At 39.2% G+C, this 66,878-nt stretch overlaps 3 protein-coding genes across 6 annotated transcripts; 1 reads left to right on the forward strand and 2 right to left on the reverse strand.

Moving 5' to 3' along the window:
* Nucleotides 1-7,381: 7,381 nt before the first annotated feature.
* Nucleotides 7,382-8,053, reverse strand: LOC132599880 (VQ motif-containing protein 25-like). Its single transcript, XM_060313048.1, has one exon. The coding sequence runs from the start codon at nucleotides 8,004-8,006 to the stop codon at nucleotides 7,515-7,517; it is 492 nt and encodes a 163-aa protein (XP_060169031.1). The 5' UTR covers nucleotides 8,007-8,053; the 3' UTR covers nucleotides 7,382-7,514.
* Nucleotides 8,054-22,724: 14,671 nt separating this feature from the next.
* Nucleotides 22,725-23,291, forward strand: LOC132644265 (uncharacterized). Its single transcript, XM_060360851.1, has one exon. It carries the CDS (start codon nucleotides 22,725-22,727, stop codon nucleotides 23,289-23,291), a length of 567 nt encoding a protein of 188 aa, XP_060216834.1.
* Nucleotides 23,292-34,679: 11,388 nt separating this feature from the next.
* Nucleotides 34,680-41,807, reverse strand: LOC132645067 (uncharacterized). Of its 4 annotated transcripts, XM_060361836.1 has the most exons (3): nucleotides 37,525-41,803; nucleotides 36,623-36,916; nucleotides 34,680-35,796 (listed from the first exon to the last, which is right to left on the reverse strand). In XM_060361836.1, exons 1-3 carry the CDS (start codon nucleotides 37,691-37,693, stop codon nucleotides 35,645-35,647), a joined length of 615 nt encoding a protein of 204 aa, XP_060217819.1. In that variant the 5' UTR covers nucleotides 37,694-41,803; the 3' UTR covers nucleotides 34,680-35,644. The 4 variants fall into 4 exon arrangements, 3 of the variants coding, with proteins under 3 accessions (XP_060217819.1, XP_060217818.1, XP_060217817.1); XR_009583984.1 differs by having other exon boundaries at nucleotides 34,680-37,102; nucleotides 37,525-41,807; XM_060361835.1 differs by having other exon boundaries at nucleotides 34,680-36,916.
* Nucleotides 41,808-66,878: the final 25,071 nt, after the last annotated feature.

Genomic DNA, 66,878 nt, shown 5'->3' on the forward strand with positions numbered 1-66,878 from the left:
GAAGTCGTTCTCCTCCTCCTAAACCCCCCACCTCCGCACGCTCCTATCCCTCTACTTCTTCCCCAATCCCCATTTGGGGAATCCATAAATCAACAACATCAAACTATACCCAACATCATATACTTCTCTCCAAAACGTCATCTTTTTTCACCCATTATTATTATTATTATTTGCAACTCCATTTCTTCCATAACCATTTTAGAGGCTCTTCCTCAAAATTAAAGACCATCCCATTTGAAAGACAAACTGTGCAATTTCTTCATTTTTTGCTATTGCTGCTGCCCCCATCCCTCCGCCCCCACTCACCCCTCATCTCCCTCTCCTTCTTCCCCATCGTTTCAAGCATACCACAGCAATTCAAATGATTTTTTTGCTTTGTGTGCTTTGTAACTGAAGATATGAAGCTTCAAAGGACGAAATTGTAACAAAAAGTGGAGAAATAAGTGATTTTGATAAGTGGGTATTGTTTAAATTGGGGAATTTTCAGAAATTGGGTTTGAACAACAACAACAACAACAACAACATACCCAGCAGTGTATTCTTTCTTAGTGGTAATAAAGTAAAGGTGAAGGAATTGCAAATGGCATTAAAATCATTACTCGATTCTTCAGTTATTAGGGCAGAGTTCATTAGTTTCCCCTCTTATATTTGTTATTCAATGGCATTTACGTTAGCTTATTTTGTTCTTCAATGGCATTAACGTTAACTTATTGTATCTGCTCTCTTCATTTATCTAGAAAAAGAAAGGAAAAACAATTAAAAAAAGAAGAACAAAGAAGATGAGGATAGAGAGCAGATACAGCGAGAGGATGGGGAAGAAGGAGATGGATGGCAGGTTTGCGAGGGGGGGGGGGGGGGGGGTGTTGGAAAAAGGAGAAAGGGAAAAGAATAAGAAAGAAAAGGAAAAAGTTAATTTAAAATTGAAAATAAAATATTAAGAAAATCTTAATATATCATCCAATTAGAAGATGACATATCTACAGTTGGGATCACTTTTAGTGTTATTTTTTTCCTCCCACGCGCTTTTAAGAAATTGGGTACACTTTCTTGCCAGTCATCCGCTAAGGGGGGTATTTAATTAACTTGAAAGTTGTTAAGGGGGGTAAATAAATACAACTTAAGTTTAGTTGCTAAACTAAGTTTTCATGCCAAGTTCAGGGGTTAAATGATGTCTTTTCTCTATTATCTATTACCCGGAAAAAAGAGAAGTAAAACGAGGGAGGTGAGATCGTCTCATAAACCACAAAAGAAAAATATATAAGGCTTAATGCATATGCGGCATCCTAAACTTGTTTTTTTTTTTTTTTTTTTTTTTTTTTTTTTTTTTTTTTATCATTTTGACACCTCAACTAAGTGTTGTTCCTATTGAACTCCTGAACTTGGCCTCAAGTGTGTCTATCAAACACAATCCGACATACATAACACATATGGTGAGTTTTATTTTTTTTAGCCTTGCGCGATAGTATCAATTGCATCCTACGTGGAAAATTCAACCAATTAAAACACCTCGCCCATTTTAATTATACACATCAGATATTAAGTTTGGTTTTGGTTTTTTCGTTTTCAGTTTTGGTTTCCAATTTTGGTTTCTTATTTTTCAGTTTTTGATTTTCCAGTTTTGGTTTCTTATTTTTCAGTTTTAGTTTCCAATTTTGATTTCTTATTTACCAGTTTTGTTATTTGATTGGTTCAAGTGGTGGTTCTTCACTTGTATATGACACTGGAGCACATTTCTTCCTATCTGATGAGTATAATTAAAATGGGTGCGATGTTTAATTGGTTGAATTTTTCATGTTTGATAGACACACTTGAGGTCAAGTCAGGGGTTCAATAGGAACAACACTTAGTTGAGGTGCCTAAATGGAAAAAAGAGACAAGTTTAGGGGGCGGCATATGCATTAGAACATGTCAAGTTCCCATGGATTTGATGTCAGCATCAAACAGACAACATTAGAACATTTGTCATGTATAAATTGATGTGATGTAAACATCAAGCAAATAATATTAAGCTCCCATTTGGCCATAGATTTTGAAAAGTTGAAACTTGAAAATTTGAAAAAATTTGAAGTTTTGTGAGTGGAAGTCCCAAAAACTCAAAAACTGATCTGGACTAGTTTTTGGAACTTGAATTTTTTTTGAAAACAGATTTTTAGACTTTGATCCAAAATATATGGCCAAACAGATATTTAAAAATAAATTTTCAAAATTTGATCCAAAATGGCCAAACGCTAACTAAGTTACGTTTTTTCTTGTCCCGTAAGTTTGTCATGTCACAAGAAGGGATAAAATATGAGGAATTAAACCATATGAATAGGTAACGTGTTAGATAGCATATGCCATTCAAGGAAAATAACACTGTCAAATAGACAACATGTTGCAAATTGTGATGGATCCAAATCACTATCGGACTTGTTTGTATATTTGCAAATTGCAACTACTGCGTACAAATCATCTTTCGCACTCGAAGAGTTGAAGTTGAAGTTAGAATCCAAGTAAAATATACATCAACTTTAGCTGGTTGATGAACACTTTTTTTTTTTTTTTTTTTTGATTTCCCTCTGGTGTCCGGTACCCGCATTGGCACCTAACTAATCCAGATTCGTGCCGGGTAATCCCACACTGGGGGGCAAAGCGCTCCCTAATAAGGGTGACTCCGTACCCAAGGGGCTCAAAGACTTCGGAAACAAAGTCATCTTTAACTTTCTCATATACCAAAATATACCTGATCTCCAGGTTTTAAATTTACAATATTACTTCATGCTCTATTGTTGTTACATTTACCTAATCCACTTTTATTCATACTTGGAAGCAAGAAAAAACTTATGTTCATACTTCTGCGATGCTCAATTATTTGAATTTTCTATAGAGAGAGGAACTAAGATTTAGTTTGTGGTTCTTTTTTCTGTTTTTATTTGTCTTTGAAATAAGACTAAGCAACCAAAACCCTCTTCCCTTAATTAGGATATTCCTAATATGAAGACAAAAGTTTAGAAGAGCTAAAGATCCTCATCAGTGAACACCTATACAATGCAGCAACAAGCCATTCAAGTGCAACCAGAAATTACAATATACAAGGGACGATACATAGAGTTTTGTAGTCCATAGTTACATAATTACTACTATATATTACATAATGGAGAATAACAATTTTTTAGTCCTCGCATAAATTTTTTTGTCTCTTTTTATCCCTAATTGAAGTTTTTATGTCTTTGTGCATTCTCACATATTTTGATAAATTTTAAGAACTTTAAGGAATCTTTTAATGCCAATAAAAATGATGATGTCATGAGAAAATATTATTAAACTTTTTTTAAATTGTAGTTTACCTTAAGAATTTATTATAGACACATAAAGAATTATCCTATTATTTAAATTCTATCCTAATATAGGCTTGATTATTGAATTAAGATATTTTTCTTATAATAATATTTATTATTTCTTGAAGTTATTTACCAATTTTCATTTGCTATTTTAAATTTTTATTCGTATGGTTAAACGTAAGTTTTTTCTTATTTTCTCCTGTAATTTTATGTCGTACATGCTCGCAAAACTAAGTTATTGATAAAGGTTTCACTTAAGATAGGATTAAGTTTTAAATTAAAAGAATAAATATACTTAAACTTATACATTGTTAAATACTTTAAAAATGTATCAAAAATGTAAATTATAGTCATTTCGTCTCAATTGAAAAATGAACTCCGAAGTATGGTATAATCAAATTTTACATGCGCACGCTTCTAACATAAATTTTATCTAATAAATTACTATATTAAAAGAGGAACTATGAAATATTATTTTTATATAAATTCTGAAAATATTTGAAAAAATACTGTAGTTAAAGAAAACACTATTTCATTTCCAAACAATAACAATATAGACAATTTCAAAAAGTTTTAAATATTAAAATATTTTACAAAATACGGATAATCAATGTTTTATGTAATTTAGGACAAAATAGCTAATTTCAACATAAAAAAGTTATTACAATGTAAATTTCATAAAATGGTTCATTAAAAAGAAAAAAATGTTATTTTTAACATGCATCATTTGGAAGGAAAAAAGAAAGTTTAAAGTAAGAACAATTTAATTTCATTAACTTTTCAGTATTTTCTATGTGATTTATTTTGAAAGAATATCTACAAAAATATCTAGTAATCAGAGGCGGATCTAGGATTTAAATTTTAGGAGTTCAACATCTTAAATTTTAGCACTAAACCTTTATATTTCTAAAGTTATGGGTTTATATCTACTATTTATTGTAATTTTATTAAATTTTTACATATAAATTGATACCTTGCATCGAAAGTTTGGGGTTCAATTGAACCCTAATCTATAGTGCTCCATCCACCTCTGCTTGTATTATCAACGCTTTTAATTATTTATATTTATTTATAAGTTGACTTTATTGATTTCATCATACAATAATATTTTTGCATTAAATACTTTTGACTTTAATTTAATTGAATGCTGTAATATCTTTTGGTAAAAATTAAGTTAGCCAATGTGGGTTCAATTCAAAGAAACAAATGAAATTAACTTAACATATGAAAAGCTCATCGGAGACTTTAATCTCAAAAAAAAAAAAAATAAAGTAAAAAGAAATTAGAAGTGCTTTCAATTTTTTTATTTTTAAAAACACATCTAATATGTAAACTAAGAAAAATGTTTTCCTTTCACTTTCAGATACGTTTTTGTACTTTAATATTTTAGAAGTCTTTTAAAAGTGTCAAATTGATGTTACAAAAACAAAGAACCAAGAGCGAACTTTTTTACAAAAATATCTACAAATTAAAATTTTGACGTTGGTTTGGGCCCGGACAAAAATTTTGAGGTTTATCTTGTTTATTATTATTTTAAATTAATCAACCTTTTCTTCTTCTGCTTTTCCGCCCAGAAATATAGTACATGGACTTGATGGCAGTCGACTTTGTAACTAATAGTGATGTTTACTTAATAGATTGTTAATCTCAAGTCAACTTATATTAAATCAGCTAAATTTTCATCTTTATCCTTTTTATTTATTAGTATATCTTTAATATGTCATGGAACACAGACTTTTATAATATCTTTAAAAAAATTAAAGCACCGCCAAGAAGGTGATGGATTTTCCCTCCTCAAGAGTCAACTTAAAATGGCACGAGGGAGGAATTTTACCATCTTCTCAACTTATTACAATTTTTTACATTTTGTTATACCATTTAATGATTATCTCTTGCTTATGTGGAGGAGTAGGTGGTGTTTCCTAATTCAATTATCATGTCAATTAAGTTCAAAAGGATTATGTTGCAATGTCTTTCTCATATGCAATTAACTTACATTTAATAGCTAGACTTAATTGTATTATGAAAAAAAAAACTTGACTAGGATTATACATTATTGCTATTGATTAATCTTAAACTCTTAAATAAATGTTATCTTTACTATCTGAACCCCTAGAGGTTAAGCTCAACGTAACGCTTATATTGATAGACAGATTTTCTCGTCTTATATATTCATTCTTTATTTTTCATATTAGAGTGTTGCAAATTGTAGTAGAAGCTATAAGCTGGAATTAGGTTTAGTACTTAAGCTCTTAGCTGGAAGTTGCTCTTAACTAATTGATTGTTTAGGTTTAAGCAGAGTGTCCGGTTTGCGAACACTTGACTTTCTGTTATAAAATGCTCTAGAAATTGTAGTTATAACAATTAAATCCAAAAGTCGTTGTTTACACATTATATATTATCCGCATTATTATGTGGTGGAACCCCTTGATTTCCATTAATTTAAAGTCTTAACGAACACTCACACAACTAAGTTTCTTAGGAAAAAGAAATGGATGCTTGAAACACTCTTTTGCCCATTTATCTACTTAATTATTATTCCCTTTTCCCTCCAAATTACTCAGGATTCGATCCAAATTAAAGATCATTATAGTAGCCTATGTCATTACATTTAGGCGTGACTAACTCTGACATTTAGTTCTTCCCCTAACATTTTAAAGTATCAACAAACAGTAGATTAATTTATAGTTATATACTTCACCAGATTTGCATTAGCTATGTCATCAATTTGCATTAGTTAGGTCATTATTAACTCCTGGATTTTATGGATGAGAAAATTCCAAAGTACATTTTCATGCATCCACATTTACTGACTCTAGTTGTAAATTTGAAAATAATAATTAATATAACTTAACTCTAGTTGATGAAAATACTTAATTAGTAATTAAGGGATCTTAAATTTTTAGCTAGGCGGTTAAAAAAAAAAGTCACCCGCCACTAGTCAGAACGGTTTGTGGTCGCCGCGGATGTATACTCAATATATAACAAGTGTATAATAAATCCATAAGCAAGAAAGTTCAACTACGGGTGGACAAGAATTTTAATAATTCTCTTCCTCCAGGTCTGCGAGCATTCCATATTTTTCTTACTTGCACATACTCGTGAAAGGGAAAAAGCAGGCCAATTCACGCATCTTCCGCAAAGTATGAATGAGCTGGAATGAATACTACACAGAGTAATTAAGACCATGACACCTAATGGAATGTTACGTTTAATCGATCCTATCAAGATATATTGATCTTGTTCATGAATTAACGAAAATGTGCAAAAGCTCTATTAATTTACCTCTGCTATTCTAGGCTAAAATTTACAATAAAAAAATACGCGATTATTCTTTATTGTAGATTGTGTTGGACTTTTATATATGTAGCGTAAAATCTTAATACTGTAGTAACTGACTTGACCATCGAAGATTTAAATCATGTAAAATTTGGACCATGATATGTAATCATTAATTCACTGAACGAGCATATTTCCATGTACATTGCCAACCCATGTAATATGCGAGGATTCCTTGTTAAAGGTTCTTTATATAGGAGAAAGAACATGCTAAAATCCCAAGTTGCTTCTAGAAAAAGGTCCTAAAAACCTTCGGCATTAATAAATGCACAGATTAGTTTATGTTTCAGTTTTCACCAACATCACTGCATTGAGTGAAAAATGCTATATATGCTCAATAGTACGAAATTACATTATCAATTTTTTCTTGTTGATTCTTGAAATAGACAATAAAATATCGAAACCCTCTGCAGATTTTTTGGGGACGTTCTTGCTGAAACATATCGTCGATAATCTCTGGAATTTTCAATAAACGAATTCCATTGGAAATTTCTTAAGAATACGCGTGTTTCTAGTAGTTCTTGCCAAGACTAGGGCATTATATAACAAGAGCTTTTAATGCTTCAAGAAAAAAATAAGATTTAAGAAGGGGTAATGAAAAAAGTATATCAAAGAATCACAAAGATGTAAACAAAAATACAAACAATTGAAGAAACACTATATTCACATGTATGAATCTTCTCTACAAAATGGAGAAAACAAAGTCAATCAGCATCTGCCCTCACACTATATGTCTATATCCCCACTCCAAATCCAACCAAAAAAAAATATAATCAAGAAGTCGTCATGGTCACCCAATTCCTGCACACTATTCAGTTAAAAGAAATATCATAGAATTTAAGAAATTTTTTCTTCTTAGCAAAGGGGCATCTCACCAAACATATTAATCTGAGTAGGCTTGAAATTAGGAAATAGAGGATATTCACCTAAGTCTTGAATAAATCCTTCCATTGATCCAAAACCACTCAAAAACCCATTTGATGAATTTTCAACACTTCCATATGTATCTTCACTTACTTCCTCTTTCATCCTGTAATTAGTATCTTGTAACATGTTCATGTGTTGATGTTGTTGATGATGATCTTGTGGTGATGATTCTATGTTCTTTTTCCTTTGGCTTATGTCCTTTTTCGTCTTTTTTCCTTTGACTTGTTGTGCAGCATTCTTCCCCGTGAGCCTTTGTACAAGATCGCGAAAATGCTCAACGTCTGTTTTGATGATCTCTGGTGCTATTATATGAATTATTCGGATTTTCGGCTTCAATTTGGATATTGTGTGTGAATCTCTATGTAGACTGTGCTTAGAACAACTTGGGCTCATGGTTGCACTTGTGATCACTTGCTTCATCTTCCCCCTTTTGAGCAAAAGGAAAAATTGGAATTTAGAGAGAGAAATTAGAGGATATTGTTGGAATTAATGTTGGAAGAATAGTGAGAAGGTATTTAAATAGGAGTAATACTTGAGGGTTGAAATTGGTTTGGAAGAAAAAATCCAAGTTTTGCCTTTTGGAAGCATGAATTGGACGGATTCTCTCATTGGAGAGGCTAAAATATTGCACCTAAGTATTATACTCCCTCCGTTTCAATTTATGTGAAGTATTTCAGAGTACGAGAGTTAAACTTCATAACTTTGACCTAAAATTTTGACTTGAATTTTTTAAGTTTGTAAAAATAAAATTTATATATTTAGAAACTATACTTTAATAAAATTTATATATTTAGAAACTACATTAAAAGTACTATAAGTCATGGTAATTTATAATTAAAACTAGTAAATTTACCCGCGCTTCGCGCGGTCAATAAACTTCTTTTAATACATGCAGACGAAAAAATGAAAGTAACAAATATATGCAAGATATACATATGAAAGATCTTTTAGAAAAATTAATATATAAGAGAAAAGATACGAAACGGGAAAAAACCTTCAATAGAAGCATCTCATATGTGTTTTATAAGTTTATAATAGAGTTCTCAAGAAATAGTCCTCCACTCATATAGGAATAACTTTTCATATATATGCATATAAAAGTTAGTTCTATGATCAATATTGCTTAAATTATGTAGGAGTATATATTATTCTTATAAATTTGATCGATATAGAAATAAATTTTCTTGTATATGCATGTTAAAGTTAATGACTTAATTGTATCATACATATCCATTTTTTCTAGTTAGCTGCAGCACTTTCCATATAAGCAGTTTCACACAAAGATTGGAACGAAAACAAACATATGCTTAAAAACGTATGATTATAAATTTTTCATAAGCAAATTCTATTTAGAAAAAAAAAAACCATATCTTTGAGTAAAAGAAATCAAATTGTTGGTAATTCAACATTTTAAATGCATGATTAATATTGTGTTACCGTGTTGAGTTGGACCTTGATTAATCGGAGCGTCAATGCAAGTATCGGACACCGCGTGAGAAGCCAGGAAAACAATAATGTTGTATTACTGCAAATAGTGAAAGAAGTCTGTAAAACGCGGGTTTGTGTAGGTTGGATTATCAAAGGAAGTGCAAAATGGCTTACCTAAAACAATAAAAATCAATGCTTGTACATGTATAGTTTTAAAACCAAATAAATTGGTTCCGGAAACCAACTTCGAGTGGCTCTAAATAACAAATATATTATAAGGTTGTCTTGTTTGACAATATGGGTGTTGGAACTATCAATCCCGATTACTTTAACTTCTATAGGTTGTCAATCTTAAAAGGATACATACATATGTGAGGTGATCGTTCTTTTGGAAGAACTCCAAATTTGTCCTTGCATTTAAGTTGGACACTTTGTTTCTGCCATGATTGGTGCTATCACTTCCGTTGCCCGCCTCGTTCTCTTCACACAACTTGTTACCGTCTCCAGTGTCGTCGGTGTATCCGTGTTTAATTTGATGGCTTCTCCGAAATTAAAGAGCACATACCATATTAAATGAAACTCGTTTAATTCAATACGTGAGCAACGAAACAACTAATAGACAAAATACTGAGTAGTACAATTAACATAAAATGAGGTGGAAAAAATATATGTTGAAGAGGAAAAGAGAATTTGCTGGCCAGTGGGAGGGAGAGGTAAAGGAGAAGGACGGAAAGTGAAGAAAAATAGTTTTAGTTGGAAAAGGGAAAGAGGAATAGTAATTAACAGAGGGAGGTTTTAAAACTGCCAATTTAAAAGGCGCGTCCTTTTAATTTTCTTTAGCAAATTAAATGGCAAAAAAGGAGTAAGAGGCAAAAAAAATAGGAAAAAAGATAAATATGATTTCTGATTTTTTAGAGCGCCACGTAGGCGAGCCTATTGCCTGCTTTTATATATATATATATATATATATATATATATATATATATATATATATATATATAAGATAATTTAGAAAAAATGTAAGGAAAGTGTGGTCAAAAAACCACCTCGTAGACTCCCAAATAGTAAAAGGTTTAGATAAATTGAAACGGAGGGAGTATTAAATAGGATAGTAGTAGTAATCTAATAATCAATGTTTTATGTATAGAATTGGGATTCTCTTAGTTCATTTTTTTTTTAACTTTCCAACTTTTTGGTTCTTCTCCTTTCCCCCAAGAAATATAATTTGTTGAGTTTACGTGCGTTGCCATGTAATTGAACTTTTGAGATGTAACGATCGAGGAATATAGTAGAATATATGGATATGATTCCTCTACTCAAAAATCTTAAATTCAAGCTTTAAAAGTGGAAAAAGTCTCGGATCTCTCAGAACTCAAATAAAGATCCCTTTTGTGGTTCTACAATTTTGTATGTTATCACCCAAGGTTTACGGTTTAATGGTGTCGGTGAGAGTCTCGCGCATATTGGACGATGCACATGGTGAGTTTAACTTTCATAGTGTCTTTTTATAATACTCCAGCCTTCATTCTAAATTATGTACGTTGTTAATAAAAAAAAAATGTACATAGCAATATATTCTTTTTAGTCCGACCCAAATTCGATAATGATAACTCTCTAAAATTTAAAAATAATTTAATTTAAATTTCTCATTTCCCGCTTAATGACAAAATTTTATATTTACGTGCACAAATATTGGTGGCGTATATAAATACCACATAAATTTAAATGGGGATTCTCACTTAATGATAATGATAGGTTCCCCTCTCATTTGACATGTCGACGTTATCGCTAGCTAGCAACTTCGATAAAGAAAAACTGAATCATTTTCATAGCTTAGGGTACATTAATTTCTATTGGATAAAAATGAATCATTTTCTTAGCTTACGGTGCCATAAATAGGAAAGAAGGAAGGAAAATATTTGTTACAACATCACGCGCAACGACTTTATTAACTGATAGGTTTACTCTTGAGTTTTCACAACAACAATGGATGAAATAATTATCTGAAATATAGTTCTTTTTTTTTGCTTGTAGGTAATACTCCATATGTTTCAATTTATGTGAATCTATTTCTTTATTAATCCGTACAAAAAAGAATGATCTCTTTCTATATTTAGAAACAATTTACCTTTATGCAATGATTTACAACCACACAAAATATATGTGACTCATTTAACACCACAAGTTTAAAAGTCTTCTTTACTTTCTTAAACTCTGTACCCAGTCAAATGAGTTCACATAAATTGAAACGGATGGAGTAATTAAATTTGACAAATTGATTTATAATATTATTTCCACGTCTTGTGAATTCATTTCCCTTTTCCACATTGGAGAGTATTACAAGCAACTTGTAGTATAGCTGTCAGCTATTTATATTAGGGTTTAGCAATTAAGCTCTTGGTTGCAAATTGCTTTTATTTAACTAATTGACTTTTTAAATCTCAAAGACTTAATGCTACTTATAATATATTCAGTAAACTCCTAGTGTCAAAAATTAAATCCCAAAATTCCTCTGCTAACACATTATTGTTCACATTATGCTGTTGTGGAACCCCTTGATCCCTAAAGTCTTACAAAGATTTACAACTGGAAAACTTAAATATCATCTTTAATTGCATCACATGTTCTAGTAAAACACTTATTTCACCATTTCTCAGCCTATTAGTATTCCATTTTGACCCAAAATTACAAAATTGGTGGAACTTAGGGCCAATCTAACTTAATTACAGATTTTACCTTTCTTAAACAGAAATTCCCTCATACGATAATTAATTTAGTTGAAATCCTAGAAGTTAGAATACCTACCTACTGTTGGAATAACACCAACATTGTTGACGAACAATAATTGATCATCAGATTTCTAGATTCTCTTTTTATTATTAGCAAACATTATTAATTTTTCCTTTCTTTATTATCTTCCCCGTTCACGTAGCTGGATAAGATTGGATCAATATAATCAATATTTTAGATGACTAGCTAGCAAGTGGGAGACAAGAACTGCTCCTACTTTGATAATGCATTTGATATTGATATTGTATACTTACTGATATACGAAATGCCTGCTGCTTCACCATGATATCAGATAAAAGATCAGAAGTGTTTTGCACCTCCAAGTAGGGAATAATGATAATAATAATATATAGATAATATTGTTTACCCCGGTTTTGGATAATCAATTGAATTTGTAAGTGGGTATAGGATATGTGCTTGAATCTCAATATGTACCGTAGGGAGTAGAGTGTATGGACGTTATGTAGCAATAGCGATTGATGAAGAGTATTAATGCTTGTTAAATGACATGCAACACTTATTTGAAGAGATACAATAAAAATGCAAATGATCGCTATGAACCGAATCAGATCTTAGAGAGAGAGAAATTGTATCTATGTTTTGCTATTACAAGTGCTCTAGGAAAAATAAAGAAGCCAACCCCCATCAAGGAGGGGGATGAGCTCTATTTATAGTGTTGCCTCTATGGGTCTCCTACAATACAAATCATTAAAATAATAATAATAAGGACAACTCTGAACGGATTTGGTGGGATTAGGTTGGCCGTACAGTCTGACACACGCATGGTTGGTTGTTGACCATGGCGGGACGCTACTGACGCGTGGCTTTTGTGCAACGCAACGGCATGGATACTCGGGGTAACGACCTCGAGCAACTCGGTGATGAAGGAACCGGACCAAATGGTCCCCCCGATTAGCTCCGGACAAGCGTTCCTCTGGTTCAGAACGAAGGTCTTCACGTATGTTCTTGGTCCCTCCGGTTTCTCGTTTCACTGGTTCGACTCACATCCGGTTTTTACCGTATACAGATAGTCCCCACACTTCTCGGATCACCGATCTTTCGGAGTAACGGGAAGTGGATGAATCACGATCCGGTGGTTCTAATGGCTCATCGTTATCTTCTCGTTTTGGCGGGAACGGTTGCATCACGTCCCCTCTCCGGCCACGTGTCTCATGCCAAATGGCCGGTCCTGACAACCGCCGCATGCACGTCGTTTCAAATCATTCCACATTAATTACGGGACACGTGGCGCTCCCCGGTTGGCTGGAGAATCGTAACCGTCACAGCCCTGTGCCTATATAAGGCTCTTTCCCTCTCCTTTCCAACATTTTCACGATCCATCTTCTCTTCATCTTACACTATTTAATGCATTTCTTCATCTTCACCATACACAGTTATCTTCATAGAAAATCTGCTGTTGATCCATTGCCTTATATTACGTGAGAAAGAATCAACTTTGTCACCGTTTCTGCTAACTATTCTTGTTCGAGTGTTGCTTGCTTCGTACTTTGTCATCATTCGAATCATCAGTTCCCTCATTCTTCTTGAACTTCTCTTCTGAATCTTCATCCTCTCATATTTTCGAAATGTCCGAAACCACCTCTTACGACATTCCCTCGGTTTCATCCCCAGGAGCCGAGGCTGTATCTCCGGCTAAAGCAAAGAGCTCCTTCGAGCCTATGGCTTCGGACATTATACCGGCTAAATTCAACTTCAACAAAGACCTCGAAGTTGAAAAACCTTCGTCGGTGTCCGACAGGGGGTTCGATGTGAGGCGATACCCCTCCTCCGTTACCGAGGATAAGCTCGAGCTGGTCCAGGATGACTGCGGGTGGAACACACTCTCGGTTCAAGTTTTCGCCCCCGGGCCTGATGAATTAGTTACCGACCACCGGAGAGGCTTTTTGTATGTTTACACCTACCCCTTTACTCTCAAACTCGGCCCTCCGATTGACCCGGTCGTCCTAGACATGTGCCGGACTTACGGCTTGACCTTGGCCCAAATCGGTCCGATCGTTTGGAGGGTCGTGGCATGTCTCCGGCTGCTGGCCAACAACGCCGGGAAAGAGTTCACGTTGGCCCACTTGATACGCCTATTGTTATGTCCCGGGATAGAGACAGGAGGCCGCCCAAGAGGGCCAGGTCCGCGGGGTATTCTGGAGATTCTCGAGGCGGACAGCCTCAGCAGCAGCCGTCAGGCAGATATTTTCCTCCGTCAGGCCGGGGTACACAGTCAGCCAGCAGACGATTTGATAGTGCAGGATCATTTGGGGCCGGTCAGAGTTCCAGAGCATCAGGTTCCCAGACAGTCAGAGGTTCCAGCCATTCCAGACCACCCAGGCCCCGTTGTTCTTATTGCGGGAAATCACACCCAGGAGAGTGCTATCGAGCTACCGGAGCCTGTTTTTCTTGCGGCCGTCAGGGCCATATAATGCGTGATTGTCCGATGTCGAGTGGTTCTGGTAGTGCAGTTCAGCCGACGGGATCAGCCGCAGGTTCATCTTCTACTCCCTCAGTTATGCACCCTGCAGGGCGAGGTATGCCGGCACAGGCGGGTCGCGGTCGAGGCCGTGGCAATGCTTCAGGTTCTAGCGGTCCTTCGAACCGCATATATGCATTGGCTAGCCGCCAGGATCAGGAGGCTTCGCCAAATGCTGTTACAGGTACTTTACTGGTTTTCTCCCGATCTGTGTATGCATTGATTGATCCCGGTTCTACTTTATCATATATCTCTCCACTTGTTGCTAATGAAATTGAGATAGAATCTGAGCCGATAGATCCTTTTGAGGTAGCTACACCTGTAGGGGATTCTGTTATAGCCAGACAGGTTTATCGAGATTGTTCTGTTATCATATATGATCGTTGCAATAAAGCTGATTTGGTAGAGTTAGATATGCTGGAATTTGATGTTATTGTGGGCATGGACTGGTTAGCTTCTTGTTATGCTAATGTTGACTGTCAAAAGAAGGTAGTCCGTTTCCAGTTCCCAGGGGAACCAATTCTAGAATGGTCCGGGAGTACAACATCGCCGAGGGGTAAGTTTATTTCATACCTCAAGGCTAAGAAAATGATTCAGAAAGGTTATATTTATCACTTGGTTCGTGTGCACGATACTACAGCCGAGACACCTACTCTGCAGTCAGTTCCGGTTGTCAATGAATTTTCAGATGTATTTCTAGATGAGCTTCCGGGTCTTCCGCCTGAGCGAGAGATAGACTTTGCTATTGATTTGTTACCAGATACGCAGCCCATATCTATTCCTCCGTACAGAATGGCACCGACAAAATTAAAAGAATTGAAGGAGCAGTTGAAAGATTTATTAGACAAAGGCTTCATCAGACCCAGTACCTCGCCCTGGGGAGCGCCAGTATTATTTGTGAGAAAGAAAGATGGGTCACTGCGGATGTGTATTGACTACAGGCAATTAAATAAGGTGACTATAAAGAATAAGTATCCCCTCCCCCGGATTGATGACTTGTTTGATCAGTTGCAGGGTGCTAAATACTTCTCGAAGATAGATTTGCGTTCGGGGTATCACCAGGTACGGGTACGAGAGGCAGATATTCCGAAGACTACTTTCAGGACCCGGTACGGGCATTATGAATTCAGAGTGATGTCTTTTGGGCTGAGAAATGCTCCAGCGGTATTCATGGATTTGATGAATCGGGTATTTCAACCGTTTCTTGATATGTTCGTGATTGTGTTTATTGACGATATTTTGGTTTATTCACGATCAGCAGAGGAGCATTCGGATCATCTGAGAACAGTGCTTGGCACTCTTCGGCAGTGGCAATTATATGCTAAATTTTCTAAATGTGAATTCTGGTTAACCTCTGTGGCATTCTTGGGGCATATTGTCGGAGCAGATGGTATTCAGGTTGATACGCAGAAAATTGAAGCTGTACAGAATTGGCCCAGGCCTACTACACCTACAGAGGTACGCAGTTTTCTGGGGTTGGCCGGTTATTACAGAAGGTTCGTAGAGAATTTTTCTTCTATTGCGGCGCCATTAACAAAGTTAACTCAGAAGGCAGCAAAATTTCAGTGGACTGATGCCTGTGAGCGCGGCTTTCAGATGTTGAAGGAAAAATTAATTACAGCTCCAGTGTTAGCTCTTCCAGAAGGGTCAGATGGGTATGTGGTTTATTGTGATGCCTCTGGTATGGGTTTGGGTTGTGTGTTGATGCAGCACGGTCGAGTCATAGCCTATGCTTCCCGGCAGCTCAGACCGCACGAGAAGAATTATCCCACTCACGATCTGGAGTTAGCCGCGGTGATTCATGCTTTGAAGATTTGGCGGCATTACTTATATGGGGTCCACGTTGATATTTATACGGACCATAAGAGCCTCCAGTATATTTTCAGACAGAAAGAATTGAATTTGTGGTAGAGGCGGTGGTTAGAGTTGCTGAAAGATTATGATGTTGATATTCTATACCATCCAGGGAAAGCTAATGTCGTAGCAGATGCGCTTAGCCGCAAGTCCATGGGCAGTTTGATTGATGTACAGTCTGGTAAGAAAGAAATGGTTCGTGATATTCATCAGTTAGCCAGCCTTGGAGTTCGCTTAGCCGATTTTGGAGATACTGGGATTTCTGTTCGAGGAGTGGCCTAGTCCTCTATTCTGGGTGAGATAAAGCGGCGTCAGTATGAGGATCCTGTTCTGATGCAGTACAGAGACACAGTCCGTGACAAAGAGGAGACCCCGTTTGAGATTTCATCTGATGGTGTACTATTATACAGGAGCAGCTTATGTGTACCTGACGTCGCGGGACTGCGATGACAGGTTATGGGTGAGGCACATCATGCCAGGTATTCTGTTCATCCAGGGTCGACGAAGATGTATCACGATCTGAGATGCCTGTATTGGTGGGACGGTATGAAAAAGGACATAGCAGAGTTCGTTGCCCAGTGCCCTAATTGTCAGTAGGTGAAGATTGAACATCAGAAGCCCGGTGGGTTATTGCAGGAGATGGAGATTCCGACGTGGAAGTGGGAGATAATTAATATGGATTTTATTGTAGGTTTGCCTCGCACTCCACGCGGGTATGACTCCATATGGGTTATCATTGATCGGTTGACAAAATCAGCCCATTTCCTTCCAGTTCGGACTACCTACTCAACTGAAGATTATGCCAGGCTATATATTAAGGAGATTGTGAGACTGCACGGAGTTCCAGTGTCTGTTATTTCCGACAGAGGTGCCCAGTTTACAGCGAATTTCTAGAGATCATTTCAGGAGGGATTGGGGACCCAGGTGAGCCTGAGTACAGCATTTCATCCTCAGTCCGACGGACAGGCCGAGCGCACTATTCAGACATTAAAAGATATGTTGCGTGCCTGTGTTATCGATTTCAGGGGTAGCTGGGATGATCATTTGCCGCTTGTTGAATTTTCTTATAACAACAGCTACCACTCCAGTATTCAGATGACACCATATGAGGCTTTGTATGGCAGGAAATGCAGATCTCCGATCGGTTGGTTTGACGTGGGTGAGATTCAGTTAATTGGTCCAGATGTGGTCCAGCAGGCAGTCGATAAGGTGAAACTGATTCGAGAGCGACTACTAGCGGCCCAGAGTCGACAGAAATCTTATGCTGATAAACGACGTCGACCGTTAGAGTTTCAGATTGGCGATTGGGTGTTCCTGAAAGTGTCGCCTATGAAAGGTGTTATGAGATTTGGCAAGAAAGGGAAGCTCAGTCCGAGATATATAGGGCCTTATCTGATTATTCGTAAAATAGGCAACGTGGCCTATGAATTGGATCTGCCAGCTGATTTGGGAGCGGTACACCCGGTATTCCATGTTTCTATGGTTCGTAAGTGTATTGGTGACCCTTCCAGAATTTTTCCTACAGATGATATACAGGTCACAGAGGAGCTATCTTACGAAGAGCGACCTATAGCCATATTAGACCATCAGGTAAGAAAGTTGCAGAATAAAGACGTGGCTTCTGTTAAAGTGCTGTGGCAGAATAATAACCGAGAAGAAATGACCTGGGAGGCTGATGAGCAGATGAAGAAAAAGTATCCTCACTTATTTCCAGTACCTTCAGGTAATTCAAATTCTTTATTTGACTATGTCGATATGTGAATGACTTGTATGTGATGGCTAAAGAAGAAACTCCCCCGAATTTTTGGTAAGACCCGTAGAATTAATCCAACATTCGAGGACGAATGTTCTTAAGGGGGGGCGGGGGGGGGAGGATGTTATGTCCCGTATTTTTATACATTGGGACAACCCGGATTAATTATGATAATTTAGGGCCAAGACTATTCCGGGATTTGAAGTCGGGACTTTTGACTTTCGATTTTATTGTGAGACATAAGTTGTATATGAAATTGTTGACATTGAACACTTAGGGAAAATTGGGACCCAATTCATAAAAATTGGAATTAAAAATCTTGCCCACAAGGGGCCTTGTAGCCGTGTGGTCCATTAAATGGTCCCACACATTTGTGTGGCCAATTTTAATTGGTCCACTACATGTGTGGGCCATGAACACTTGGACACCACATATAGACTTAAAAAGATGAAGACCAAGTCATCTTTCTTTCATTCCACACTTCAACACTTAGAAAATATCAAGACTTTGGAGAGCAATACTCCCTCCAACTCTCGGCTAGGACCATGGAAAATCAAGATCATTTCTAACCTCTCTAAAAAAATTTCTTTGGTATAAACCCACTATTTTGAGGTCTCTAAGTAGCGTGGAAGCATTGTTGGAGCGATCAAGTCATTCGTTTAAGAGATCGCAAACCCTAACCCATTGTGGAATTGAAGAAGAAAGGTAAGTTTTGATCTTTTTTTATGTGTTGTGAATATTTTATTCATGTTGTAGTATGTTGATATGGATGAAAATCATGAAATATGGCATGTGGAAGTTGAGCCGTGTATGGTAGGAGTGGGCGTGTAAATGGGTGTTGTGTAATTGAGTTGATGAATAAATTCTTGTAGCATGTTTGATTGTTGTAGAGTGGAGAAGAGAATAAAAATCATCGATATATGTATATGTGTGTAGTGTGGCCGTATATAGCCCCCAATGTATGTTGAAGATCGCATTAATATCGCTTAGCGTTTTAGTTGTCGTCGTTATGAATTCTAGTTTGGAATTGAGTGTTTGATGATTCAAGAATGATGTTGTAATTGTATGGGCTGATTTGAGGCTTATTGTGTGTTTGATGAAATGTGTATATTTATGAGAATTATATCGTTATATTGTGGATTGTTGATACAAATCATGAATTGAAATTGAGAAGTGTGGCATAGGGGCTGCTCTCGGTTTTGGGGACTGTTTTCGGCCAAAGTGGGAAAAATTATTGGGTCGTTGGAAATGTTATGTGAATTGTTTAGAATGTCTTTGAATATTGTTGGTAAAGATTCGGGTTGGTAATTGAATGTATGGTGCGATAATGTGGCTTGAATGTAAGCCGTCGAGTTAATTATTATGAATGTTGTTGAATGATGAAAAATAGAGTATTAATGTAATATTGTCTTTCGGATTGGTTATTGGAGTTGCTAGGTTGGTTGGTTGTTGTTGTTGTTGTTGTTGATTTTGGACGAGTTAAATTCTCGGGTTGGCCTATTTACAGGGGAAATGCTGCCGAATTTTCTGTAGAATTTAGTGCTAGTTTGAAATAAATTGCTTAAGTGCCTACGTTTAATATTGGATATTCGTTGGCATATTTGTAGACCTTGGGGAGCCCGAGGCGTAGATTGGGATTAACTTTAGATCGGCTATCTTGGAGTGTGTACGAGGTATGTAAAGCCCAATCCTTCTTTCTTTTGGCATGCCTTAGTTTTCAATAGGCTAGATTATAAGCCTTGAGGAAAATTCTAAGATTCGAAATCCGAGCATGTTATGATCCTTATACATTCCTTGGCACTCTTATGTATGATTTGATGAAATATGAACCATTATGTCTTTGAAATAATCGCTTTCCGAACTTTGCATAGAAAGGTTTCACTTTAAAGAATTTCGTAATTTTTGAATGCCATATCTTTTGCATAAAGGCTCGGATTGCTCCAATATTCTTATAGGAGTTTGCATGATGTATAATGAGTATGTTTTCCATAGGCGGGCCCGACTCGGGTCAATACCCGTCCGTGGGTCCCGCGACTTTCCTTTATGTAATTCGGGAACTTTTGAAAGACTTCGTTATGACTATTATTTCGATTTTCAAGTATGATCATTTTACTTATGTTTGAGTTCATGATAATGATTTTATGCATATGACTACTCACGACTCTACTCGTGCATTCTGTTATCCCTTTCGCCGAGTCCCGGGCCGGTTCTGTTGTCGTGCGCACTTTGATATACTCCGGAGTTATGCTGTGTTTATGGTTCACCGAGCTACTCGCTAGAGGGTCGGGTTCCACTTATATTTGGTGTTATGCTGTGTATGGTGTTATGCTGTGTATGGCGCTATGTTGTGTTATGATATGTGACGGGGATACGGAGATTTGAAACCTTCCGGTGTTATGCTGTGTTATGGCGCCATCGACGAGCGGGCGACCATATTCTTCTGTACCCTATGCATGACTTACATATTTTTAAAGTAAACATTTTGATATGTCGGATTTGTACTTACTCTCTGTACTACTATTTCGCTTATGCCTCAGATTTGTTTTTGTATCTTCTGTTTTGCATACTCAGTACATATTTCGTACTGACCCCCTTTCTTCGGGGGCTGCGTTTCATGCCCGCAGGTACAGACGCACAGTTTGGTGACCCACCAGTTTAGGACACCCTCTTCTGCTGTTTGCAGTGCTCTTCTTATTTCAGAGCATATATTTTGGTATATATTCGCTCGCTGTGTATGTATATATTTGTTCAGGGGTACGGCGGGGCCCTGTCCCGCCATATGTTTCTGTTGGTCTGATTAGAGGTCTGTAGATGTATTTGTGGGAGTGTGTGCCTACTTCTGTTCAGATGTGTTTGTATGATCCTACTCGTTATGGCAGCCTCGTCGGCGTGCATTTTGTATATGTTGTGGTTATGGCAGCCTTGTCGGCGTGCACTTTGTATATGTTTTGGGGCCGTTGTGCCATTTGATAGCTTTGCCGGCTTTTGATATATATATATATATATATACGCATATGGTTGTGTTGAAATGCGTTTCCAACAGTTTGATACAGTTTGAGACGGCATATAGTATTTATGGTCGTATATGCTATTTGTATGTGATTCGATATGGATAGGTACGTTTGGGTGCTCAACTCGGGCACTAGTCACGGCCTACGGGGTTGGGTCGTGACACCTATATTCCCCGAGGGTATTCCGGGGCGGCGTAATAAAATTGACCAAACGCAGCCGGAACCCCTTTTTCTCGAAGATGGACGAGGACAGAGACCGAGGCTGGCTGGAGCGGTTCGTCCGGGTACGGACCTCGGACATCATCCCGGAAGATTACATGCAATTCCCTGAAGAGTGGAACAACAAGCGTAAGCCTGAACTTCGAGCTATTGCCTTTGTATGTTTTGTCTTTCTTCGGCCTCATTCTCTCACCACTTTTCTTATTTTGGTTAGCCAACGGATACGTTCCTCCGGTAGTCCGCAATCTTAATGAATGGGTCACGACACTCCTCAGCCAGTATGACCATGACAATCGGACATGGACTCACCTTTCACGCGGCCGATGGGTCGCGCAAAACCACGGTAGTATTTTGTTTTTACCCGAGTCTATCACATCTCTTGTTATCTGTAGCCGTCGCCCCCTCCAACTTGCGCTAACTTCTTCAATTTTCAGGTCTGCCAAAGGGCTCGGTGGATCCAAGATCGGAATTTGGGGGTGCGCCCACAGCATTGGCACCCGAGTTTGACACAGCGGGCTCGTCTCGTATTCTTGCCGATGCTGCAAAGAGGAAGAGACCCTCCGAAAAGGGGCAGAAGCCTAAAAAGAAGGCGAGGAGTGTCGCTCGGTCCTCGAGGGACGAAATAGAGCCCGATATCGTCATTTGGAGGGTCGGCGCAACCCCTTCCGTGGCTCCAATACCGGAGGAGGCTGTCTCCGTTCCACCCCTACCTTCTGTTGGCGAAGGTCTCTTGGTTCCTGCTCCATATCCAGGTGCGGAAGAAATTCTTTCCCTAGCTCCTCTTCGATCGATTGACTTTGTTGACATTTCAGGTGAAACTTCTTCGGAAGATACTCCCCTGCAAAGGACAAAGAGGCCCCAGGAGACAGCTGCTGCTGAAGCCGAACAAAGGACTGGGCCGGAGCCGGAGGCCGAAGTCCCCGTAGATGCCCATCCGATCCCCGAGCACGAGCCTGCTGCAACTGTGGAGCCCTTGATCTTTACCGAAGATATTGAAGCTATTCCAAGCTCATCTACCCTAGTTCCGTGGCCTAATGATTTCGATGATATATTCTCGGGCACCCCTCCTGCTACCGGTGAAGCTGCGGGATTCGGGCATCTGCCCATCCCTCGGGCCACGAGGTCGGCCAGCCGATCCTCCGAATCTGGGGCCAGGGACGGTTTGGTGCGTATTTTCCCAGCGCCAAGCGTGGAATCGAGGAGGACAAAGTCGGTCATGGTCACCGTCCCCGAGGACTGCAGCTTCCTTTCTCGCCCGGTGGGCGAAGCGAGCTATTTGAGGCCTCTTGTCTCAAATTTGGACAAGCGAAAATGACCGGGGTCACCTGGAAATGCCTCATTAACAAGGGCATGCACGCGGGCAACCGGGTAGGATTTTAAGTCGTTTATGCTTACCTTTACTGAGGGTTTTAACCTTGTCCCATTCAAGTTTTTTTTTTTTTTTAACTTGCCCTCTTTTACAGAGTGTGGTGCTTGTAAACGAGGCCTTCGTCCGCTCCCAGCAAGAGATGGATGATCTTAGGGGCCAATTGGATGCTCAAGGCCGGGAAACGGAGAAGTATCTCCACCTTCTTCGGGAGAAGGAGGAGGAGTTGAACCGAGCAATGGCTCTTTCCAATCTTCAGCCCGAGCTTGATGCAGCGAAGGCCGAGAACCGTCAGCTGAGGAGTGAACTGGTCGCCATGACCGAATACAATCGGAGCCTCGAAGCTGAGAAGGTCGGCCTTAACCGGGAGAATGTTCGATTTTTCTCGAGGCTAGATGAGCTCGAGATCACTGTTTCTCAACTCCGGGGGGAGCTGGATACGGTGAAGGCTGATGCTACAGGCTTGGTCGAGAAGAACTGGCTGCTCGAATCCGAGACTGCCCTGTACAAAGAGCGCATGAGGACGTTCGAGGAGAAAGCCGAGAAAAGGGCCCAGATGTATGAGGACCTGAAAACCGAGCTTGCGGAGGCGGTTAATGCCAATGATGCTCTCAAGGCCGAGCTCGAAGCGGCCACTCAAAGGCAAGATGCCCTTGAAGAGAGCCGGGGTGATCTGGCTGCAAAGCTGGCCAAGGCCGAGGCCGATTTGGAGGAGGCTTTGCAGAATGTGGAGGCCACTGAAGCTCATACTGCCATTGTTGCCGAATATGAGAAGTGGAAGTCTCGGAGGATTACCCTCGAGTAAGCTGAGCACGGTTTTGAGGATCTTCCGGCCCTGATACTCGAAGCCAAAGGGATCAAGGAAGAGGCCAACCGTGCTCTCGGGTCTGAATCAGATGACTCCGAGCGGACTGAGTCCGAACACTCCGCCTCCAGTCACGCCGGATAACATGGGGCCTGTATTTGGCTTTTATTTCTTTATTTTTTGCCTTTGTGGGACTTTTGTTTTTTATGTAAAAATATCCCTTGTATAAATGAAAATTGCATCTTTCTTGTTTCATCGTTTGAATGTTTGCCATTATTTTTGCCATAATCCTTGGTCCGTTTTTAGGACAAGTCGACTCGTAGTCGTTAGTTCACCGTGCCCGTAGGACTTATCCGATGCTTCATAAGTTTAGATGTCTCCAAATTACGATTGGCATTTCCTTTAGGGTCGGTATTTTTTCGGCCTTGGCACAATTTTTGACGTAGCGGTTCCCGCTTGGGGGAGTTTATCAAATTTTGGCTCGGATCATTGTGACCTTGTTGCCTTTGTGGAACTTCGACCACAGTACCCGGTATAGGGTATGTGAATGAGGCAGTGCCGAAATATGGCGGTTATTATCGGGGTAAAGTCCGTTTAACAGAAAGACACCCGTGGTTTTGTCATCCCAACTTTTGATAACTTTGTGTTTGCAAAATGTTTGCACATATGAGAATTTTAATTCCTTCTTTTTGCCGTAGCAAATACTAAGTGGGACACGATTCATTATGATCGTTTGGTCCTTACATCGAAGGTCATGGCCGATGGCCGGGCCTTTGTTTTGCCGTGGCAAATACTATATAGGACACGATTCATTATGATTGTTCGGTCCTTACATCGAAAGTCATGGCCGATGGCCGGGCCTTTGTTTTGTCGTAGCAAGTGTTGAATTTCTCCGTCTTCTCTGACCGAGGTCATCTTTGATGCGGGCATAGTATTCCCCTAGCACTTATCCGAGCTGCAAGGTCGGGTGAGTGCTATTAAGTCCCCAATGTGACCTCGGATTTCCGGGCGCTGGTTTTTTATCTTTGTCGAGTAACACGTTGTACTTGTTGCCTCATTAAAAACCTTGTCGGAAAACCCATTTTGGGATAAAATCGTACTAAGGAAAAGAGTGCAACACGTGTTTTCAGGCCTAAACTCTAGTTTTATCCCGTTCTTGATTCTCTACAAAAGAGAAAGGTTAATAAGAGAACACGGGGAGCCCATACCTTAGCAGTAGTATCTTTTCAGATGAGCCACATTCCAGTTATTATGCTGCCGTTGCCCGTCCATGGACTCCAACTGGTACGACCCTTTGCCCGTTATCCCGGTTACCTTATACGGGCCTTCCCAGTTCGGACCCAGCTTCCCTTCGTTGGGATTCTTGGTGTGCAAGGTAACTTTTCGAAGCACCAAGTCCCCGACTTGAAAATGTCAAAAGTTGGCTCTTCGATTGTAGTATCTTTCCATTCTCTGTTTCTGGGCCGCTATACGGGCTAACGCGTTCTCGCGTAGCTCATCTGTGAGGTCGAGCTTCACGGCCATGGCCTCCTCGTTTGATTCCTCGGTGGTATATCTGAACCGGAGGGTCGGTTCGCCAACCTCCACAGCGATAAGGGCTTCAGCCCCGTAAACCAATGAGAATGGGGTCTCCCCAGTGGTCGATTTGGACATGGTTCTGTAAGCCCACAGCACCTCCGGCAATATTTCTCTCCAATGGTGCTTTGATACTTCGAGTCTTTTCCTTAGATTTTGGATTATCGTCTTGTTGGTGGATTCCGCCTGTCCGTTTGCACACGCGTGATATGGGGTCGATACAATTTTCTTGATTTTCAATCCCTCGAGGAAATTGGCGACCTTAGCACCCACGAACTGAGGGCCGTCATCACAAGTTATCTCGGCGGGGACGCCGAAACGACAGATGATGTGATCCCAAATAAAGTCAATGACTTCCTTCTCTCTGATTTTTTCAAAGGCCTACGCTTCCACCCATTTAGAGAAATAGTCAGTCATAAACAAAATGAAACGAGCCTTACCTGGTGCCCAGGGTAACGGACCCACGATGTCCATTCCCCACTTCATAAATGGCCAAGGTGAGACCACCGAATGGAGCAGCTCCCCGGGCTGGTGAATCATCAGAGCATGTTTCTGACACCCGTCACATTTTCGGACAAAACCTTTCGAGTCTTCGTCCATCCGGTTCCAGTAATAACCGTCCCTGATAATCTTTCGGACCAGAGCTTATGCACCGGAGTGGTTGCCACAAGTTCCTTCGTGTACCTCCCTCATCACATATTCCGTTTCACCGGGGCCCAAACACTTAGCCAGGGAACTGAGGAAAGAGCGTCGGTACAAATGGTCGTCTACCAAGCAAAAGCGGGCAGCCTTGGTCCGTAGTGACCGTGATTCCTTCGGGTCATTTGGGAGCTTACCATCACGCAAGTAGTCAATGTACTTGTTGCGCCAATCCCAAGTTAAGCCCATTGTGTATATCTCAGCGTGTCCGTTTTCTATGGCTGTGTTTGATAAGTGCACCGTTGCCCCGGGGTTGATTTCCTCCCCCTCGACCGAGGACCCCAAATTTGCTAATGCATCGGCCTCGCTGTTCTGCTCCCTCGATATGTGCTGCATGGTCCATTCTTTAAACCGATGAAGCACCACTTGGGTTTTTTCGAGGTACCTCTGCATCCGTTCGTCCTTGACTTCGAATACGTCGTTCACCTGGTTTGCGACCAAAAGCGAATCGCACTTTGCCTCGATCATTTCGGCTCCCATACTTCGAGCCAATTCCAAACCTACAATCATAGCCTCATACTCGGCTTCATTGTTAGTCAATTTAGCAGTTCTAATGGACTGTCGAATGAAGTCCCCGGCCGGGGTCCTAAGGACAATCCCTAGCCCAGAAACTTTAAGGTTCGAGGCCCCGTCCGTGTGTAGAGACCAAATGCCCGTGGCCTTTCCCGAGGTCAGCAGAAGTTCTCTTTCAACCTCGGGGACCATAGCCGGGGTAAAATCTGCCACAAAATCTGCCAAGATTTGGGATTTGATGGTCGTTCGAGTTCTATACTCGATATCGTAACCGCTAATTTCTACAGCCCATTTTGTTAATCTTCCTGACAACTCCGGTTTATGCATGATGTTTTTCAAAGGGTAAGTGGTCACTACCCATATTGGGTGGCATTGGAAATAAGGCTTGAGCTTTCTGGAAGCGCTTACCAGTGCTAATGCCAATTTTTTCAAATGGGGGTAGCGGGTCTCCACATCCCCCAAAGTTCTACTTACGTAATAGATAGGGAATTGCGTACCTGATTCTTCTCGGACCAAAACGCCACTTATTGCCACTTTGGAGACAGCTAGGTAGAGGAAAAGCGGCTCGTCCACCTTCGGTGTGTGCAGCAACGGGGGGCTAGACAAGTATCTCTTCAATTCTCGTAGAGCTTCTTGGCACTCCGGTGTCCAAACGAAATCGCTCTTCTTCCTAAGCAAAGAGAAGAAACGGTGACTCTTGTCCGAGGACCTCGATATGAAGCGACTCAGCGCCGCTATTCTTCCGGTGAGCCTCTGTACCCCTTTTATGTTGTTCACAACCTCGATGGCCTTGATCTTGTCCGGATTGATTTCAATTCCCCGGTTCGACACCATGAAACCCAGAAATTTACCGGACCTTACTCCGAAGGCACATTTTTCCGGGTTGAGATTCATGTTGTATTTGCGGAGCACATCAAAGGTTTCCTGCAAATGCTTTAAATGGTCCTCTGTTTCCAGGGACTTAACAACCATATCGTCAACATAAACTTCTATCGTTTTCCCTATTTGTTCTTCGAACATTCCATTAACTATGCGTTGGTAAGTTGCACCGGCATTTTTTAGTCTGAAAGGCATGACGTTATAACAGTAGGTCCCATATCGGGTGATGAAGGATGTTTTCTCTTGATCGTCTGGATACATTCGAATTTGGTTATACCCGGAGTAAGCATCGAGAAAACTTAACATCTCGTGTCCGGCCGTCGCATCGATCATTCTATCGATGTGAGGCAACGAAAAGGAGTCCTTCGGGCATGCTTTGTTTAAATCCTTATAATCGACACACATTCGAAATTTATTACCTTTTTTGGGCACTACTACCACGTTAGCAAGCCAATCCGGGTACTTCACCTCCCGGATAGAACATATTTTTAAAAGCTTTGTTACCTCGTCTTTCACGAAGGCGTGCTTTGCCTCCTCCATGGGCCTTTTTTTTTGCTTCACCGGGGAAAACTTACCGTCCAATCTGAGCTTGTGAGTTGCTATTTCCGGTGATATACCTGTCATATCTATATGCGACCATGCAAAGAAATCGGCGTTAGCTCGAAGAAACTCAATTAATTTGCGCCTGAGCTCCGGGGTAAGCCCCGTGCCCAGGTATACCTTTCTGTCCGGTAGGTACTCGAACAGGATGATCTGCTCCAGCTCCTCTATAGTTGACTCGGTTGCATCCGAGTCGTCCGGCATGACGAATGATCTGGGTACCTCGAAATCATCCTCTTCATGCACTGGATCCGACCTGGTATACTTTGATTGCTATTGGGGGACCTCCCCTCCGGTTACATCCTTTTCCTCCTGAGCCGGCTCCTTGGGCCGAGGCACCGCTTCCTCTACCGTGAACATTTCCCTTGCTGCGGGCTGCTCACCTCGGATGGTTTTCACCCCTTCATGCTATGTATCTAGGGTCTGCCCAATAATGCATTATATTTCATGTCCCCTTCGATCACATAGAACACCGTTTGTTGAATGGTGCCATCCACGTTCACGGGCAATGAGATCTCCCTTTTCGTGGTTTCTCTCGCCATATTGAACCCGCTGAGTACCCGGGCTATCGGTACGATCTGATCGAGCAGTCCTAGCTGTTCGACCACTCTCCATCGGATGATGTTGGCCGAGCTACCTGGGTCAATCAAAATACGCTTAACCTTAGTTTTAAAGATAAGTACAGAAATTACCAATGCATCATTGTGCGGTTGAATGATGCCTTCTGCGTCTTCGTCGTTGAAGAAAATAGAGCCCCCGGCTGAGTGATCTCGGATGCGCTTTTCACAAATAATAGAAACCTTTGTCCGTTTCATTACCGGCCCCCGAGGGGCGTCAATACCCCCAACTATCATGTTGATTGTATGCTGGGGTTTGACCAGCTCGGCCCTTCAATGAGCTTCCCTTTCCTTGTAATGGCTTTTGGCTCGCTCGCTCAGCAGATCTCGGAGATGACCATTTTTCAATAACCGGGCTACCTCTTTTCTCAACTGGCGACAATCCTCGGTTCTATGGCCATGGGTCACCATGCTCGGATCCCGCTGGCCCGGATCTGACCTTAGAGGTTTCATCCATCTTACATACGGGACGCGGCCGATGGCCGAGACGAGGCCCGAAGTACTAACGTTGAAATTGTACTCCGAAATCTTTGGTGGACCCTTATTATCGGCAGAACTTCCGGTATCGCTCCTGAACGAGAGCCCCCGGCTGTTTGACGGGCGCTCGACCCGCTTGCTACCCCGACCTGAGAAACGGCTTGGGCTCTCCCTTGACTTTTCCGACCTAAAATTTTGTCTCTCTGAATGGGAGTATGGTCGAAACCTTTCTTTCGACGATTCGGCCTTTGTTTCATAACCCTTCCATGGTTTCTCAAAACTTCTATCCATTTTTACCGGGATTGAGGGGAGCTCGAACTGATCATCCTCCACCCGAATCTTCGATTCATACCGATTATGGACATCGGCCCATGTCACAGCCTCGTATTCCAACAAATTTTCTTTTAATTTGAACGAAGCAGTTGAACTTAGCACGTTGAGCCCCTTTGTGAAAGCTTGCGCGGCCCATTCTTCCGGAACCGGCGGGAGTTCCATCCGTTCCCTATGGAACCGGTTGACGAACTCACGCAGTAACTCATCATCCCTTTGGGTTATTCGGAAGATATCGGCCTTGCGGGCCTGTACCTTTTTGGCACCGGCATGAGCCTTTACGAAGGCATCAACGAGCATTTCGAAAGAAGTGATCGAATGCTCGGGCAGGTGGTCATACCACGTTAACGCTCCCTTTGACGGAGTCTCCCTAAATTTTTTCAACAACACTGACTCAATCTCATCTTCCTCCATATCATTGCCTTTTATAGCACAAGTGTATGAGGTCACGTGCTCGTGCGGGTCCGTTGTGCCGTCATATTTCTGTATATCAGGCATTTTGAACCTCTTTGGGATCAGTTTCGGGTCTGCGCTCGGAGGAAAAGGCCTTTGGATGTACCTTTTCGAATTCAGCCCCTTCAGTAAAGGCGGAGCCCCCAGGATATGATCCACCCGAGAATTTTCCAAAGTTTCGAGCATATTTAGAACCTCGGTAGAAGATCCGGCTCCGGAGCCGTCGCTCTCAACCATTCGTGCCTCATTTCTTCCAGTTTCGGCAACACCCTTTGCCTTCTCCGGCTCTGCCTCACATTTTCCGCTCTGCAACCGGGCAATTGCGATTCCTTGCTCGGCGATTGCCGCTCTTTGTTCCTGTAACATTTCGAAAATTAAACGTAAGTTAACATTGTCGTTTGGTGCATCCGGCTCTCTCCGACCCTGGGCCCGAGACAATGTAACGGAATTGTGAGTATTTAGAGGATCAGTGGCCGGTAGGGCGGCATTCTCCTGGTCAACGGTATTTTGCCGGTTGAGTCCTTCCCTCGAATCGACGAGGTTCGGGTCAGCGGGATTTGGCAATCCCTGTAGTCTGTTGCCTTCATTTTCCGCCACAATCTCGGTGTTGTTAACATGGCCAGATTGTTCGATGCCGGCCATTTAGTCCGTTTTCGCAGAGACGGGCAGGAGATGCTTTTGATTTTGATGAATATGATAGAAGTCAAGACCAAAGACCACTATTATCCTAGCCCCACTGTGGGCGCCAAACTGTTTACTCCGGTTTTGGATAATCAATTGAATTTGTAAGTGGGTATAGGATATGTGCTTGAAACTTAATATGTACCGTAGGGAGTAGTGTGTATGGACGTTATGTAGCAATAACGATTGATGAAGAGTATTAATGCTTTTTAAATGACATGCAACACTTATTTGAAGAGATACAATAAAAATGCAAATGATCGCTATGAACCGAATCAGATCTTAGAGAGAGAGAAATTGTATATATGTTTTGCTATTACAAGTTCTCTAGGAAAAATAAAGAAGCCAACCCCCATCAAGGAGAGGGATGAGCTTTATTTATAGTGTTGCCTCTATGGGTCTCCTACAATACAATTCATTAAAATAATAATAATAAGGACAACTCTGAACGGATTTGGTGGGATTAGGTTGGCTGTACAGTCTGACACACGCATGGTTGGTTGTTGACCATGGCGGGACGCTACTGACGCGTGGCTTGTGTGCAACGCAACGACACGGATACTCGGGGTAACGACCTCGAGCAACTCGGTGATGAAGGAACCGGACCAAATGGTCCCCCCGATTAGCTCAGGACAAGCGTTCCTCTGGTTCAGAACGAAGGTCTTCACGTATGTTCTTGATCCCTCCGGTTTCTCGTTTCACCGGTTCGACTCACATCCGGTTTTTACCGTATACAAATATAATTGTTGGATGAGCAAGATATGCGGAAGATAGGAGGCTTTCCTCCTCGTTCTATTTTTTTTTCTTGGGACGTATATCACTAAGCCCAGGGGCGGAGCTACCTGGTCTCGAGGAGTGTCAAGCGACACCCCTTCGCTGGAAAATTACTTTGTATAGATATGTGAAATTCTGATTTTATACATATATGTACTACTATTGACACCTCTTGTAATAAGTTGAGGGTTTAGCCGAGTGGTTAAGGGGTGTCAAAGGTTCAGGCTAACAAGGTTGCATGTTCGATCCCAGTTCGCGACATGCTTATTTTTTTTTACTTCAGTCATTGGCCTTTTAAAAAAAAAAAAAACTGAGCTGAAATGACGACGTGGACTATATTTTTAATATAAAAACGTGACTACTAAGAGTCAGTAAGGGATTAAACAAATCCCCAATTCTAGAAAACAAAAGTGGATTGAATTAGGGATTAAACAAATCCTCAATTTCTAAAAAATGTATTCAAGTGGGGGAACTTGTATTATTAGTTTCAAATGTTTTGAATGTGTTGGGAGCTTCTTTTAAGCGTATGGATGAATTTCGAGAATCTCAAAAAGAAAGAATTCAAGAGGCATTAGATATGGGTGAAAGAGCTTCTACCAGTTGCCACTGCATCCGTTGAAAGAGCGTTTTCGGCAATGAAGTTTATTAAGAATGACCTGCGGAATCGGATGAATGACGGACTTTTGAGAGGCTGCTTAGTTCCTTATGTAGAAAAAGATGTATTTATTAATATTTCTAATGATGCTATTGTAAAAACATTTCAAGAGATGAAACCTCGTCGAGTACAGTTGCGATAATGCAATTACATTCTGCTTTCATTAACATAATTTATTTTGTTGGCTTTTTCGCGTGTTTACTTCTTTATATTTTGACACCCCTTAATAAAATTTCTGATTCCGCCACTGACCAAGCCATTCATTAAGTTTTTTTCTGTTTGCATAATTATAGTTTCGAATCAAGTCAGAGCAGGTCTTTTAACTGAATAATTACAAAGAAGTACCCGGCATCGGCTATCTTTCTCTCTTTTTATTACATCGTGGACGGGAGAAAGAAGGGAAATTAGCTAGCGAAATAAACAGCAAGCAGCAGGCAAGAACTTCACAGCTCCTAACCTTTCTATATTGTAATAATATTTATCATGATCAAAGAAGTGCGCTGCACCTCCAAGTAGGAAATAATAATATATGTAGATCATAAGGAATATTTAATCATGATATGCTGATTCCTTTATAGATAAATAATTTATCGATTTGTTTACTAATAAAGTTGTAGCTGATGTTATATACATGACGTTCTTGCCTCGCTGTATTTTAATTAACTAAACCCACATATCTATTGCAAGTGTCGAGAACTGTAGAGTGATGGTTGGAAGGTCTACACGTTCTAGGAACTAATTTTATATGGAAAAAACCTTTTTGGGAAAGATGTACCAAAAGAGTAAGTTGCATTTTTATTTTTATTTGAAAAAAATAACTTCTTGTTGGCCTATATCATCAATTAGTTCATTTGGGGCAAGGGTCGTGATAAATGAAAGCTTAGCTATTCTTAGTTGGTACTTGGAATTTAGAGCATTAAAAATAAAAAAAATAACTTTCCCAACAGAATTAGAGAATACAAGTTTCATATAAATGATGTTCCACACTAATTGTCTCCTCTCCATCCCCAACATCCGATCTCGAACGCCAAATCATCCATGTCCCAACCCCACCCTGCACCCTTCATCCCACCCCATCCCGACCCTATAGTGTTTGCTAAATTATATATAAATGTTTTTAGGATATAGTTTTTAGTTACTTATCAAATGTCATAAAGTCAGCAAAACATTAGTTATGTATTGTAAGATATTTTTCCTTTCGCCCTTCGGTACCACATACATCTAGTTTCACAAGGTAATATAGTTGGGGCAATTTGCACGATTTCCCTTTGTTGGGGGTGGTCTTAGTTTTTGCCCCTCAAATTACTGGTCTTTAATTTTTGCCCTTCGCCTAAAATATCCCGAGGTTCTGGGTTCAAACTCCGGCTTTGTCATAAAAATTAAAAAAAAATCGCAAGGCAAGACTTTGCAAAAAGTTCTGCCTTATGAGACAGACTTTGCCTTAAGGCATAACTAAAAGTTTGCCGGAGAGGGCATAACTTTGTCTTATAAGGCAAACTTTTACTTTTTTTATTTTTATTTAAAGTTCCCAGTAGCATCTGGGTTTTCATACCAATACTTAGAATTACACCTGAGCAGGGGATGGCCTAACTCAGTATATCAAAGAAAATGACTCTGTTGCATTACAAATACTGTATTAATTACCTGCATATGCACAGTCTCAACTACACAAAATAACTTACTAATAACATTAAGGGCCTGTTTGGAAAGCCACCCAGGTAATTGGAATTGGATGTAATTTAGTGTAATTACACAGTTTGACCTGTTTGTTTGACCAGGTAATTACACAGTTAGGTGGGAATTGGGTGTAATTGACAGGGTGTAATTACACTCTCCAATTCTCAAGGGGGGGCTGAGAATTGGGTGTAATTACACTCTGTAATTACAAAGTTACTTTTTAGTTTATTTCTTTTTTATTTTATTTTAATTTCTTTGCTTTTCTAATTTATTTTTTTATTTCTATTAATTAATTTATTTTATTATTTTTACTTTTAAATTATTTTTATTTTTTAAAATATATTTTTCTTTTTATATTATTTATATTTCATTTCCTTTCTTCTCATTTTCAACATTTACTTCTTGTGGTTCCATGTAATTGCTCGTTTTTTTTTTTTTTTTTTAATTTTATTCATTTAGCATAACAGTATTATTATTCTAATTTTTTAAACTACATCTCTTAATATTAGAAAGAATGAGTCATTAACAAACTTGACATATAATGAGTGACGTTATTAAAGTATAATTTCGTTGTGAATGTGGTTATAGACTTATATTTTCCCTTTCTTTTGAATTATAGGAGTATTTACTTATGTTACGTTGGAACTTACTTATGTAATGTTGGAATTTGACATAAGAGTATTATGTTAAAAAAATTTCTTTTGAATTTTGAATTTAGGTTATATTTTTTACTTTAATTTATTTGTTTTAATACTATTGACGGGTTATTTCACATTGCTTGTTGTTTATTTTTCAAACATTTGAATAATATTGTGGCATTATATTTATAAATATTCCTTTTTTTTCTCAAACATCAAATCCCATGATGTTCTCACACAAAAAGTATTTATAATCAATTAAAATAAAAATATTATTAATTTGAATTATATATCAACTATTTTTTACAATATTAGTTACAAATATATGATTATTAATTAACATATTTTCAATAAATAATGTGTTATTAAATAGTTAATTTAATATCATGTATAAAGGCACATATTTTAAATATTAATTTTAATTTTTTTATAGTGAAATTTTATTTTAAAATTAAACTAACTGTGTAATTACACTTGTGCAACCAAACAGCACGCTTGTAATTACATTATGACAAACAAACAGGTCATTGTAATTACAATACTGTGTAATTACTAGGCTGTGTAATTACTAGGGTAGTAATTACACCAATTCCAATTACCAGGTGACTTTCCAAACAGACCCTAAGACTTGTCATATCTTTTTTTTTTTCTACAAACCAGAGAAATATTGTTATGACCAAATTGAAGATCTGCAACTTAATCAATGGTTGCAACTTGGTGCAAAGGCTGCAAGTTCCTTGTGCAAAAACTTCAATAACCTTGTTAGCCATTGCACTTGCATACATTGTAGAACCTCCACACATCTTGGAAGAGATAGCTATAGTGATCACCAATCAATCCTCCATCAATATGTTGGGGATCCATCTGAACTTCATCAGGGGCTTTTGAAACAAACAGATGCAGCATGAAAAACAACACTACTAGAGCAGTCCAACATCAAAATTCAGTAGTAACAGCATAAAAAACAGTAGCATTTATACAAAAATATTCTTTCTCTGCCTATGCCTTAGAGACTCCATTTGCACGAGGTCTAGTCTATAAGATCCAGTAGCTGTGGATGGGAGACTCGTTTGCACAAAAATAATCAGTTCGTCGTTTGTAATACTCCATTTAGCTAAAGCATCTACGACTTGGTTGGCTTCTCTAAAGCAGTGTCTAACCTCTCAAGTAATAGCACTTGAGATATTTTGAATACGAATAATAATGTTCTTCATTTGCCGAGGGATATTATAGTTACCTTTGATCATTTCAACCACAATCTTAGAGTCACACTCCAAAATTACTTTGATATGCCCATTTTGAGAACACCATTCCAGGCCATTTAGAGCAGCCTTGGCTTCGGCCATATTACTATTATCCATTCCAATACTTCGAGCAAATGCCATGATAATCTTTCCTCTGTGATCTCTACAAATTCCTCCAATTCCAGCTCTTCCATTTGCATCCCTACTTCCATCCGTGTTGATCTTCACCCAATTTTCCGGGGGCTTCAACCATTTAACCACATTACATTCAATCTTGGGAGTAAGACCCACAACCTGTTGATACATAAATTCCCACCTGGAGCTGCATTCAGTATTACTCTTTGCTTTGGAGACAACCCATTTCAGATGAGAAAGAATCTTATATTGAATCCTCTTAGTATATAGCATTTGTTACCTCCATATATGACTGAGCATCTTGCTTTCCATATCTCCCAACAAATTACTACAAGAGTAATTTGTAGAATAGTCTGATGAAGTGAGTTTTTTGGTTTGATATTCCACCACTTTTGAAGCATACACCTTATAGGTATATACTCCCAAGAAATTCCAACAGGATTTCCGAAGAAATTCCACATTTGTTCAGCAATTTTCCCACCAATGAAAGTATGGTGCATAGTATCTCTTTGATCATTAGGGCAACAAAAACACCTGGCATCACTGTCAATTCCAAATCTAGTACCAATAGTGTCATTAAAACGAAAGTTTCTTTTTAAAAATCTCCACATTAAGGACATTTTAAAAGGTAAATGCTTATGCCAAATCTTCTTTAAAAAATAAGAAACCTCATTTTTCTGTCTAATATGTCTCCGGGCAGAAGCAGTAGAAAAAGTACCATTACTGTTAGGCATCCAAATAGGAGTATCAATTAGATCCGGATTACCTATTTCAATGGAGTTGATGTGTTCAGTAAGATATTCAGGAAGCTGTAACAGATCTATATCCCAATTCCCATTAGTAATAACGGCACTGACAATTTGGGCATAATTAAAATCATTTCTATGAATAATCTGAGCTACAACACCCATTTCACACCAGTTATCCCACCACAAATTACTATTTCCCTTATTGATTTTCCAAATTAAAAGTTCTTCCACTAGATCTCTAATTTTGACCAATTGTTTCCAAGCAAGGGAATGAGTAGGTTGAATAGTAGAAGCAACAGGATGAGTAGAACAATACTTAGCTAAAACAAAAGTACCCCATAGAGATTTACACATTCTAAGCCTTCACCATCTTTTCATAGTTAAACTCTTACTAACATCAAAAATACTTCTAAACCCTAGACCACCTTCCTCTTTTGGAAAAGACATGTTATCCCAAAAACTCCAATGATATTTATTTTTACCCTCAACAGAACCCCAAAAGAAATTAGCAAAGTAACTTTCAAGTTGCAACAAAACAGTTTTAGGAGGTTCTAAAGCAGACAAAAGATAAATTGGTTGAGATTGCAAGACATGCCTGATTAAAGTAGCTTTGCCCCCAATCAAAAGAAGTTTACCTTGCCATCCTGTAGTCCTTTTCACCAATTTGGATATCATCTCACTATAGTAAGCAATTCTCTGTACCCCTACATATAAAGGACAACCCAAATAAGTAATGGGAAAGTTAGAATGTTTGTAACCAGTTACCTCTTTAATTCTCTGAATGATGTTGTTAGAAGCCTTGGGTTCCACCAGGAAGCAACTCTTGTTGATATTTATCCTTTGTCCAGAGCACTTTTGATAATTTTGAAGTTGATGCATAACCAATTCAAGAGATCTCTTACCGCCAGAGGTAAAAATAATAACATCATCTGCATATGCAAGGTGAGTAATGTGTGGACCATTATAGGGCAAACCGAATCCCCTATATGGATGAATGTGGGGCAGTTGGTTCAACATTATATATAAGACTTCTGCCCCAAGAACAAATAAAGAGGGGGATAGAGGATCACCTTGCTTAAGCCCCCTAGTAGAGTCAAAAGAATCCTTTTCTCACCCTATTAATAATAATAGAATACCAGACATTAGATATTAATCTTCTAATCATAGCAATCCATTTATCTGAAAAACCAAATTTCTTAAGAGCATGAAGAAGAAATTTCCAATTAACCATATCATAAGCCTTAGCCATATCCAATTTAATGACCGTGTTACCTCCAAAATTATTCTTTCTAATATCATGAATAATCTCCTGTGCAAGTAAAACATTTTCAGTAATAGATCTACCTTTAAGGAAACCTGTTTGATTCTCAGAAATAATATTAGGCAAAATATTACTAAGCCTAGAACTAATGATTTTGGAAATAATCTTGTTAGAACAATTACTGAGACTAATAGGTCTCATTTCGTTAAAAGAGTTAGGATTCTCAATTTTAGGCAAGAGAATAAGACAAGAACTAGTAAAGAATTTAGTTCAAACCTGTCCCTCCAAAAAATTGTTGAATCGCCTCAATCAGCTCATGTTTGATGATTTCCCAACAACTTTGATAGAAAGAACCTCCAAAACCATCAGGCCCTGGAGTGCTGTCAGCATTGAGTCCAAACACAGCATCCCTGATTTCATCTTCATTTGGAATAGCCTCCAGCATATTGTATATTGTTGTCTTCCTGATTAACTCTTCGATTTATACAGTCTAAGTGGTGAAGTTCAATTTCTTGATCATCAGAGAAAAGTTTACTGAAGTAATCAACGGCCTCTTTAGCAATCTGTTCTTCCCCTATGATCCTTAGACCATTTTCTGACTGGATCCTCTGAATCGTAGCTTTCCTTCTCTTTTCGTTAATAACAGCATGAAAATATTTAGAATTGGAGTCTCCATCCTTTAACCAATTGATATTTGCTCTTTGCCTGAGAATGGATTGTTCACAGTTCAACCACCTAGTATGTTCAGCCTGAGCTTTATGAACTTGAGGTCTCAAATCATCATTATCATTGTCAATATAATCAGTTTCAAGATCCAGCATCTTAGCTTCCCATTCTTTAACTTTATCAAACACATTCCCAATTTGCTTTCTGGACCAAATGCTAAGCTTGCGACTCACGTTCTTCATTTTGAGTTGTAGTCTTCTCATACTGTTACCCTCTACTTCTTCATTCCATGCTTCTTGTACCGCATCTTTGAAGTTCGGTTGATCAATCCAGAAATTCAAAAATTTGAAATACCTGATTTTAGATTGTTCTGAGGCAGAGCATTTTACAATCATAGGAGTGTGGTCAGATCATGTGCTTGCTAAATGTTCAATGTCAATAATGGAAAAGTTGTCAGTCCAGTGATGATTAATAAAACTTCTGTCCAACCTTTTCCAAATTCTCTTGCTTCTTTCTCTAGCATTACACCATATGAACCTGAGGCCCTTATAACCGGCATCCACCATACCACAATCATTCATACAAGAAATAAAATCCCAACTCTTCTCCATTCTGTGTGGTTTTCCCCCTTTCTTTTCATCAGGACTCATAATAGCATTAAAATCCCCACAAACGCACCAAGGTTCATCAATGAAGTTGTTACAATTTCTAAGACTATCCCAAAGGGGAAGTCTCTGATGTTGCTTGGATTTAGCATATACAGCAGTGAACCAAATTACCTCAGCATTATTCTTATTAGTCATTTTGATAGTAAGTTGTTGCTCATCATCTTTTGCTACATCCACATGAAATTCACTAGACCAGAGAATCCAAATCTTACCATTGCAATTTGAGCTACACCCCTCAAAGCCTCTTCTGTATTTGTCAATATGGCAAGCATCAACAAAAGGTTCCTGAATAGCTATAATATGAGAGTTGCGAATTTGGGATAAGAATTTTAATCTTTCAAAAGCCCCTCTAGACTTTACTCCTCTAATATTCCAAACAATTGTACTAATCATTAAGACTATTAGAGGATGTTCCACCTATTTGAGATGCTTTCACCATTGCCCTTGTAACAGGGCCTGGTTTTATCAAATCTTTGTTAATTTCATTGCCATTCCTGTTTACTGATCTTGGAGATAGATTGCCATTGTTGATCAAAGTCTGTCTATGTTGAGACACTGCATCTTCCATCTTTTCACCTTTCCATGAAGTTTTGGGAGCAAAGGCATTAATAAGAGCCTCTTCATCAGAAGATTCACATTCTTCAAACTCTTCATCAAGATCTTCCTCAATGTCACTTTCCTGCTCTTCAGCATAATCAGAATCATATTCACTCTCTTCATCTTCATTGATGTCTTCATTATTGACTTGCTTCCCATTAGGATTCTCATCAAGTGGAGCACAAATTTGAAGTGGAGCATCAACTAAAACACTAGGACTCCATAATTGAACTTCACGGTTAATACCTTAAACATCATTGTGAACCTTTTTTGGTGGAGTCCCGGATATACTGGGAAAAAAACTGTTAAGTGTAGAAGGTATTTCAGTCCGTATCTTGTTGGCAGAATCATTATCAAGCTTAGGCTTTCCAGCAAAATCTTTAGTGATGGCAATTGTATTAACATCTGCTGATGAAAAATGAAGTCCAACCCTTTTCTTGAACAAATTGGCCCCAGAAGTACTGTTAGAGGAAGCAATATTTGAGTTAGTGTTATTTTTTACCATACCCTCAGAAGAAATTAGCTCCCTTTCCATAATATCCTTTTCAAGAGGCTGAAAAGAATTGGAAGTTGAAACAAGCTTAATTGCTGGAAAATGAAATTCAGAGTGCACCTTACCAACCTCAACCTCTTTACTACCATCGGTGGTTCCCTGATCCACTATTACAGCGTTATAGTTCTGCATAATATCCTGAATAACCTCAGTAGCTTGTGCCTGATTCTGTTGTTGGTTGTTGTCCTTAGGTGGCCTTGCAACCCACTTCATCACAAGTTTTCTATTCAGCTTAACCTTTATGCCTTGTTGTATCCTCTGTCTACTTAACAAATTCTTGAGCCTGAAATTCTTATGATAATAGAAATTTTGTTGGTTTTCATGTTGCTTCAACTTGTTATCAGCTAGGGGAGCTTGCGAACTAGTATTAGTAATAGATATATTAGCACTTGATTGATTCACTTCCTTCTTTACAGAATTTCCAGCAAACATAGAAATTGAGGTAACATCTTTTGGCTTAGCAATTTCAGCAGGCTTGGAATTGTTCACACCAACATTCTTCATATTCAGATTACCAGTAGCAACTACATCACCAAGAATTACCTTAGACCCAACCTTATGAGTATTGAACACATCAGTAGGAGCCTGTTTGGATGGGCTTATGCCTATAAGCTGTTTGCAGCTTATAAGTTAAAAAAAAAAAAAAAAAAAAAAAAAAAAAAAAGTTAAGGTAGCCTAACTTATTTTTTTTGGCTTACAGCTTATAAGCTGCTTTAGATAAGCTAAGTCAAATGGGCCCAATTATTTTTTTGAACTTATTTTAAGCACAAAATGACTTTAAGCTGGCCAGCCAAACACTCGAAAAAGCTGAAAACAGCTTATACGCAACTTATAAGCAACTTATAAGCCAATCCAAACGGGCTCTAGAATTATTGCTAGAAGAAGCAATATTTTGGGTAGCATTAGTGCCAAATGCCCTGTTATGATCTTTCTTCCCATAGGCTAAGCATACATCTTCAATGTGACCTTGGTGTTTGCAAGAAAAACAGTAATCCGGCACAAATTCATACTCAATCACCTGCGAGAAACCTCCTATCTCTTTGCCATTCTCCCCTTTGAGGCCAACCCAAATAGAATCCCTTCTTTGTACAGCTAAATCAATCTCCACCATAACCTTAGCCGAACTAGGTCTAGTTTTAGCATCAGTAGCTTTGTCAATCTTTAGAAGAGTACTAAAAGTGGATGTAATACGAAGCAGAGCATCCCAGTTAAAATAATGCCATTTGAGGCCTGGCAAAGTAATCCATACAGGGGCTAACCACGTTTCTTCTTCCGGATTAAAATCTATGGTCCAAGTAACCATTCTCATTAAACAGCCCAGAAACCAAATACTTTTTCTAGAATATATGTTCAAATAATCTTCTTCAATAGAGAAATCCAGGAAAATGTGTTTAAGATTGTAATGGCCAATGGTTACCGTACCTTTGAGAGGAAATCTCGCCTAATATCAGCGAGAATAGGTTTGCCATGAGAGAATTTCCCAATTATTGTGAATCGACAGTCTTTGGCTAGTTCCTCCTCTTCTTGAGGGGTGAAGAAAGCAGCCGATTTGCCTTTATAAATCTCCGGAGGTTTGATTTGAAGCCTCGTCTTCTTCGGTGCTAATGATAAAGAGTCAGCGTAAGTAAATTGGACATTGTTCGGGTTAGGAATCTCTCCATTTGGCCGAATTTGTCCAGCAGAAAGTGGCGCATTCATAGCAATTGGGTCTAATTTTGGGAATCTTTAACCGCTCGTGAGGCGCTTTCTCTTTTTCACAATGGTCACCTGCTTACAGAAAGGTTTTAGGAGTAGCTGTTCTCTTTTGTTGGACTGAAATGGGGTTGATTATATTTCTAAATTCTCAGAGGAAATAAATCGAACACCTTGCATGCTTCTGCTATGAAACTTATGTGTTGAGGCTTATCTCCATGGAACTGACCAAACTGAACTTAAAAAGATGTATTAACAATATGGGAGAGACCGCAAACATGGATCCTTTGGTTGAGATGATAAGGCCTCAGGTCCGGTCAGCAATTTCCGGCGAGCTTAGTTACGTAGGCAAACTTTTAATTAAGCTTTTAAGTAAAAGTTGTGTGTTATGTGCATAACTTTTTACTGCCTTAACTAAAAGTCTCCTCTAACGTAAATTTTTTTATTAAGCCATAATTAAAAGTTTATCTTATAAGGTAAAATATATACTTTAAGAAAAAGTTTCATCGTATAGGACAAACTTTTAGTTATATCTTAACTAAAAGTCTGCCCCATATAACAAAACTTTTCCATAAAGCGTAACTAAAAGTTTGTCTTATAAGACAAAATTTATGCGTTAAGGAAAAGTTCTGCCACGCCTTATGGAAAAGTTCTGTCATATAAGGCAGACTTTTAGTTATGTCCGTCCACATAAGGCAGAATTTTTTGCAAAGTCTTGTCTTGCGAAACTTTTTTTTACTAAACGGGAGTTCGAATCCAGAATTTCAGGATATTTTCGGCTAGCTTTTTAAGCGCAAGGCAAAACTTAAAGACCAGTAATTTGTGGGGCAAAATTTAAAGAACAGAAGGCCAATCCGCACAAAAAAAATGATACAGTTGTAGAATTTTTTTTTTTTTTTTTTTTTTTTGGAAAATATCCTTGACTCAGTAACTCTAGACAACTGACCACAACTCAAACTTCTTTTTTTTTTTGCGCGGATTACCCTTCATTTGGGGGTGGTCTTTAATTTTTGTCCTTTAAATTAATGGTCTTTAATGTCACGACCCAACTAGGGGCCGTGACGAGTACCCGATACTTATACCGAGCACCCCTTATCTATCATTTTACCTTTACTTCTCAGCGGGCCGTAGGAACTGTGCCATATATTATTTTTTTTTGCTGAACATTAGCGTTAGTAGCATCATCGTAAACATAGACTAGTAAACTTTGCTATCACGTTATACAGCGACGTGAACATTCCAAAATACAACACATCTAACTGTACATATCTGTCTACGAGCCTCTAGACATAGTACACATATACATAGAAAGGGCCGAGTACTGCCGTGCCCGAGTATATACACAAAAATAGTACCAAGGGACTGAAGCTCCGGAACAACTGGAGCGCTGTCAAATGCCGCTGGTAGAGCTCCTAAGAATCAAACCCGCCTGTCTGCTGACCTGCGCGGCATGAAACGCAGCGTCCACAAGAAGGGACGTCAGTACGAATAGTGTACCGAGTATGTAAGGCATAAAAGATAATACAAACAGGAACATAGAGTATGATTAACAATATCATGAGGTCATAGGACATATAATGAGGCTAGAAAGTGACCTGTACGTAGGAACGCCCCTTTCAGGCCGGATACCGTGCATGCTTGTCTTTCCCTTTTTAAAACGTTCCTTTTTCATAGGCATAGAAAATAGGGTTTATATCATGTCATGTTTTATCATATTATATCCTGTCATCTCATAGCGTGTCGTATCATATCATGTCGTAGCATATCATATCATAGTATATTATGTCATAGCGTATCATGTCATAGCATAGCGTGTCATAGCGTATCATGTCATAGCATAGCACCGAACAATTTCGGCTCGCCTACATAGCGCCGAAATACCGGCTCGCCCATATATCCCGCGTCCGAGCATGATAAGCCAGCTGACCAGGTGGCAATGAAACATGTTTCCCTTCCCATTCCCCATGTATCCCTTCCCCCACCCCATGTACATATACAAATCTTATATACATATGTCATGTAAGCATGCAGGAGAGCCCAAAGAAAATCATGTATCCATCGGAGTGATGTAAGGTCGGTGACCTCCGATTACCTTATGGAATAACCGTGATCGCTTTGTCTCACCTTGAAGGAACGAGTATTTTAAGGCGAGACTATCAATGAAGAATAGCATTAGAAGTAAACATAAAATGAAATCATGGGCGTCATAGACGTTAGTTCATATGCTTTGAAATCTTTAGAAAATAGTGGCATAGCTAAGGAATAGAATTAAAGATCAAGAACTAGTTTAACACTTTCACATTCACATTGGACTTTTAACTTAAGACTCTCAGACATGGAATCATTCTTGTCATACTTATCATTGACATATTCTCTTCCTTACATCATCATTATCATTATCATCATAGAAATATTCTCATTAGAATAGTTACAGTACTTGTCATTTGGTAACGAAATTAGGATCAAAAGTTTTCTTTGGATTCGATCCTCAAAGTAAGTCAAACAGAACTATAAGGAAAATCCGAGAGCAATGGGGCCCACCTCGGGCCGAATGAGGTAGCGTATACGATTTGCATATGTTACATGTCATGGCGTTACTTGTGAGGGTTTTAGGGTAGTCTGGTCCCATTTATGCAAGTTCTAGGGGTTTAGGAGGTTTTTCCAACATTTCACACACTTTCTAGTTCAATTCTACTGAATGAAAAAGGGGAAACTTTAAGTGCGGATTCCGGGAAATAGAGTTGTCCCCGAGGCTCGTACCCAACTTATTACGTTTAAGACATGCCATAGAAGGAAGGGTGAAGCCTTACATACCTTTTCCGCTTCATACACGTCTCCAAAATCAAGTTTCAAGTTCGCCAAAATCTACAATTTGGTCACAATTACCAAATGTTAATTGTAAGGCTTTAAGATTTCAATCTTAACCAATACTTGTCTACAAAAATTTGGGCAGCATCTCCCCTATAAATACACCATCCCCAAAATTCAACTTAGCCAATTTTTAATCAACAACAGTCCGGGAATTTAACCCGGCCAAACTATCAACACAATGACAACAACCATGACTACAAAACACAATATAACACAACTAGTCTTCTTTCCAACATAATGCAATAGCTTTCATTCCAACTTCACATTTCCAAACCAATTTCAATGTTTTTACATTCATTACTAATCAAGATCATTACAATATAATTCGGAAGCATTTCATATCATTTCTACCAAATATTCACAAGATATACAAAATATACAAACTTTCCACCAAAACCATAATCCATCCAAACTTCTAATCTTCAATCTACATATTCATAACATATTTCCATCTTCCAATTTCATCAACCATAATCATAATTCACATCTTAACAACTTCATTTCCATAATATCACAAAATCATTCCAAAGTGACATAATCTTCTACATTCCGTATTTTCAACTTCCACCAAATTTATTCAACTTTCATTTCCAATATAAATTTCACCATAACCACAACTAGAATACAACATAAAATTCAACTCATATTATTTATACAACAATATACATATATGTCCACTTACATATATGCACACCCACTTTGTAAACTTTCATATTTCCATAAATTCTACTCATTTCTACATACTACAACATAAACCAACCTTCATAACATAATAAAAAGGGATTAATTCTTACCTTTTCCTACAATCTTCTTCACTTGACCAAGTTGTCAACTTGAAGAAACAAGTGCTCTTTCTTCCAAAATAATTACACCAAGTTGTAAAGGACCCTTGAATTAGTAGAAATACCACAAGAAAATAATTTTTGGGATAAGATTTCAAAGGGTCAATTTTTTTTCTCCATGGCCGTATGGCCTTTAGTTCTTTTGCTCTTGTTTCTTTGTTTTGTTCTTGTTTTCCAACTTGTGTTATTTTCTTGAATCTTCTAGGCTTTATATTATCACATGAGAATTAATTAAAATTCCATGGGCTTGGGCCATTGTTGGCCGGCCACCCCATCTCCTTTGGGCCTTAATTCGTTTTTATTTTTTTGGGCCAACTCGGTTGATCCCGAGTTGGGCCTAGCCCACTGACCTTTCGACCTTAAAACGTCCATATCTCCTTGTACCGATGTCACCTGGGAACCCACGACCTATGGTTGGAAAGCTAATTCAATTATCTACAACTTCTATTTCTTGGTATCTTTCCAAATTCCAAACTTATAATACCGTTTTTGCCCCTAAAATTCAGATCACCCGAAAACGTTTTCTTAAAAATATTCGTTTGGAGGACTTCCACTTTGATTTGGCCCAAGGGTCCTTCTTGAGTTGTGTTTAACTTCACATATGTGATTCATATGACTTTTCAGATGTCCCAAAAAAAAATCTCGATGTGTGGGCCCCACCTCAGCTTACAAATAATCCGACGTTCAAAAATACGGGATATAACATCCTCCCCCCCTTTAAAACATTCGTCCTCGAATGTTCAACTGATCTTATGGGGTGTCATAATACTTCGGGAGGGTCCCTTTTATAGTCGTCCTTTTCCTCATGCCCATTCCTTATCTTTTACCCTATTTTCCTTTATCATCGAACTTCTTGGTCTTTACGTGAATCCTTATTCCGTGTCATGGGTTTTCTAACCCACCATACCAAGTTAGTATCCTTGTCCTTCCCAAGTCATCTCTTCTCTGTTATTGTTTCGTCACAAGGCTTTATCGTTCTTTTTCTTACTTCACATTCCTTGTCGTAGTCACTATTTCTTTAGTCCCATTTTTTTTTTTAAATTGGTTGTCGAACCTCACACATTCCTGTTTGCTCCATATGACCGCTTCTTATCCTTTTCATATGCCTATCTTCGAATTCTTATTCAAATAATCTCGTACCTAGCCAATAATTTCTCTCGGGCTTCCCTTACCAGAATTTCTTTCCTTTTTCCGACATTTTGGTCTCTTTGTCTTCCACTTACCCACACTTTCCTTTCATATATATATACATATATTTATTACCAACTAGCCCAGAAAACACTTTCAGACGTCATTCAAGCCTATCCAATTTCCAAGTTGTGGCGTACTTTCTGTCTCTCTTCTAGTCTAGTCTGTCGCGTGTTGTGTGGCCTTCCATGGTCCCCAACCATTCCATATACTCTAATTTCATTCAGACTATCCTAACTTTTCATTCGTCTCTTGTGGCTGAATCTTCGAGATTTCTTGCATACTTCCCAGGGGGTCACCCATCCTAAAATTACTCCCACCTTAGCACGCTTAACCACGAAACTTTGGCGGAATCCGGTGCCTTAATACTGATATAATCGCGTCCGCTTTCTCATACGGCCTTTATTACATGATTTGAGGCCAGTCGAGATCTCACAGGTTCCGAGACATTTTCGTATTACGTCCTTCTTTGTACAATTACTATTTTACCCTTTTCACTGATGTGTATGATTATTACTTGTCTTGGGTTTCCAGATTACTAATGGTGGCGGACATACCTTCGTCGCCATTACCTATAAGTACTCAGGTATCTGTATGTCCAGATTGTTTTTCTTTTACCATCCGTACATACTAATCTACAGTAAAACTGATTGTTAACTTTCTCTAAATCATCCAACAAACCTTGTTCTTACTAACCTCGAATTTTTTGTCCCTTCTTAACTCTTCGGACTGTTAATCATCTTTCTTACAATCGTTCTTCACATCGTGCCCAAATCTGTAGCTTCCCCAAAATGTCACATCCCACTTATCGTCTATTTACGATGTTCCCATTCCATACTTCTTCCTGTTAGGTATACGTAGTTAAATGACCACATTTTGAATATTTGACCGAGTCTCCTTTACCATCCTTACTATTCAGAATCTGTACGCGACAAATATCAACAATATCAACAATACCTTACAAAGCATCTCCTTTACCATCTCCTTTGGGCCTTAATTCGTTTTTATTTTTTTGGGCCAACTCGGTTGATCCCGAGTTGGGCCTAGCCCACTGACCTTTCGATCTTAAAACGTCCATATCTCCTTGTACCGATGTCACCTGGGAACCCACGACCTATGGTTGGAAAGCTAATTCAATTATCTACAACTTCTATTTCTTGGTATCTTTCCAAATTCCAAACTTATAATACCGTTTTTGCCCCTAAAAGTCAGATCACCCGAAAACGTTTTCTTAAAAATATTCGTTTGGAGGACTTTCACTTTGATTTGGCCCAAGGGTCCTTCTTGAGTTGTGTTTAACTTCACATATGTGATTCATATGACTTTTCAGATGTCCCAAAAAAAAAAAATCTCGATGTGTGGGCCCCACCTCAGCTTACAAATAATCCGACGTTCAAAAATACGGGATATAACATTTAAGTTTTACCTTTCGCCTAATACCCTGAAGTCGTGGGTTCGAATGCCAGCTTAGTAAAAAATAAATAAATAAATCGCAAGGCAAAATTTCGCGAGGCAAAATTTTGCAAATCTGACCATATAAATTCTGCCTGAAGGAGAAAATTTAAAGACCACCATTTTGAGGGGTAAAAATTAAAGACCACCCCAGCGAAGGGTAGTCCTGCAAATTGCCCCTCAAACTTCACAATTGGGCTTGAAAATTCTTTAATCGTCCTTAATTTGTTGTGCGGTGAGCAACTGGGTCATTTGCACTTTTGTCCCATCCATAATTATTTTTTTGCGCGGATTGCCTTTCTTTTGGGGTGGTCTTTAAATTTTGCCCTTCAAATTTGTAGTCTTTGCCCCTCATATTTGTAATCTTTAAATATGAGGGGCAAAATTTAAATACCACCCCAAAAAAAGGGCAATTCTGCAAATTGCCTCCCTAATTTTGCCAGTCTTTAATTTTTGCTCCTCATAACAAATATTTTTTATAGGATATAAATTTATATTTTCGCATCATAATATTTCATAAGTGATGTCTCGCCTTTAAAAAACTTGTACCCAACTAGAAATAAATTCGATGTTGAAGGGAAAAAATTAAAGAAGGAAAACCCGTGCAAATTCGTACAAATGCCATATTTCGGGTGGTCTTTAATTTTTTTGTGAAACCACCCGAAGTGCCCCCTCCGCCTAAGCCAATTACCCGGATATGCCCCCCACATAAAATATCTACCATAATATTCACACTAATAGCCTGTTTGGTTAAGCTTATTTTTTCCCCCAAAAATATTTATTTTTTCAATAAGTGCTTGTTTGAAAAAAAGTGAGGTGTTTGACCAAGCTTTTGGGAGAAAATAAGTGCTTTTGAGGAATAGCAGAAACAGTTTTTCAGAAGCTAAAAAAATAGCTTTTGCCCAAAAATACTTTTTTGAAAAATACTTTTGAGAAAAATACAAATAGAAGCACTTTTTAAAAGCTTGGCCAAACACTAATGACTGCTCAAAAGTACTTTTTTAATTAATTGGCCAAACACAAACTGTTTTTCACTAAAAGTGTTTTTTGAAAAGTACTTTTAAAAAAAATACTTTTAAAAATAAGTAAAATTTTAAAAGCTTGGCCAAACAGATTATAAATAGCTAATTTACCCTGATATCGACGTAGCAGATTCCCGAAATTGAGGCTCAGTTTCAGTTCTCATTTGTCTTACTTTCCTCCTTTTCTCTTAATTTTCCCAATTCCCACGTTCTCGTTCTCTGTTAATTTTCTTTTCATTTTTGGTAAGATTATCTTCTTCTTCTTTTTTGTCCCTTTTTTGTTTTTGTCCTTTCTTCAGTATTTCTTTTTAAAACAAAAATAAAAATATTAACTAACAATCTGTAGATTAATAATATATAGGAAAATTTAAATAATTATACTACAACAAGAACTAATTAAGAAAAATACTAAAGTCACTAGCTTATTTATTATAACCTAAAAATTAATTTGCTAAAAATGATATAAAAATTAAGCTTAGTATTTGTTGTATTTTTTTTTTTTGAAGGAATGAACATGTGAATATCATAAAAGACTAAGGAGCTTTTTGAAGGAATGAATCAGTGCTTTTTGAAGGAATGTATCAGTCTTTTTATGATACGTTGTCAATATATGATATATATCAAATAGGTATTATAGAGGACTGAGAAATATTTTTCTAGTTGATAAGGAATGAATTATATATATAATACCATGTCAGTATATGATATATACTATGTGGATATCATAGATGATTGAGTTGTGTTTTTCTTAAAGGAATGAATCAATTTATGTGATACCCTATCAATATATGATATATACCATGTGGGTATCATTGAGGATTGAGTTGTGTTTTTATTGAAAGAATGAACCAGGCCCCTATGATACCTTGTCAGTATATAGTATATGATATATACCATGTGGGTATCATAGAGGACTGAAGAGTGTTTTTCTTGAAGAAATGAACTAGTCCTCTATGATACCCTATCAATATATGATATATACTGTGTGGGCATCATAAAAGACTGAGTAATATTGTAATGAATCTTCCATCTATGATACTCTATCAGTATATGATATATACTAAGATGGTATTATAGAGGACTGAGTGTTTTTCTTGAAGGAATGAACTGACAGTCCTTTATGATACCCTGTAAGTATATGATATACCATGTGGGTATCATACAGGGCTGAGTAGTATTTTTTGAAGGAATGAATCAATCTTCTATGATATCTTCCCAATATATAATATATACCATGTGGGTATCATAGAGGATTGAGTTGTGTTTTTCTTGAAGGGATGAACCAGTCATCATGATATATACCAAGATGGTATCACAGAAGACCAAGTATATTTCTTGAAGGAATGAACTAGATACCCTGCAAGTATATGATACACCATGTGAATATCATAGAGGACTGAGTAGTATTTTTTGAAGGAATGAATTTGTAACATCCCGTAAATCCGAATTAGGTATAAATGTATGAATCTAGTATAAAGGTGATATTTTAGCTATACGAATCTATTTGGGATGAACTCGGGTGATAAACAGTCGTTTTGAAGTCAAACCAAAAAGTGAAGTTCTTAACGCCTTCTAAATTCGTCTAAGTCTAGGACAGTCTGTACTTATGGCCTGTTTTCGGGTACTTGTGTTAGGAATTTGTGAAAATTTCCTTCTTGAAAGTTGTAGCCCTTTTAAATACCTTTCCAACGGTATATTATGGGGGTCAAGGGGACATATGTACAAAAAGTTATAGTCATTTTACTGAAGGAGTACACAGCAGTCCGTTCACTGGTCATGCTATACGAACTATTTATACGGCCCATACAATTTTATACGGACCGTATAAGTCGTCTGTACTTCATGACGCTCCAAATAGACGTTCTGTTCAGCCATGATGAAATATGGTCATATTATACGGACCGTATAACTTTATACGGACCTTATAATACGTCCATATAACTTCCGTCCCACTTTTGTATAAATTCAAGCCTTGAGTTCTTTTATTTCATTATTCACAATTCCAAGCCCTAGCAACAATCCAAAACATCAAGGTAAGTCAATCCAAACCCTTTCAACTCAATTCTAACATATATTCTAATAATCTAAGCAAGAAATTATTGTTCCTAATCTAGGGTTTTCAAGAAAACCCGCTTGAAACCCCATCTCAAGGTTCAAGAATCAAGATTTAGGAAATCTTCTCCAAAACTCAAGTCTTTAATTCATGTTTTGGAGCAATTAAGGTATGCAGAACTTCCATCCACATGTGGGAATCTCTACGTTCTTACCCTCCGTTTCTTGATATTCATGAAGTTCAAATCCTAGGGCATTAAACCCAACATATTGGTAGCCCGTATTTATGTACATGAATTTTGTATCTATATTCGTTATTGTATTCCTAATCTTCCATTACGATTATTAGGAACCCTAGCTTAATCCATGAATCATGAATTCTTCCTCATGTGTTCTCATTATGTTTATATGAAACCTTATGATTTTATCTAGCAAGTTACAAACATGTTTTCAAGTCAATTATATATAGTTATGAACTATTGTTATTACTCATGAATCAAGAACATGTTTGCAATACTTTGACAACTTATCTCAAGAAACCATATTACAAGATATTTCATGAAACCATGTTACAAGTTATTTCGTGAAATCATGATTACAAGTTATTTACAAGTTATTTCACGAAAATCATGGGCTTCTTAGCCAACTATATCATGTTCATGTTTTTTGGGAATTGCTTAGTTAACCGAGAAGGCTCAGATAGCCTGAAACTACGTTGCCACCGTAGGATAAGGGTTGTCAGCAAGGAGGCAACACCTTCATTATGCAGTTTGGATCCTTACATGCTTATTATTACTTAAATCTCATATCCCTGGCAAGATGTGAGTGTTTTGCTGGTAGGACGCAAGTACCAGATCATGTTGTCGGTTATACTATAGCGTTCCCCACGTTACAAGCAGTTTTACATACATGTATTTCCATTGATTTCCTGTTTTCAGACTTTACTCACGTTTCATGCTCATGTTCAAGTTACATTCAGTTTCAGTTCATGCCCTATACCTATGTTGTGCCATGTTCTTCATTTCAGCAGGTTTTACATACTAGTACTATTCACCATGTACTAACGTCCCTTTTGCCCGGGGCCTGCACTTCACGTTGCAGATACCGATTTTCAGGAGCATACACCTGCGCAATAGGATCACTTCAGTTATCAGCTTATTGGTGAGCCCCACTCCTCTCGGGGTTCAACATGGAGTCTGCATTAGTATTCAGTTTATATTAGTCCAGGGCCATGCCTTGGTAGCTAGTATTCAGACATGTTTTAGAGGTTTCATAGACAGATGTTAGTCCACAGAGTCAGTTATGCTTTCATGTTTGCAGATTGTTATGTTTTCATGATATTTCATGCTACAAGATAATTTCAAGACTTTATTCCGCAAATTACATTTTCATGATTCATTTAAATTGCATCATATAAATTATATTGTTTTGATGCCCATGTTGACAAGCAAGCCATGAGGTTCGCTCGGACACATGCAAGCAAGGCCCGAGTGCCGTGTTACGCCCAGGCCATGGTTCGGGGCGTGATAGAATCAATCTTCTTTGATACCCTCTCAGTATATGATATATACCATGTGGGTATTATAGAGGATTAAGTTGTGTTTTTCTTAAAGGAACGAATCAGTTCTCATGATACTTTGTCAGTATATGATATATACCAAGTTGGTATCATAGAGGATTGAGTGTTTTTCTTGAAGAAATGAGCCGTCAGTCCTTTATGATACCATGTGGGTATCGTAGTATACTACAACAGTATACTTCAACTGCTATTGATTTGATATACTACATGTTAGAATAAATTATTTTTTCAGATATATATATAAGTTATCCTTTTGAGGGACGAAAATTAAAGACCAGTGTGTTTGAAGGGAAATCCACGCTAAGACTTCTCTAGTTTGCCAAGAATGTTGTTATAAGCTTAAAGGCCAAGCTCTCAAATTTATTTATTTTGAAACGTGATTTTTGGCATAAATTCTTTGGAAAAGTATTTATAGAGAGTAATTGTTTGTGTTTAGTTAATCAATTTGGAATAACTTTTATCAATATTAGAAAAGTAATTTGTGCTTAACCAATGTCTAAAAAGTGCTTATTGGAAAAAGTTACATTTTTTAACTTTTGAAAAACACTTAGTTTGTTCCTAAAAGCTTGGCCAAACATCCTAACTCTCTACGATAAACATTTATTTAAGAAAATAAGAACCTTTATCTTCCCAAATACTTGATCAAACGGGTTAATAATTTTCATGTCATCAAACTGCAAAGTACGTACTAGGAATAAAAGTTAAGAGATCAGTAACTTCTTCCGTAGAAAGAAATTGCTCATTTTAGAAGATTGTATAAAAGTTAAAAATTTTGTGGTAATTTTCACAAATTGTGGGATTTTCATGTTAATGAGAAAACATATAACTTTTGAGATCCAAATAACATGTTCAAGCAAAATTTCTACTTCAAATCAACCCTATAGCCAAACGGGCCCTAAGAATTACACCAGCAATTATCCAAGTTCCTGTTAGGATTGGAAAAGTCTTCTATTCATAACTGGAACAAAATTACAATAGGAGGAGCAACTCTCACACTCAACTATTACAAAAAATCAATCCTATACTGAATACATATCTCTCACTCAAGTGTTTTCCTTACAGTTTTTTTCTCTTGCTCTTGGTGATGCTACAAATGATAGAAGGCTTCGCTATTTATAGGGATGAAATGAACCTATTGATGTCATTTGTGACGCAATCAAGCACTTGACAATTTTCCAAATACAAGGAAGATGTTTTATTCCTTAAAACAAGGAATATGTTTTCTTCCTCAAAACAAGGGAAATGTTTTCTTCCTTGTTTTCTTCCTTAAAATGAGGGAGATGTTTCCTTCCTCAAATTATGGGATGGACCCAACAAATCTCCCCCTCCAGTCCCATACACCTGAAGGAGGGTACACTGGCTTTTAGTTTGAGTGTATGCCGACAAGTTCTTTGCACAATTCGAACTTGTCTCTCGGTACCACCTTGGTCAGCATGTCTGCAGGATTGTCGTTTGTGTTGATCTTGGAGAACTTCAGTTCATGTTGCTCGACTGTTTCTCTGAGCCAGTGATATCGAACGTCAATATGTTTTGTGCGTGAGTGGTACCTCGAGTTTTTGTTGAGATCCATAGCGCTTTGACTATCACAATGAACTGTGTATTCTTATTGTCGGAAACCCAGTTCTTGAAGGAAACGTTTCGGCCACATAAGCTCCTTCCCAGCTTCAACTGCGACAATGTATTCGGCTTCTGTGGTTGATAGTGCTACACACTTTTGTAACTTGGATTGCCATGACACAGCTCCCCCTGCAAATGTGAATATATAACTTGAAGTTGATTTCCTGCTATCATAATCTCCTGCCATGTCAGCATCAGTGTAACCTTCCAAAATCGGCTTAGCTCCCCCATAGCACAAACATAGTCTGGATGTACCCTTCAGGTACCGTAGTATCCACTTGACAGCTTCCCAATGTTTTATTCCTGGATTTGATAAGTATCTGCTCACAACACCGACAGCATGAGCAATGTCTGGCCTTGTTCACACCATTGCATACATCAAACTTCCAACTGCTGAAGAGTAGGGCACTGCTTTCATCTTCTTCTTTTCTTCTTCGGAAGAAGGACAACTTTCCTTGCTCAACTTGAAGTGATTTGCTAGTGGAGTACCAACAGGCTTGGTATTTTTCATGTTGAACCTTTTGATCACGCGTTCAACGTATTCCTCTTGTGACAAGAACAACTTCTTTGCCTTTCGATCACGAATGATTTTTATGCCCAAGATATGTTGTGCAGGGCCTAAGTCTTTCATATCAAAGAACTTAGACAAATCTTTTTCAAGTTGTTGATCATAGTTGCATCCTGGCCTACTATCAGTATATCATCCACATAGAGCAGAAGGATGATAAATTTTCCATCGGGGAACTTCTTCAAGTACACACAATGATCTGCAGTTGTTCTTTTGTATTGATGTTTCAGCATGAATGAGTCGAACTTTTTGTACCATTTCCTTGGGGCTTGTTTGAGACCGTAGAGACTCTTCCTTAACTTGCAAACGAGATGCTTTTTCTTTGGGATTCGGAAACCATCGGGCTGCTCCATGTATATTTCTTCCTCCAAATCACCATGCAGAAAAGCTGTTTTCACGTCCATCTGCTCAAGTTCAAGATCCATACTTGCCACCAATCCGAGAACCACTCGGATAGACATCATCTTCACAACCGGCGAAAAAATCTCATCAAAGTCGATTCCTTCCTTCTGTTGGAAACCTTTGACTACGAGCCTTGCTTTGTACTTCACGATATTTCCGCTAGCATCTTTCTTGAGCTTGAAAACCCATTTGTTCTTCAAGGCCTTCTTTCCCGGAGGAAGTTTCACCAACTCATATGTTTGATTCTTTTGTAAAGAATTCATTTCTTCCTCCATGGCCTGTCGCCAATTGGATTTTTCACGATGAGATTGAGATTCTTGAAAGCTCTCTGGCTCCCCCTCGCTGGTAAGAAAGATCCATTCTGTTGGCGAGTATGACCTTTGAGGGATTAACCCTCGTGCAGAACGTCGAACTTGATTATTTCCAGCTGCGTCTTAGGGTGAAGGCTCCCCCTGCTCAAGAATTTCTTCGTTTTGACCATCATCAACTTCTGCCAGATCAATGTTTTCTTGTTCATCATGGACATTATCATGAAGTTCCTCGTTGTTGAGAGGAATGTGTGGTGATTCAGGGACATCATCTGGAGCATGATAACTTCGTTGCTTGTTGACTGTTGGAGCACACTCATGAAACTGGTTTTCATGGAACACAACGTCTCTACTTCGAATCACTTTCTTCATTTCGAGATCCCACAGCCTGTATCCGAACTCTTGATCTCCATAGCCGATAAAGATACACGGAGTTGATCTGAGATCAAGCTTCTGCCTCAACTCCTTGGATACATGCACAAATGTCTTGCACCCGAACACTTTCAAGTGAGAATATGAAATATCTTTCCCAGACCATATCTTTTCTGGAACTTCAAAGTTCAATGGGACTGAAGGTGACCTGTTTATAAGATAACAAGCTGTCAGAACAGCTTCGCCCCATAATGGCTTTGGCAGTTTAGCCATACTGAGCATGCATCGGACTTTCTCAACAATAGTGCGGTTCATTCTTTCAGCTACACCGTTATGTTGTGGTGTTCGTGGCACCGTTTTCTTATGTCTGATCCCATGTTCAGCACAATATGCCAAAAACTCCCGGGAAGTGTACTCGCCTCCATTGTCGGATCGGAGGCATTTCAGCTTCTTTCCAGTCTCCCTTTCTACCATAGTATGGAATGTCTTGAAACGATCGAATACTTGATCCTTCGATTTGAGACAATAAGCCCAAACCTTCCGTGATGCGTCGTCGATGAATGTCACGAAGTATTTGCTACCACCAAGAGATTCTTCTTCAATGGGTCCACACACGTCAGAGTGGACAAGGCTCAGCAACTCGGAACGATTCTTTCTGGTGGAACTGAAAGAAACTCTATGTTGTTTCCTGAATAAACAGTGATCACAGGGATCCAAAGTTACGTCTTTATCTATTAAGATGGCTTCTTTCTTTGTAAGAGTCGTCAATCCCTTCAGACTCATGTGGCCCAATCGTCTATGCCACAAGTTTGGCGATGTCTCTTCTTCAACTGCATTGAGACTCGGTCGATACAACTTTACATTGGTTTTGTAAAGAGTACCACAAATATGTCCTCTAGCAATAACCATAGAGCATTTGGACAGCTTCCACGTACCATCCTTGAACAGATTTCCATACCCCTTTCGATCCAGAGCTACTCCTGAGATGAGATTCAATCTCAGATCCGGAACATTACGAACCTCTTTTAACACAAGTGAGCTTCCATTGCTGGTTTTTATGTGCACATCACCAATGCCAACAATGCTCGAAAAACTGGTGTTGCCCATCTTCACAACGCCGTGGTCTCCAGATTTATAAGTACTGAACAAATCCCGGTGTGGAGTGGCATGGAATGATGCAGCAGTATCAATCACCCACTCAATATCATTTGTGCCCACGTGTAGGCATGCTTCCTTTCCGCATGTAACAAGTGCAATGTCTGGTGACACAGTGACCATGGTCTCACCATCTTCCTTGCTCGAACTCTGGTTAGTTTGAGGCTGCTCCCGTTTAAGCTTTCGACACTCCACCTTCTTGTGGCCATAGTTGCCACAATAGTTACAATAGCCCTCGAACCAAGTGTTGGTATCAACGGACTTTCCCCGCTCTCGTGATCTCCCTCGAACTTGAGATCTTCCTCTACTTTGACCTTGACCTCTACCTTTGCCTCGGCCTCTTCCTCTACCTCCGCTTCTACCTCCGTTGCGTCCACTATTTTCAGAAACAAGGGCATATGATTGATCTACCCCGGCTTCTTTTCTTCGCGACTCCTAGTTTATTAAGGCGTCCGTGACCATCTGCATGGTCACCTTACCATTGGGGGCGGAATTACTGAGAGTGACGACAAGAGTCTCCTAGCTATCAGGTAGAGAACTTAGGAGCAAGATTGCTTACTCCTCTTCTTTGAGAACCCATTTGGCTGCACTTAGCTGGTTCACGAGATCTTGGAACTGACTTGTGTGTTCTGTGACGGAGGTACTACTACGTAGCTTGTGATTTACCAATCGCCTCATCAACAATTTTTATTTCGAGCCGTTTTTGCTTGGTACAGGCTCCCAAGCTTTTCCCAAAGTTTGTAAGCACTCGTTTCCTGCGCGACATGATGGAATACACTATGGTCAATCCACTGTCGAATTTGTGCGACCGTTTCCCTATTCATTCTTGCCCATTCTTCGTCTGTCGTCTTGTCGGGTTTGGCACCTTTATTTTCGAGCGGCTCGGCTAAATCCTTCAAATTTAACAAGTCCTCCATATGAGTGTTACACCTCGGAAATTTTTTCGTACTTGTGCGATGAGTAGAACGATGAAGGGATTGAGTGTGTGATGTTTTACTAAGTCGGGAATGGCTAATTATGAATTTTTGGAAATAAGAAAGTCGCGGAAAATTTTCTGTCCAGTGGTCGTATATGGCACTATATGGCCCGTAAAGTGATTTACGGACCGTATAGTGAAATCGTCCTTCAGCTTGCCAAAAATCTGAGTTTCTGTCAAAGTGTTGATATGGTTAAATACGACCCAGTTTACGGCCCGTAAACCAGGTCGTAAACTACCATGTCCATAAGCCAAAACTTTCTGTCTTTGAAATGGTTAAATACGACCAAAGTGGACGGACCGTAAATCAAAATACGGTCCGTATATGGTGGTTTACGACCACTGTTCATCCTGACAAGAATTCATTAAAGATCAGTTTTTGTGATTATTAAAAGGGACTTGGACTTCAATTCATTTCATTATTCATCCATACAACTCAAGAACATTCTAGAACTCTCCAAATATTTCCTCCACAAGAATTCAAGAGAATCAAAGGGAATATCAAGATCATCACCACTAAATTCATGAAAATAAGTGTAAGAACACATCAAAGGATCTTCTAAATCAAGAAATTCCCAAGAAGGTGGAACTAGGGTTTTGGCTAATTGAAGTATTTAAACTTAAGGATTGTTCAACCATCATCCAAGGTAAGTTTCATGATTATAACATGTTGGTTGAAGTATTGGAAAGCTTAGACACTTGAAATGTAGAAGAACATAGAAATGGGTCATTATTGAGTGAATAGTGACATAAATGAATGATAGTGGAATTGAACTATGAATATTGAAGTGTTGTGAGTACAAATACGTTATAAATGATGTTTATATCATGAAACAAGCATTAAATGCATGAAAACGCAAGGATGAGCTAGAAGTAGAAATAAGGCAAAATTGGAGGAAAATGGTGGATTTTGCCAAATGTACGTAAATGACGATTGTCGATTATGATATTGCGAATAATATTATGAATGTTGGGAGTCAATATAAAACATGAGAAAAGTAGTATGAGCGAAGGAAGCGTTGTCCGACTTCTCCTAGAATTAGCGACACGTTCTTATAGTTAGTTTACTAATGTCGATGCGAATTCTCTTATGAAGGTAACGACGTGATATCGACGGAGAACAAATGAGCGATATCTTAGCTAAACGACCAAGGTATGTGAGGCTAGTCCTTCTTTCTAATGGCATGAATCTTTTTAGCTTGAATCCTATTCCATTCATGAATTCTTACATTTTAAGAAGTTAAAAGCTTATACCTATGAATGTCTATATGAGATAAGTTATACGATATGATGACACTAGAATGATGATGATGATGTTATTCCTTTCCTACACTCACCTTATGTACTAGTCCTTTCAAGGTGAGGCAGAATGTCCATGATGGTTCCATAATGTAATCGGGGGATCACGACCTTACGTCACCCCGATAGAGTAAAGTTGATCATGAGTCATATATACGCATTATGATAAGATAAGTATTTTATGATAAGCATATTACTATGAGTATTTACATTAAGCATGTCATAATTGCATTCACACCGGGCCTAGTTGGCCGGGCAGACACCGCTTCGGCGGGCGGCGATACGGATACACCACGACCTACGGGCGTGGGCAGACACCACTAGTGGGCGGCATGAGATGGTACCCCGGACGCGGGAGGCTTGGACGCGGGCTAATATTATTGATTATCACACCGTTCCGACATGGACGGGCAGCTTGTATGTGATGCATACATGTTATGATGATGAGTATGAGTAAGATAACATGCATTACTTCATTTATGATTATCAGTCAGATCCAGATGTCTCATGTTGATGTTATTCCCATATTATTGATGTCTCATTTCATTATGTATGCCTCTCATACTCGGTACAATATTCATATTGACGTCCTTTCTTCGGACGCTGTGTTCATGCCCACAGGTAGACAGGGAGGAGAGCTTGGCCCAAGTTCTCAGTAGTTGTCAGCTGATAGATAGCACTCCATTGTTCGGAGGTGCTTATGGCTATTCTTTTGATGTACCTTCATACATGCATATTTTGGGCATGACGGAGTCTTGTTCCGTCTATGTATTCATTATGTTAGTAGAGGCTCGTAGATACGCAGTGTGGGTTAGATGGTCTCACAAGATGTTTTCATATGTATGTATATTATTTTGATGGCCAAGAGGCAAATGTATATAAAGTATTTATGTTTCGATTAAATATGATTTTCCTACAATTGGTATGTAAAATTGATAAAAGAGTATTAAATGAGCAAGATAAGTAATAGAGTGAGCGGTGCTCGGTAACTAGCTCCGGGTACCCGTCGCGGCCCCTAGCTGGGTCGTGACAGAAGTGGTATCAGAGCAGTTCGCCCTAGGAAGTGTCTACGAGTCGTGTCTAGTAGAGTCTTGTTTATGGTGTGTTGCGCGCCATGCTAATAAACAAGAGGCTACACGGCATTTAGGAAAATGACCATCCTTCTTCTCATAAGATCGTGCGATAGAGCCATGCCTAGGATTATGTTCTTCCTAAAAGTGCATTATGGTTTCAGAAAAATGCCGCCGAATGGGAAAGCTACAGCTGCCCAGAAAGGAAAAGCTACGACAAAGAGGCAGGCGGAAAGAGAGCCTCCGACAAATGTAGAGGAAAGTGAATCGCAAAGTGAGGTCGCGCCCAATGTAGAAGAGCAGGGAGGAGCCTCAGCTCCGATTCCTCCACCGGGTGCTTCGGGTCAACAAGTGTCCGAGGCCATACATTTATTGACACAGTTGGTTGCCGCTCAGGCACAACGACAGAATACGGGCCCAAGTGATCGTTCGGCTAGTACAAGAGCCCGTGATTTCCTTACTCTAAACCCTCCAGAATTTTTCGGATCGAAGCCGGATGAGGACCCACAAGGTTTTATCGATGAGATGTTGCGGACGCTGAAACTTATGCATGCTTCTGAGACCGAATCCGTGGAGTTGGCCTCATATAGACTTCGCAATGTGGCGGTACTATGGTATAAGAATTGGGTGATAACAAGAGGAGAGAATGCACCACCTCCCGTGTGGCAAGAGTTTGTAGATGCCTTTATTCGTCATTACTTGGCACCTGAAGTCCGCCGAGCTAGAGCGGACAGGTTCTTGAATTTGAAACAGAGAAGCATGAGTGCCCGAGAGTATAGTATGCAATTCAATTCATTGGCCCGGTATGCTCCGACTATGGTGGCTGACATGGGAGACCGAGTCTATAGATTTGTGAGTGGTTTGGGGCCACATCTGTACAGAGATTGTTTGACAGCCTCTTTGCAAGACGGGATGGATATTACCCGAATACAGGCCCATGCTCAGAACCTCGAGGAACGACAACGACAGCAGAGGAGTGATCGTGAGGGTGACAGGAGACAAGGTAAGAGGGATAGATCTATGGGGGAGAGCAGTGAGTACCGAGGGGGACCAAGACAGACGCATTCCAGGCACTCAGGTCAGTCAGCGACCAGTGCACCTCCCAGATTCTCAGATAGGAGATTTGATCATTCTACTCAGTCAGGCTAGGGACAGAGTTCGAGGGCCTCAGATTCGCAGTCTAGGGGAGATTTTAGTCAGAGGAGACCTCCAGTACTGCGGTGCAGTCAGTGCGGTAGACTACATTCCGGACAGTGTCGTCAGGGTACGGATGCTTGTTATACCTGTGGGAAAATTGGTCACATGATGAGAGATTGCCCCTCATCGAGAGATAGAGCTGGGACTCAGCCTACCGGTTCAGCAGCGGGTTCTTCTTCAGTGCGCCCGACAGCACAGACTCCTCAGACTACAGCAGGCAGAGGCAGAGGTAGAGGGGGAGCATCCACTTCAGGTGTTGTTCAGCCCCGTGTGTATGCCTTAGCTGAGCGACAGGATCTTGAGTCTTCCCCAGATGTTGTCACAAGTACCTTGACTATATTTTCCCGTGACGTATATGCTCTGATTGATCCGGGTTCTACCTTCTCATATATTACTCCGTATATCGCTGATTGTGTTGGGGTGAGACCTGAGTCACTTAAACCTTTCGAGGTATTCACTCCAGTTGGTGATCCTGTAATAGCGAGGCAAGTATATAAAAACTGTGTAGTCATTATATGTAATCGTCAGACAAGGGCTGATTTGATTGAACTTGAGATGATAGATTTTGACGTAATTATGGGTATGGACTGGTTGGCATCGTGCTATGCTAATGTTTGTTGCCGGACAAAGGTAGTTCAATTCCAATTTCCGGGAGAGCCCGTACTTGAGTGGAAGGGTAATACAGCTTCCCCAAAGGGTAGGTTTATTTCCTACCTTAAGGCGAGAAAGATGATAGCCAAAGGTTATATTTGTCATCTAGTTCGGGTTCATGACACGGAAGCGGAAATGCCAACTTTCCAGTCGGTTTTGGTAGCAAATGAATTCCCAGATGTATTTCCAGACGAACTTCCAGGTCCTCCTCCGGAAAGGGAAATTGATTTCGCTATTGATGTATTGCCGGACACGGAGCCCATTTCTATTCCCCCTTATCGAATGGCTCCAGCAGAGTTGAAAGAGCTAAAGGCACAGCTGAAAGACTTGCTCGAGAAGGGTTTCATTAGACCCAGTTCATCGCCGTGGGGAGCGCCGGTCTTGTTCGTGAGAAAGAAAGATGGGTCACTACGAATGTGTATTGATTACAGGCAGTTGAACAAGGTGACGGTAAAGAACAGATATCCCCTCCCCAGAATTGACGACTTGTTCGATCAATTGCAAGGTGCTAAGTGGTTATCCAAGATAGACCTAAGATCGGGTTATCATCAAGTGAGGATCAGAGAAGAAGACATTCCCAAGACAGCCTTCAGAACGAGGTACGGCCATTATGAGTTCCGAGTAATGTCGTTTGGGTTAACAAATGCCCCGGCAGTGTTTATGAATTTAATGAATAATGTGTTCTGGCCGTTCTTGGACCTTTTTGTTATAGTGTTTATCGATGATATCCTGGTGTATTCTCGCACAGAGTCAGAACATGCAGATCATCTAAGGATTGTTCTTGGCGTTCTTCGAGATCGGGAATTGTATGCAAAGTTTTCGAAGTGCGAGTTTTGGCTAAACTCAGTGGCATTTCTAGGTCATGTTATTTCAGATGATGGTATCCGAGTCGACACTCAGAAAATAGAAGTTGTGAAGACTTGGCCAAGACCTACGACGCCTACAGAAGTTCGTAGTTTTCTGGGTTTTGGCAGGTTATTATCGAAGATTCGTAGAGGGCTTCTCATCTATTTCATCCCCATTGACAAAGCTAACCCAGAAGTCGGCTAAATTCCAGTGGAGTGATGCCTGTGAGCGTAGCTTCCAAGAGTTGAAAAACAGATTGACCTCAGCACCAGTGCTAACACTTCCAGAAGGATCAGATGGCTATGTAGTATATTGTGACGCCTCCGGTGTGGGATTAGGATGTGTATTGATGCAGAATGGGAAAGTTATTGCATATGCTTCGAGACAGTTGCGAAAACATGAACAGAATTATCCCACTCATGATCTTGAGCTAGCTGCGGTCATTCATGCATTGAAAATATGGAGACACTACTTATATGGTGTGCACGTGGACATCTATACGGACCACAAAAGCCTTCAATATATTTTCAAACAGAAGGAGTTGAACCTGCGACAAAGGAGGTGGTTAGAATTACTGAAGGATTACGATGTGAACATTCTATATCATCCAGGGAAGGCGAATGTAGTAGCAGATGCACTTAGCCGCCGATCGATGGGTAGTTTATGTGGAGTTCCTTCGGAAAAGCGAGAAATGGTTCGTGAGGTCCATCGGTTAGCAAGTCTCGGCGTACGGCCAATTGATTCAGGAGATGCGAGTATTAGCATCAATGACCCCACAGTTTCATCATTGAATCTAGAAGTGAAGGAACGACAATATGAAGATCCTCAGTTAAGCCACTATCGAGATCTATCTCAGGAAAAAGAAAAGTCTCCATTCGAAGTTTCCATAGAAGGGGTTCTTAGATATCGAGACAGGTTATGTGTACCGAATGTAGCAAACTTGCGCCAACGGATTTTAGAGGAAGCACATTATTCCCGGTATTCTATTCATCCAGGTGCAACTAAGATGTACCATGATCTTAAATCAATATATTGGTGGGATGGCATGAAGCGAGGCATAGCAGAATTTGTAGCACAGTGCCCAAATTGCCAGCAAGTGAAGGCCGAGCATCAAAAGCCAGGAGGCTTATTGCAAGCAATGGAAATTCCTACGTGAAAATGGGAAGAAATTAACATGGATTTTGTGGTAGGATTACCCCGTACGCGAGGGAAGTATGATTCTATATGGGTGATCGTGGATAGACTCACGAAAGCAGCTCATTTTCTCCCCGTTAGAACCACATATTCAGCGGAAGATTATGCTAAATTGTATCTCAAGGAGATTGTACGACTTCACGGTATTCCTTTGGCCATTATCACAGACAGAGGGGCACAGTTCACAGCCAAGTTCTGGAAGTCCTTTCAAGAAGGTCTAGGTACCCAAGTTAAGCTCAGCACGGCGTTGCATCCGCAGACTGACGGACAAGCCGAGCGCACTATTCAGACCTTAGAAGATATGCTACGGGCATGTGTATTGGACTTTAGCGATAGTTAGGATGAGAATTTGCCTCTTATTGAATTTGCCTATAATAACAGCTATCATTCCAGTATTCAAATGGCCCCGTATGAAGCCTTATATGGAAGAAAATGCAGATCTCCAGTTGGATGGTTCGAATAGGGAGAAGCACAGTTGATAGGCCCCAACTTGATTCAACAGGCAGTCCAAAAGGTCAAGGTGATACGAGATCGATTGTTAACAGCCCAAAGTCGTCAAAAATCTTATGCGGATAACCGCCGACGAGATTTGGAATTTCAAGCTAACGATTGGGTATTCTTGAAAGTCTCGCCAATGAAGGGAGTAATGAGGTTTGGCAAGAAGGGGAAATTGAGTCCAAGATATATCGGACCCTACCAAATCATTCGCAAGGTGGGTCTAGTAGCCTATGAGTTAGACTTGCCTTCAGGGCTCGAGTCGGTACATCCAGTTTTTCATGTGTCGATGCTCCGCAGGTGCATTGGAGACCCAACAAGAATAGTCCCGGTCCATGATGTCCAAGTGACAGAAAGATTGACATATGAAGAAATATCGATTGCCATTTTAGATAGACAAGTGCGGAGACTCCGGAATAAAGAGGTTGCTTCAGTCAAGGTTCTATGGCGGAATAACAACAGGGAAGAAATGACTTGGGAAGCGGAGGAGAATATGAAAACCAAATATCCGCATTTATTCCACTCCCCGGAAGAGACTCAAGAAGAAACGTTGACGATATAAGGTATGTATGCTTTAGTTTATGTTTTTGGTCGTGTGTGGCCATAGATATGTTGATATTGTAATGTAGCCTTGTGAGGCGATGATATTGTGGGTTGTTGTGACAAATTGGTAACGCCAAATTACAAAGGAAACTCTAGCGAAATTTTTCTAGAATTCTCAAGTGTCGAACATTCGAGGACGAATGTTCCAAAAAAGGGGAAGAATGTTACACCTCGAAAATTTTTCCGTACTTGTGCGATGAGTAGAACGATGAAGGGATTGAGTGTATGATGTTTTACTAAGTCGGGAATGGCTAATTATGAATTTTTGGAAATAAGAAAGTCGCGGAAAATTTTCTGTCCAGTGGTCGTAAATGGCACTATACGGCCCGTAAAGTGATTTACGGACCGTATAGTGCAATCGTCCTTCAGCTTGCCAAAAATCTGAGTTTCTGTCAAAGTGTTGATATGGTTAAATACGACCCAGTTTACGGCCCGTAAACTGGTTTACGGTCCGTAAACCAGGTCGTAAACTACCATGTCCATCAGCCAAAACTTTCTGTCTTTGAAATGGTTAAATACGACCACAGTGGACGTACCGTAAATCAAAATACGGTCCGTATATGGTGGTTTACGACCACTGTTCATCCCGACAAGAATTCATTAAAGATCAGTTTTTGTGATTATTAAAAGGGACTTGGACTTCAATTCATTTCATTATTCATCCATACAACTCAAGAACATTCTAGAACTCTCCAAATATTTCCTCCACAAGAATTCAAGAGAATCAAAGGGAATATCAAGATCATCACCACTAAATTCATGAAAATAAGTGTAAGAACACATCAAAGGATCTTCTAAATCAAGAAATTCCCAAGAAGGTGGAACTAGGGTTTGGCTAATTGAAGTATTTCAACTTAAGGATTGTTCAACCATCATCCAAGGTAAGTTTCATGATTATTCCATGTTGGTTGAAGTATTGGAAAGCTTAGGCACTTGAAATGTAGAAGAACATAGAAATGAGTCATTATTGAGTGAATAGTGACATAAATGAATGATAGTGGAATTGAACTATAAATATTGAAATGTTGTGAGTACAAATACGTTATAAATGATGTTTATATCATGAAACAAACATTAAATGCATGAAAACGCAAGGATGAGCTAGAAGTAGAAATAAGGGAAAATTGGAGGAAAATGGTGGATTTTGCCAAATGTACGTAAATGACGATTGTCGATTATGATATTGCGAATAATATTATGAATGTTGGGAGTCAATATAAAACATGAGAAAAGTAGTATGAGCGAAGGAAGCGTTGTCCGACTTCTCCTAGAATTAGCGACGCGTTCTTATAGTTAGTTTACTAATGTCGATGCGAATTCTCTTATGAAGGTAACGACGTGATATCGACGGAGAACAAGTGAGCGATATCTTAGCTAAACGACCAAGGTATGTGAGGCTAGTCCTTCTTTCTAATGGCATGAATCTTTTTAGCTTGAATCCCTATTCCTTTCATGAATTCTTACATTCTAAGAAGTTAAAAACTTATACCTATGAATGTCTATATGAGATAAGTTATACGATATGATGACACTAGAATGATGATGATGTTATTCCTTGCCTACACTCACCATATGTACTAGTCCTTTCAAGGTGAGGCAGAATGTCCATGATGGTTCCATAATGTAATCGGGGGATCACGACCTTACGTCACCCCGATAGAGTAAAGTTGACCATGAGTCATATATACGCATTAT

The sequence above is a fragment of the Lycium barbarum genome, chromosome 6 (genome assembly GCF_019175385.1).
Source record: "Lycium barbarum isolate Lr01 chromosome 6, ASM1917538v2, whole genome shotgun sequence".
Lineage (NCBI taxonomy): Eukaryota > Viridiplantae > Streptophyta > Magnoliopsida > Solanales > Solanaceae > Lycium > Lycium barbarum.

What these genes read in the sequence shown, in the direction of transcription:
- LOC132599880 (XM_060313048.1), bottom strand. Translation starts at nt 8,006, where the DNA reads ATGAAGCAAGTGATCACAAGTGCAACCATGAGCCCAAGTTGTTCTAAG.
- LOC132644265 (XM_060360851.1), top strand. Translation starts at nt 22,725, where the DNA reads ATGGCTCTTTCCAATCTTCAGCCCGAGCTTGATGCAGCGAAGGCCGAG.
- LOC132645067 (XM_060361834.1), bottom strand. Translation starts at nt 40,236, where the DNA reads ATGAAGAATGTTGGTGTGAACAATTCCAAGCCTGCTGAAATTGCTAAG.